The sequence below is a fragment of the Peromyscus californicus genome, unplaced genomic scaffold, assembly GCF_007827085.1.
Source record: "Peromyscus californicus insignis strain IS unplaced genomic scaffold, ASM782708v3 Scaffold_22__1_contigs__length_63687245, whole genome shotgun sequence".
Taxonomy (NCBI): domain Eukaryota; kingdom Metazoa; phylum Chordata; class Mammalia; order Rodentia; family Cricetidae; genus Peromyscus; species Peromyscus californicus.
The window spans coordinates 23,230,802-23,302,890 of record NW_026294525.1 but is presented as its reverse complement, the minus strand read 5'-3'; the positions used below and the strand labels follow the sequence as shown (position 1 = coordinate 23,302,890).

General features: G+C 37.9%; 2 protein-coding genes across 2 annotated transcripts; both read left to right on the top strand.

Moving 5' to 3' along the window:
• Positions 1–3,242: 3,242 nt before the first annotated feature.
• Positions 3,243–5,261, top strand: Gje1 (gap junction protein epsilon 1). Its single transcript, XM_052750617.1, has 3 exons — positions 3,243–3,526; positions 4,196–4,378; positions 4,863–5,261. Exons 1-3 carry the CDS (start codon positions 3,488–3,490, stop codon positions 5,256–5,258), a joined length of 618 nt encoding a protein of 205 aa, XP_052606577.1. The 5' UTR covers positions 3,243–3,487; the 3' UTR covers positions 5,259–5,261.
• A 7,188-nt stretch (positions 5,262–12,449) lies between these two features.
• On the top strand, positions 12,450–69,930 carry Vta1 (vesicle trafficking 1). Its single transcript, XM_052751096.1, has 8 exons — positions 12,450–12,608; positions 32,925–33,019; positions 34,936–35,063; positions 35,807–35,882; positions 47,643–47,751; positions 58,831–59,007; positions 65,575–65,652; positions 69,366–69,930. Exons 1-8 carry the CDS (start codon positions 12,497–12,499, stop codon positions 69,509–69,511), a joined length of 921 nt encoding a protein of 306 aa, XP_052607056.1. The 5' UTR covers positions 12,450–12,496; the 3' UTR covers positions 69,512–69,930.
• The last annotated feature ends 2,159 nt before the right edge of the window (positions 69,931–72,089 follow it).

The following is a 72,089-nucleotide window of genomic DNA, read 5'->3' as shown; positions in this document are numbered from 1 at the left end:
CACCTATTTAAAGTACTGCCCCTTAACACTGTCACTAGCAATAAAATTTCAACATGAGCTTTGGAGGGTGCACTCAACTTGTAGAACTTACCACTGGAAACAAATCAAGCAGTTTCTCATATACGTAACTACAGTCCCAAGGGTGGAAAAGAGGAATGGAACAAACATTTGAGGAAATAATAGTTGATGTTTTGTCAGTACTCACGAAGAAACCAATCCACAGATCGACACTGTTCAATAAGCCTCACACAAATGAGGAGATCCAGGCTCGGAGGTTTTAGGAACTTTTTCCACGGTTTTTTCAGTGCAAGTGATGATTCAATATCATGTTTGTTGATCCAATTATTCACAGTTTTGCCTACTTGGCATAATTCCTGCTAAGTTGATAGAATGAAGAATCATCCTCAAAACAGGTGTTAAAATGCTGCTTATTGAGAAACCAAGAACATATCTACCAGATACTGCTCAAGGCCGTGTGTCATTTACTATTCCAAACAGAGCATCTCAGTTAAGAGTTGTCTTCCCCATTTTAAAGATGGAGACACTGAAACTATAGATTCAACATAGACGCTTAAATAACAGCAATAGTGGGAAACAGACGTGGACTCGGGTCTTCTGGATGTATATGCCATGTTCTCCTTGGAGTTAAGTCCTATTTATGATATGTCCATAAAGGAAGAGTCACATGTGTTATGAAGCTAGAAACTTGGCAGTGTAGGAATATTCAAAATACAAACTCCCTGGAATGATGGGAAACAGAGTCTAATATTCCACTCTTAGAACAAGAAACAGCTGGCACCAAACGAATAACTGTCAATAAATCTCAAAAGTAGAGCAATCATTGCAAGTATGGTAATAAATACTTAGACTCATAAAAACCACAGAATTGTGAAATTACTTACAGATTGTAGTATCCAGTCCCATCTTTGTGGAGAAATGGAAGTGTACCTCAGAAGGTTAAATCATTTACCCAAAATAACATTGCTGGTTATTGACCTTTCTATTAAACCATCCCAAATTCTGTTCCAGAAAATATAAATTATTCATGTAGAAAGACAAACCCAATTTTGGCAGGTCAGAGATTTCAGTGAGATATGAATTGGTTAAGGACCGTGATTTATGAATCTAGGCAGCCATCCAGATTGCCTTATCTCGGCTGTCCTTCTGGGAAGCATACTATTGTGACTACCTAAATTGATCTCTGCTCTACCCCATTCAACAGTCAGTGGCTATCACATGAAGGGAAGGGTAAATTACTGAGACACAGTGCAAATACTGGAAGTCAAAAGATATTAAAGAGGAAATTTATATTGAGATCACCTCCCCTTGTTTGATAGAAACAAAATTATACCAGATAGTTCATAACGATACTCTGAAAGATTGAATACAAATCATGTCCCATTTTAAGCAAACCCTCAGCACCACATTTTTACACACACACAGCTGTATATACATATCCATATATTCTCATTCAAGATTTATTTATTTATTTATCTATCTATCTATCTATTTATTTATTTTGGTTTTTTGAGACAGGATTTCTCTGTGTAATTATGGTGCTTGTCCTGGATCTCACTCTGGAGACCAGGCTGGCCTCGAACTTACAGAGATCCGCCTGGGTGTGACTCCCAAGTGCTGGGATTAAAGGTGTGCGCCACCGCCACTCAGCTTTAAGATTTTTTTTATGTACTTGAGTGTTTTGTCTGTACGTGTATATGTGCACCACATGAATGCAATGCCCATAAAGACCATAAGAGGGTATCAGATACCCTGGAGCTTGAGTTGGGGTGCTAAGAATTGAAATGGGGTCCTCTGCAAGAGCAGCAAGTTGTCCTTAACCACTTAGCCATCTCTTCATGCCTGATCCACACAAGCTTTTATCCTTATACGTTCTTTGAATTCAAGGACTACCAGGTTCTCATACATTCCAGACACCTTGCACATCAGCTGATACTATAAGTGCTCCATGTTTATTGAGTGAATGAATGAAAAAATGCTGGATAAGCAACTTGTGTTACTTAATGTCACATTAGCAAACGTGCCCTCGGTAGATGCCAAAGCACTACTTAACCTGTGTTTTTAAGAACCTGCATGTAAAGAAACCCAGATGATGACCCAAGAAATTACCCTAGCAATTGTCGCATGTGTGAGGCCCCTCTCCCAAGAAGTGCTCTTATTTGGTGAGTCTACCATACCTTTGGAAGGTAAGAGTGAATATGTAACATTTATTGACCAAGACTTTCTTCTTGTAAGCAAGTAGCCCACAGAAGGATGCTATGATTCACTGTATATATTTAACTAAGCATTATTTATTATTGCACACAGATAGAATCCAAAATATGATTCCTTTCACATAAGTAATTGTAAGGTCTTTTACACTTCTCTTTCTAGGAAGGAATTAAAGTATACCTATATTCTGTTTCTGAAGAGATAAGAATACAAGCTAATTTTTTAAGAGATTATCAAGTTGTTCATTTTGGTTGTTCCTATTAAAACAGCACTCTTATTCAAGAATGTCACTGCCTTTGCCCATTGGTTACAATTATATATAATGCTATTACTTCTTCACTGTTGAAAAAAAACAATCTGGAGTTAGTCTTCAAGATATCACAAGAGAAAGAAAGATTAGTAAAGGAAATAGATATAATCCTTCATTGGCTGTGTGCTATAAATGGTCTATAGAAAATAGTACCATTTGGTTTAGGTAGAGAAGTTATTTACCTTTCTAGATCCATTAGGCCTCAGTACCCATAACAATATCTAGTGGATAATGTATCTACTAAGGAAGAAAGGAAAAGATAGACTGTTATGATTCATGCTAGACCCTAGTCTTATCTTGATTTTCGTCCCTCAGATGTATCCTTAGTACACCTAATTGCATCTTTTCCCACATCTGTTGCAAGTATTCAGCAAAGAGATACATATCACAACACACCAATAATATTCAGTGTTGGAATATTCATCATTCACCCACGTTTGTAACTTCTTAGACCTCTTAGAAATTAGCAATAGGTTATGGAAGGAAATCAGAAAATAACAGCAATGTTCCATGTACTTTAGGACATGCCAAATAACACTGCAGAGTACACAATGTTACGATTTATATCTAAGCAATTCTCAAGAGATTGCAGGGCCCCTGGGTGCTCAGAGCATCTGTCTGCTGGCCTGCTTTGCTGGCACTCCTGGCTGACTGGCTGACTTTGCTGATCTTGCAAGCCAAGGGATTATTAGATTGACCACATGCCCTCTGCTTTTGTTTCTTTGTTTTTTGTTTTGTTTTGAGATGGAGATAGGAAAGTTGACTAGGGCCCCAGAGATCTATGAGGAAAAAGAAAGGAAAAGGAGGAGGGGAGAGAAATTTGCAGCGATAGGTGGTTTCTGTTGTGCAAGTCAAGAGAGAATGTAAGAGTTTGATTCTAGTAGAAGCAAACTGAGAACATAGTTTAACAATAGCCCACAGGGATGCCAAGATAACATCTCCTGAAAGATGTCTCTAAACTACATCAAGAACTTCTACGAAGGATGTGTAAGTAGCAAACAAGAACATCGATTGCATAAATTTTTGTCTGTGTATTTTTTAACTTCGTTGGCATGTGTGTTGATAGGCACATTTATTGTACATTTACAAAGAAAAGTAACATATATAACAATCATGTGCTGTAAAATAGTCTGAATTTAAAATTATTGATAGATTAATTCTGGAGGTACTTTCATCCATTGATGCTTTAAAGTAGGTCACACTCTTAATTCAATGTTAAGTATGGGAAAAAATTTGCCAACACTAAATAAATACTGTTCTGTCCTTTTGATAGTACTTGTCCTAAGCTTAATGTTGTGTTTGTCATCTAATCTTCCAAAAGAGGCAAACAGACATTCTAAGATATTTATGGTTTTATTTCAAAGAGATTACATGAGAAAAAAATATTCATGGAATTCAAAGCTGTTCAAAGTATTTCAAAACTTACCCATTTGATTGGCAATAGATATCAGTTTGATGACTGCATTCTATAATTAAAGAGTAAAGTGACACAACACTCCTGCAGGGTTTACAGTGAATATGATATTTCTTCAAAACTTCTCAAATCTTAACATGTTTAAATCTTGTTTTAATGTGATCATAAAAATATCCTTCAAAGTGTCCTTTTTAAATGTTCCTTTCCAACCCAATTCCCCCCTCCCCTCCAAAAACCAACAGGTGAAACCTCCAACCGTGATCGGCCAGTTCCACACCCTCTTCTTCGGTTCTGTGAGGATGTTCTTTCTTGGAGTGCTGGGCTTTGCGGTTTATGGGAACGAGGCTTTGCATTTCAGCTGTGACCCAGACAAAAGAGAGATAAATCTGTTCTGTTACAATCAGTTCAGGCCAATAACTCCCCAAGTAAGTTTCCGGTGTGTATGCAAACACTGACTCCCCAACACGAGTAGTTTTTTTTTTTTTCTCTCCTATAATTTTGAGAACTGTATTTCTCTTTAATTGGCTGAATATTGCAGAAAATATAACTTGAGTTCCTCAAAAATTTCTTTCAAATCCAGTATTCTATTATCTATTGGTATATTTAGCATAGAGACATTAAGCAGCTATTAAAATCAAGTAAATTCATCATTATCATTAGCGGATAGGCAGTGATAGTAAATTATGATTATGTTTTCCAACTGCCATATGTTTAAAGTTCTAAAATCTTAGAAAATAAATGACATACGTCAGCACGTCTACATTTGTTCATCATATTTTCATATTTTTAAGGCATTTGTGAAACTTAGAATTCTTAAGTTGCCCTTGCTGAATCCATGAACTTTTCATGTGTTTTTTTGGTGACATGTTGTTTACTTGACTTGACTAAAATAGTTCTGATATACTCTAGGTGTTCTGGGCATTACAACTCGTGGTTGTCCTGCTTCCTGGAGCGATTTTCCACCTTTATGCTGCATGTAAAAGCATCAACCAAGAATGCATCCTTCAAAAGCCCATGTACACTGTGATTTACATCCTCTCTGTCTTGTTAAGAATCAGCTTGGAGGTGGCAGCATTTTGGCTTCAGATTCATCTCTTTGGCTTCCAGGTGAAACCTCTATACTTGTGTGATGCCGAATCCCTTGGTAAAAAAATGAATGTTCTAAAGTGCATGGTTCCAGAACATTTTGAAAAGACTATTTTTCTCATTGCAATGTACACCTTTACTGTAATCACCATGGTATTATGTGTTGCTGAGATTTTTGAGATAATATTTAGAAGGTCATGTTTCCTCTTTAAACAATGACAGGGTTGATTACCTATTGTCATGATATAGTTCCTATCAATCATTTATGTTTAGTTTTCTGATCAAATACTTCAATTCCATATGTTCTTTAAATTTTGGTGTGTCTGTAATTTATGTATATTAGAAAATAGGATACCAAGTTCTAAACTAAGTGTTTTTGAGCAAATATTTCCTCCTATTTTTATTTCACCACTTATTCTATGATAATGTACACATAAGACTAATGATAACTCATTTTTTAAAAGAGTAATTTTATAGGTGTCTCTCATATACAACACTTTAGGTTATCACATTATTTTGTGACCAGAGAAACTTACCACTGTTAGACACTAGGACATTGATGTTCAGAGACATTACGTTATGTGCAGTAAGTCACACAACCAAACCAGAATCTGGGTCTTTCCTATCCACTGAACCATGTAGCTTCAACTTTGAGGACATAATTATCTTTGCCTTTGTGTAAAATATAATGGTAAACACAAAATATAAATTAACCAGAAGTCATTATATAATTTTATCACTAACTCAGAGAAAATGAGCAATTGCATCTTTAATATTAAGTCCATATTGTTTTCCCGAAATTTCGATATTAAATGATCCTGGAAATAGTTAAGAAATAAATTAGAATTGCTATGAATAACACTGTGAGTGGCTTCCTTTTTTTTATTTTTTGTGCCTATATAAGCTCTGTTTTTGTATAACTTCCATATTCAAAATTATTTGAATGGAAAATTTTGTTTACATTAAGCTACAATTCCTCAATAATTTTGAAACTATCCCACAGATAACCTTATAGAAAATCAGTGCACTTATTTCTATTTGTCTGTACTTTCAACAATCATCCTCATTTATGCCATTTAAAATTATTTATGTCCTACTGTTTTATGCCGGTATTTTAGTGGAAAACCACACATAGTAAAATACTGAAATTTTGGAATTTTCTTAAGCCTATATTTGATATTATAAATTCTGTATTAGGGTTTTAACTCATGGATCTTGCTCAACATAAAAGCAAAGAAGAAAATCCAACTTAGTTTCACTCAATAAATAGTTCTGAGGGCCTATTATTTAATATATACTACACTGCTAGGTCAAATTTAAAAACAAAAAAACTCAGCACCAAAAGGAGATCACATTCTGTTGAATGATCAAGTGGTAAGTCAAGAGAGTGGTGACTTGTGGAAGTAAATTGTAAATAAAATAAAAAATAAGACATTGAGCAAATGTCCAAATACTTGAAAAAATCACTCATAAATTTATATTAATTCAGCCGGGCGGTGGTGGCGCACGCCTTTAATCCCAGCACTCGGTAGGCAGAGCCAGGCGGATCTCTGTGAGTTCGAGGCCAGCCTGGACTACCAAGTGAGTCCCAGGAAAGGCACAAAGCTACACAGAGAAACCCTGTCTCGAAAAACCAAAAAAAAAAAAAAAAAAAAAATTTATATTAATTCATGCACCTAGGAAGAAGTGGCATCAGATATTAAAATGTACTATAAATCAAATGATAATTAAAGCAATTTAATGAAATTTGTTGAAAGAATTAAAACAGTGTTTGGCTGTCTATAGAAGTTGTATATTATGTCATGAAAATTATAAATTTATCTTCACACTTCACACTTCAAGAAATTAGCAAAATAACTAGATAAAAATCATTAAATAGGATAAGAATAAAAATAATATAAAATTGAGAGTTAAATGAAAATGCATTAAACAAGTGGTGATTACTTCAGTTACACAGTTTTAGATGATAAAGAAAAAAAGGACATCCCCTTTATAATAAATGAAAAGTGATAGGACATTAAGATGATCATAGGGATACTTGAACAATGTAACAATAAGTTTGATGGAATGAAGAAATTCTTTGAAACCCATATTACTAAGACAAGAGAAACGGATAAAATACACAACAAACATAAATATTCTTAAATCTGTTAAATGAATTAAAATTCAAACCCTTTTCATGAAGAGAACTCCAGATCCAGATGGTCTCTCTGGTCAAATTCACCAAATATTTAAGGAAGAGATAACATTATAAAATCTCTTTAAGAGGAAAGACAAAAGAAGCTCCCAGTTTTCTGGGCAAGATCATGTTGGAACAAGAAGAAAATATTTCCCATTTTGTTTAAAGAGAGAACCATAGCATAATTTTGTTATTGAAGCTTCCTAGAAAAAGATATTAGCCAATGTAATCCAGCTATGACTGCACAGATAGAACATGTCCAGGGTGGATTGCTCCTGGGAGAGACAGATTTTTTTTTAAACACTTAAAAGACAATTAATGTAATTGAACTGTATTAAAAGAAGAAATCACATAGTCATCATAACAGATGCAAATAAAAGTATTTGGCTAAATTTAATAGTCATTTTTGATGAAATAAACAAAAACAAACTTTTCACTTAATGAGGGAATTATCTAAATTTGATGAAAAAAAAAGCATATAAAGTAATCTTGGGAAATACCCTGTAATATTGAAAAGAAAGAACAATTTTCTCTATGATCTGGACAAAGAGAAGCATTTCCACTTTAACTGTTTTGGCTTAATTTGAACTGCAGTTCATTTAGAGAGCAAACAAAAAAGTATTAATGCTGAATGATCTCTTCAGTAAATTCAATAAAACCAAATAAAAGATAGGCAGATTGGAAAAGAAGAAATGCCATATGCACTCATACAAAAGTATGTAGAAAATTCTAAAACCTGAAAGAAGAAAAATGAAATTCATCAAAAAACATAGCTTTAAAGCAATAAAACATTCAAATTTGTGAAAGTATTGTCATTTACAACAGACTAAAAAAAATCAGGAAATACATAGAAAAAATGCACACAATATATTTCTAGACAAGTACAATAAAAATAATGTGGTAGTCCTGAAAAATAAATAAAGCATGTCTTGGCCATAACTGTGTTGGTAGCCTTAATCACTTAGAACTTCTGGTACCTCACATAGATCTATAAATTCAATGTAATCTCAGCAAATATTTGTAAATATCTGCAGGTGGCATCTAAACATTATAAGGAAACACAAAAGAAAACATATGACCACATAAATTTCACAAAAAGAAAAATTCCATTATTTAAATACAGTAAGCCAAAAACAAACAAACAAACAAAACCCTATTTCTAATATGGGAGGAAGAAAATAAAAAATAACCTAACTAACAGGAAACATGATAAACAAAAACATAGAGGTTAGCAAATCCTCATCAACAAACTGAAACACAACTGACCTCAACTCATTTAAAAAGGTGAGACTAGCTGCCTGGACTAAAGAATAAAATCGAAGATTTGCCAAGATCACTCAGTAGTTACGAGTAGGTATTGCTCTTCCAGAAGATCTGAGTTTAGTTCCAAGCACAGCAGTTTACAGCTACCTGTATCTCTAATTCCAGGGGATCCAATGCACTCTTCTCACCTCTGTGGTCAAACACACACACACACACACACACACACACACACACACACACACACACACACACACACACAGAGTTACAAAACAAACACACATACACAGACTTCTTTTTTAAAAATTCTTTAAAAAAATAACTCTAACAACTATCCAGTCTGTCTAAGAAGCACACGTCTGGCAAAGTCGCACAGAAATTGAGACTGAGCCTCAAAGAATCAGAGTGTAACTATCAAATCGAAACAAGGCTGGTGTAGCTATTCTGATATCTAATAGACATCAGACCATAATTAATAAAGAAGACCACTATAATATACTAGTCGAGTGATATAGTCAATATGATATAGCAAATGTAAATGTATCAAGGTGTTTCGATGAATACTTGGGTACCTAATTTCATAAATTAAATAGTAATGTACATTAAAGGTCAGACATGTGCAACACCCCAGATATCAATACCCTGTTTTTATCCTCAGAAAAATCATTCGAAGTAAACATCAACAAAGAAAATTCACAGTTAAACCACAGCTTAATAGACATCTACAGAAAATTTTATCTAATGCTATAACGATCATAAAACATATTATAGGCCCTAAAGCAAGTCTAAATAAAATTAGAGAATTGAAATAATTCATTGTGTCTTGTAAGACAATAATTGAACAAAACTACAAACAACAGCAAAAGAAACCATAGAAATAGCATAAATACTTAAAGACAAAACAATAAATACACTTGAGAAGAAGCAGTGGATCATTATACAAACCAAGGAAAAAATTTTAAAATTTCTGGAATGAAATGAAAATTAAAGCACAACTTATCAGAACTCAGGGATACAACGAAGACAATTGTTACTGGGAAATGTAAAGCTATAAGTGGCTTCATTAAAAAAAATCAAAGAGATTGCTAATAATAATAATAATAACAATAATATAAAAAAGCCAGCAGTATCCTTCAAACATTTTGGGGAAAACAGAAACCTGCCAAACCCCAAAGAAGTAGGCAGCAAGAACTAATGAAGGACAAGGCAGAAGCTAGTGAACCAGAGGCTAAAAGAGTACCATCATATCAAGCCAAAAAAAAAACAGGGTTCTTTGAAAAGATACGCAAGACTGAGAAACTCCTAGTAAAACTAATCAGAGAGAGAGAGAGAGAGAGAGAGAGAGAGAGAGAGAGAGAGAGAGAGAGAGAGAGAAAACTAGAATTAATAAAAATTGAGATGCAGAAAAGGTTGTTATAGAAGATTCCAGTGAAACCCACAGAATCATTAGAGAATACTTCAAAAACTTACATTAAAAGAAAACGACTAGAAAAATCTAAGGGAAAGAATTTCCTAGACATACATAATTTACCAAAATTAAATAAAAAAGATATAAACAACTTAAAAGGACTCATAGCTAAGAATAAAAATGAAGCAATCATTTTTTAAAAGTTTCTCCACAAAGCAAAAATAAGTAAATAAACAAATAAAAATAAAGGACTAGTCAAATTCACTATTCAATCCCCCTGCCCCCAAGACAGGGTTTCTCTGTGTAGTGTTAGAACTCCCTCTGTGGACAGATTATCCCTGAACTCAGAGATCCACTTACCTCTGCTTCCTGAATTCTGAGATTAAATGTGTGTACCACTGTGCCTGGCATTATTGAATTCTAATGACACTTTACGGAAGAGCCAGCAGCAATACTTCTCAAACTATTCCATGTATAAGAAGAGAAGCAACACTACCAAACTCGTTCTGTGACAGCACTGTTACCCCAGTACAAAATGAGGTTAGGCTAAAGAACACTATGTATCAATACTGGCAATAGACATAGCTACAAAAATTCTAATAAAAATACTTTCAACCACAGTTCAAGAACACATGAAGAAGATCATAAACAATGGCCAAGATGATTTTATCCCAAAAAAGAATGTTGGTTCAACATGTGCAAATCAATAAAAGCTATATACCGTATAAATATACTGAAGGACAGAAATCACAAGATCATCTCAATAGATGCAGAAAAGACTTTTGACAAAGTCTAACATTGCTTTATTACATACATACATTATCATTACGTTATTTATATATGATTCATATATCATATATATATGAAAATACCATGACAAAACCCTAAGGCCTTTTCTTTATATATTAACTTTAAATTTATTAAATTATATAAAATAAATATAAGCACAAAGTGTAGAAAACACACATAAAGTATCTAGAGAGGCCTACTACAATGTCACTGGGAGGAGAATAATCACAAAATTTTAGGTTTAGGAAATTCCATAGCTTCAGATTTTAGTTCTCGGCAGTACTGGGATTTCAATTTAAAAAAAAAAAAATTAAGATTAAAGCCTTGCCGGGTGGTGGTGGCGCATGCCTTTAATCCCAGCACTCTTGAAAAGCAGAGGCAGGAGGATCTTTGTGAGTTCGAGGCCAGCCTGGGCTACAGAATGAGTTCTAGGAAAGGTGCCAAAGTTACACAGAGATACCTTCTCTCGGAAAAAAAAAAAAAAAAAAAAAAGTAAAACCTCAAAATTGAGAACTGGGGGGGGGGGGGCAGCGGGGGCGGGGGAAGAGATTACTGAACGGGACAAATGAAATGTAATTCCTTAAGGATCCTACCATGGCATGGAAAGGAGGCACAAAAATACATCAGCTTGTAGAAAGAAAAGGTGAGGTATGCTGTAAAACGACCTGAGTCAAAAGTGTTGAATAAATATCCAGGACTCTATCTTGACAAGTATTAAAATAGGATAACACGTCCCAAATGTTCATCATCTTCCATGAAAAAAAACCTTACATAATATTTGTTCGATTTTCATTAATTTCCACGTATTTAGCTTTCAAGTTTGAAAAGGGCTGGCTATTTAGTCCGGTATGTGAACATGCAAATTTTTAATTTAAGACTTAAACATAGCACTTCTCAGGCAAGAATTTAAAGCCTCTAAGCCAAAAAGTAGTGGGGCTCTTTCCAGTTCAGACTTCCTCCACATACACGTTTCCACTCTCTCTCTCCAGTTTCTAGAAAGGCTGCAAAGTGTACTTTTTGTGTGTGTGAGTGCTTATAAAATTTTATTTTGTGATCATTTGTTTGATTAAAATTATTTAACTCCCCCCCCCCCAAAAAAAAAAAGCTCTGTGAGCTATCAGTAAGCAGACGGCTGTCATCTCTACTAACTGGAAAGCTCTAGGTAATGGATATTAAGTTCAAAGCCTGCTTTGGCAACTTAGTCACACACACACACACACACAAGGAAGGAGACGGGGGGTGGGGGATGGTAGGAGAGAGTTGAAAGCTGAGAATGTAGCTTAGTGGTAAACAATGCTTGCCTAGAATGTTCCCAACAAAGCACACACACACACACACACACACACACACACACACACACACACACAGGACAGAGACAGGGGGGTGTTTGGGAGGGGGAGATGGAATGGTTAATATATTTAAAATTAAGATTGGGGAACTGGAAGTTATATTTTCCTTTCTCCAAGTCCATGAACTCTACTTTCTTATTTTTCCCCTTTCTTCTCCTTCCTTTTGTTCCATACACACACAAAAAAAAAGAAAAAGAAAAGGAAAAGAAAAGCAAAAAGTTAAATAAAAACGCTTCTCTTTTTCTTACCAGCAGAGAGCGCTGGTGCCGTGTGCAACACAGGAGCCTCACGTGATCTGCGTTCTCCACGGCCTCGAGCCAGGCAGCTAAGTGTGACTCTTCCGGGCATCCGTCGCCGACAAGCCGACAAAGCGGCTGAGCAACGGAAGAGTGGGCGGGCTTTGCCGCGCTCGGAGGCGGAAGCGGAAGTGTTTGTGGCCGGCTAGTAGGAAGTGGTGCTTCCGCGAGTGGAGATGGCCGCGCTGGCCCCGCTGCCGCCGCTGCCCGCGCAGTTTAAGAGCATACAGCATCATTTGAGAACGGCTCAGGAGCATGACAAGCGGGACCCCGTGGTGGCCTACTACTGTGAGTCCCTCCGAGTCGCCGCCCTCCCGTACGGTGGCTGCCCGAGCCCACGCGCCGCCCCCCGTGCAGGAGGCCCGCCCCGCCCCCTGGCTTTAAACCCTGAGCCTTGACCTCCGGCCCGCCCGGGGAAACCCCAAGCACCCTAGTGTCCCCTACCTCTCCTAAGCCTCGGAACTGACTCCCACGTGCTCCTGCGTGGTCTGCCCACTCCTCCCAGGTTTTCTGTGCATACACGAAAGCTCCCGGGGTTGTCGAGCCTTTGAGATGGGGTTGAAACGCCAGTGCATGTCCCCGCGATGGGAAGGAAAGTAGACTAGTAGAAGTCGTAACAGAAAGTGCGGGTTAATACACGGTTCCGTGACGCGTATCTGCTGCTAAACACTTGAGTTTGACTGCTCTTGACTTTGGTTTTCCATGCTCCTCTGTTCCTTTGTCGTCCTGAGATGACGAAAAGTTGAGAAGTTGAGTAACAGTTTTCCCAGTTTGAGATTGTGTAGGCTCTACCGCCAAAGGGAAAACAGGTCTAACTTTGTTCAGGCTTTTAGAGTTGGTAAAGCGGGTAGGGCAAGTAGTTTTATATAAACTATGTTTTGAATTTTATACTCATGTCTTTGTTGCAAGAAATGACTGTACTACTCTGAGCCCCTAAAGAACTTTCAGAATAGAGAAACTCAATATGATTTTTCCTCTGCTGTGAACATTGCAAGGACGTTGTTAGCAAAAATCTGCACCAGCTCATCCCTTCCCTTCTCTACATGTACCTCATTTCTCCAGTGTGCATGAATGTCATCACACACCTCCCCCCATAGTTGCCAAACTCCTCATGATTTAAGATTTGAAATGTAACCTCTCCTGCAAGCCATAAGATGACTGCACTTCATCTTTGTCAAAATTGAAGAGTGTTATTTTCGTCGTGCTTGCTCTTTTAACTTTCTCAACTAAGTCCCTAATAATCATTCATGCAGCATGTAATCATTGAGCCTTTTTACCTGGTGCCGGGCTTTCCTAGCTACTGCCAAAAGCCGTTCGTAGTACTGAGAGGAGGTTGCTGAGACAGTACTCATGCATTCTATAAAGTAAATCGGGAAAGGGAGTAGAAGTACCAGAACAGTGTAGAGGGGGTTTCATTTTCCTTTGTTCAGAGGGTACTTCGCTGAATTGACAGTCGAAGCCAGTAGTTCCTGCACATTTGGGGAAGAATATACCTTTAGATGGAATAAAAGTCTGAAGGTCCCGAAGCAAGTTTAAAAGAGGAGCTAGGATACTGGGTGTAGAGCTAGAGAGAAGCTGGTACATGAACAAAGAAGCAATGTCTCGGAACTGAAATAGGGCCCTTTGTTCCCCCTCTGAGCGAATCTTTATTCATGCACCTATTACTGTGCACCTTTGTGACTACTCAGGATCCTTTCCTTCCTGGGTCAGTATGCACATTCTTGCCCTTTGTGTCTAAGCTTGTTCCCCATTTCCTTTGTTTAGACTTACAAAATTAAATTAAAAAAAAAAAAAACTAAGAGAAGTGTTTCCCATGACAGTCCCCTAAAATTGAGCCTCATCATTCCACCTTTGAGGTGAACTTGAAGTGGGAGTCCACTCTTGTCCTCACCCTTCACTGGTGGGGACCTTTGAGCCTGCTGCCATCTGGTTTTCATGCCTATTTCAATTCAAGTGGAATCCCTCTCCCTGGAGTCATGAATAGGCATTTTATGACAAGTCCGTTTGGCTGTAATACAGTTTTTGTTATGAGACCCGTATATAAGATCGTAAATGATGTCCATACAGAGTTTAAGGAACGATGGGAACATACTAATGTACTCACGTTTGGTGTTACTAAAGTTTTTAGTTTTTACTCATTTGGTAACTGTGGATGCTGTCTCTTTGAAGTGATATTTGCAGTTCTCTGAGTTTTAATGAAGGTCAACAGCTATTCATATGTTAATTAAACATGTGGTTTCCTTTTGAACTGTTTTTTTGTTGTTTTGCCCATGCTCCTATTGAACTGTCTTTTTCTAATGATATATACTAATTTGTTGCATGTATTGCAGGTATGTTCTCCAGTTCATGGCCTGTTTTTTCTTCAGGAAATTCTTTTTCCAAAATGTTTAATGTAAATTGTCTTATCAGTTTCTAGGATACTTTCTAGTTTTCTAGGCCTTGATTTCTTCTGTGTACTCACTTGGGATTTGGTTTTAATTTGGGATTAAGACTGTAAATGAATCTTTTATCAATTATAGAAAATTACCTTGTTGCTGCTTCCTTGTTTTAGCTATTGTGAATTTTTTGTTACATATATGTTATTCTTTTCCCTTTAACTTTCTTCTCTTAATTCTTTCAGCTATCTTATCTCTGTTATGTTGTGTAACTCCGTAAGACCTGTCTTAACCTCCAGGTGTTCCATTGCTTAACACATCCATTGAGTTGACTTCATCTTTTATTTCTTATTTCTGGGTATTGTTTGTTTTCAATTCTGCCTGACCATTTCTGGTAGTTTCTTATTACTGAGTTTATCTTTAAACCTTTTAAATTAGATTTATCCCCCCCACACACCCCGTATGCTTTATAATCCAAAAGACTTTTAATGCCACCATGATGGCACAAGTAGAAAATTTCATACTGAGAAACATTGTTTTGTGCTTCAAGCTATTGAAATATATAAATTTATCTTCCAGGCTGGAGAGATTGCTCAGTAGGTGAAACGCTTGCTCTACAGACATGAAAACTGAGTTCACAGCACCCACATGAAAGAGGTCACAATAGCACGAGTCTGGGGAGGTCACACAGGTAGATATCAGCAGCTTACTACCAGCCAGCCTAGCCAGTGGGGATGAACTTCAGGTTCAATGAGAGACCTTGTCTCAGAAAATAAGGTGGAAAGCAACAGAGGAAAACACCCAACATTGATCCCTGCTTCCATGCATGCCTGCAGAGAGAAGCAGATAATGCACACACACAAAAGATTATTTGTGATTTCTGTGTACAAAATATTTATTAAACGAAACTCTCTATCTTTACTTGGATCCAATCCCTAGTACAGATATCATTGTAGTTAGGAGTTTCTAAGAATATGAAATCCAAACTATGTTATTTTTTAATGTAAAAATTGAATTTAGTATAGATGAGTGTACCAAAATCTTCACTGACATAGCTGAGATATTTGGCACAAAGTTTTAGAAAGCCCTTTGGGAAAATGTTAATATATATGTAGTGAAGTGGTTCCAGTTTGGGGAAACTTGTGTTTAGGAAATAATCACAAATATTGTAAGAGCTTTAAGCAGAATTCCATGAAGTATGTATGATGTAGTTTTTTTTTTTTTCTTTAATAAAGCCAGAAAATGTGTAAGTACCTACAAATAACAGACACTGTGTGAAGTATTCTGGACACTGCTAGCTCTGGTCCTGTAGTTAATGCGACATGCAGGAAGATCTTTCCGTTCTCAAGTTTGCTGAGCATCATGGCATACATCTGTAATCCTAGTATTCAGGTGGTAGAGGCAAGAGGATCAAGAGTCCAAGGCCAACCTGGGCTGCATGAGAACCTGTCTCAGAAATAGTGCTAGTGAAATACCTCATGTTAGAGTACTTGCCTAGCATGTATGGGGCCCAGATACTACACACGTTTTGCTATAAATAGAGATGTACAATTTCAAAGTACAAATTTTGTGTGTATGTATGTAAATGTATCACAAATGTACAAATAGATACTATGAAAACGTTAAGTGTTTTCACTGGTAGAAAATTATATAATTATTCAAAAATTACAAAGTGCATTTTATAAGCTGAATAGTTATACAAAAATGTAGGACAATCTTGAACCAGTCAGTGGTGGTGCACACCTTTAATCCCAGCACTTGGGAGGCAAAGCAGGCAGATATCTCTGTGAGTTTGAGGCTAGCTTGGTCTACAGAGCGAATTCCAGGACAGTCTGGGCTACACAGAGAAACCCTGTCTCAGAAAAAAACAATTTTGTATAGATTCATAAGCAACGGAGTGTTTGTATGTGTGTGGTATTTTTCCTTTTGATTGCTTTTCCCCATTGTGTAAGTTGGTGTTTTTCATATTGTAACAAATAAAGCCATTGAAAACAAAAACCAAAAACAATTAAAAGGCATAGGTAGTGAGGAAGTTCAAATGTTATTCAGAGAAAATAGCAGTGTCTTCAATGGCATGGTGTCTCCAGATTGGATTTTGAGTCATATTTTGTAGTTCTGATGAAACTGAGTTGCCTTCGCTTCCTGGAGCTTAACTGACTTACTCTTGTCTCTATGCCTTGCAGCCTCTGTTCTGCTCCATGACTTCTTCTCTCACTACACACTCCATTCTTTTGTTGTTGTTGTTTTGGGTCTTTTTTTGTTTTTGTTTTTGTTTGTTTTTGGTTTTTTGAGACAGGGTTTCTCTGTGTAGCTTTGCGCCTTTCCTGGAACTCACTCTGTAGCCCAGGCTGGCCTCGAACTCACAGAGATCTGCCTGGCTCTGCCTCCCAGTGCTGGGATTAAAGGCATGCGCCACCACCATCCAACCACACTCCATTCTTATCCTTAAGGTCGTAGCTTGAATGTCAGTGGTGTTCCTGGTAGCTGTTGGGCCCCTGGTTTTAGGTTCATCTTCTTGTGTTTTCTGTGGCTTTCTTCTGGCTGCCTGCTCATTTGCCTGTCTTCTCTTCTAGATTGTGGACTTGGGGAGGCTTGCTTTTCTTCATTCAGTTACTGTGCCACCAGAGATAATTTGATACCAAAAAGAGCATTTACTGGATTGACTTGAATATTAAGGTAACAGTGGTCCTTAGAGGAGAGCTATGACCACGCAGTTAATCACAGAAATTGACAGACAACTAAAGCTTATGTAACTCTTGGCATTTATAATAATCTTTCTTTAGGGGCATTTGCTCTTGCAGCCATTGTGGTCCTCTGTTGCTAGAACCAACACCTGAATGACAGGTGGAGAGGAGAAATGTTGAATGAAAAAGTTGTCAGTGATAAGTAATTAGCAAAAAGATAGGGACATAATCTGGGGAGAAACATAAGTAGAGGAAATGAAGGTTAGGCTTTCTGCTCCTAAACCTGTATTTCTAAGCTCCTCCCCTGTCCTGGGATGTTTGGGGATATTAGTACACTGTGTGAAGATGTATTATTTTGGTTGGTGTAATAAAGAGCTGAACAACCCATAGCTAGGCAGGAGAGAATAGGCGGGACTTCCTGCTAGAGAGGACTCTGGGAAGAAGAAAGGTGGATTCGCCAGTGAGACTCAGGGGAAGCAGGACATACAGTTTGGAGATGTAGAAGAATGTAGATTAAAAAATATGGGTTGATTTAAGTTATAAGAGCTAGTTGGAAAGAAGCCTAAGCTAAAGGCCAAGCTTTCATAATTAATAAGTCTCCATGTCATTATTTACAGACTGGCAGTCCCAATGAGCAAGTCTGACTACACTCCCCCTTTTCTTTAATAAAATCAGAAAATATTTGAGTCCCTATTAACAAAACTATATGATAACAATTTTTGACACTGCCAGATTTGGTGCTATAGGCTAAATTCAGAAAGATTTTTTTTTTTTAAGTTCACCGTAACTGAAGTATAAACTTTCCAATTTGTCTTTTAAGATTCCTCTAGGGGGTGGCATTGTAAAGCCATAGACCTTTAGTGACCATGAAAACATGTTCTTGAGACCTTGTTTGTTTATATGATCACAGAAAGATTAAGTAGTTCCTCAGGAAGTTGGGAATACATGTAACTGTTTCAGTCAGATATGATATAGCACATAAAAGCAGAAATATTTAACTTAAATACCAAAAACATTGGTTTTCTTTGCTAGTGATGATAAAGTACATGGAAATTAGCATTAAAGATACATTGCCTATTATTAATTTGTTCTTAATCATGCAGAAAAAGGGATTTTTAAGTTAGGTAAGTTTAAACCAATGGGAAGAATATTGTTATCTTTATGGTTTCAGAACTTAAATGATAAATTGGGAGCATAGTTTTGTCTGAATTTTTTTATTGTTATTATTATAGGCCAACTCAGGATACTGTACTGACATGACAGGTTAGCAGTAATACACAGAATGATCAATTTTCACTTTATGCGTTAGAATCCCATTAATTTTGTTTGTGAAAGTATATGGACATCCATATTTTGTTTTATTAATATAGTCATTTGATTGTTCTCCTTTGGTTATATAAAACTCTTCAGAAAACAACAACAACAACAACAACAAAAAAGAACCTGCGATCTCTTGAATGGAGCTGTGCAACCAAATAGCACCCCTTACCTTTCATTTCCTTCTTTGCCAGCCCAGATAATTTAAGCCTCTTTGATAAGGCTTGCTTTCCAAAATAGTTACATTTGACTGCTCAAAGGTGAAAGCCCGCATCCTTTTTTAATAGAACGGGATTATATATAATAGTTCTCCATAGGCATGTTTGCGAAGTTCCTGCCTTCACTCAAAAGCTTCATTTAGCAGTTAGGATTACTTTTGTTTTTCTATCCTAGACCTTAACAGGTGTTTTTGTTTTTGTTGTTGTTTGGTTTTTTGTTTATTTGTTTTTTAGAAGGGAAGCTTTGTTTATTAAGACTCAATTTATTGTTGTTTCTTTTTGGAAACAGTGCTGGAACTCATGGAAGGGTAAACCTTTGTTGTCAGAACTGCGCAGGGCATTTTAGAAAAGCATTGTTGGAAGTGTCAACAGTTCCCCCAGACACTGCATCAACAAATACAAATTTTTAGAGTAAAACTGATGTTGGGAAGATGGCCCAGTCATCAAGTGCTTACCATGCAAGCGTGACCACCTGATTTTGATTCCCAACACCTATGCAAAAGCCAGACATGACACCATTCCTCTGTAATCCCAGCTCTCAGAATGCAGCAACAGGTTGTTCTCTGAAGCTGGTTGGCTAGCCAGTCTAGCTAATCAGCAAGTTCCAGGTTCAGTTAGAGACACTGGCTCTAAAGTGAGGAAGACACCCAGTATTGCCCTCTGGCGTTCATGTGCACATACATTCACACATAACCCCACACCCATTTTTTCCTGCTCCCTCTGGAAGCAATACAGTATTGTTTTGTCACCTTTGAGAAACATTAGTCGGAATAATACATGTTTATGTTAGACAATTTGGAATACATACAAAAGAATAAAGACTCACATGGCTTCCCACTTATACTCATTACAGGTAACATCTGCCTGAAGTAACTAAAATGTAAAGCCATGTGCAGATTCACACCTGCTATCTTCTGTAGCTTGCCACCTTACCTTTTTAGGTTTCAATTCTTTTGAGGGAAAAATGCTTGATTATGCCAATGATGATGATGATGATGATCCATGATATATCAAGGATTCTTACCAGATTATGATCTTATTTTATAGTGAAATAATCACTATGTGAAGAGAACAAATAATACATTTTTAACATGGTAGTCCAGTTGAGTAAAATGTGCATAAAGGAGACAATGGTAGTATAAAAGTGTCCAACATAAAGCTATTTTTAGCAGTGATTTTTATGATATGCTCATAGGGTAAATCTAGTATTTATCATTCAAGTCCTTTATGGTGGGATGATAGAATGTTATGTCACTGTGGAAATGATAGTTACATTTATTACAGAACATACTGTAAAAAAGAAGTAAGTATGAAGAATTATATACTCTACTATATATAATTTGTGGTTGCATATACATACCACATATACAATCCTGTGTACCTGTGTGCTGTGAGAGCTAGAGAGATTCAAGGTTAGGAGACTCCAGCCAGACTATACCTAAGTAAAATCCTAGCCCGTTATTTGTTTACATGACCTTGGACAAATTGCTTCACTTGTGAAATTTATTTATTTATTTATTTATTTATTTATTTATTTTTTTTTTTTTTTTTTTTGGTTTTTCGAGACAGGGTTTCTCTGTGTAGCTTTGCGCCTTTCCTGGAACTCACTTGGTAGTCCAGGCTGGCCTCGAACTCACAGAGATCCGCCTGGCTCTGCCTCCCGAGTGCTGGGATTAAAGGCGTGCGCCACCACCGCCCGGCGTGAAATTTATTTTTAATGTTGTATGAATAGTAGGCTGTTATGACGTTTGCATACATCATGTAGTTGATGGTACCCACCCCATCACCTTTCCTTCCCTCTTCTCCCTCCTCCCCTTTCTCTTTCACAGTAGTCTCCTTTCCACTTTAACATCGTCTTTCTCATTTTACCCCGGCTTCCACAGAGAAAATGTGCTATTTGCCTTTCTGAGTTGGCTTGCTTCACTGGCATGATGATAGCCAGTTCTATCCATTTTTCTTCCAATGATATGATTTCCTTCTTTATGGATGGATAAAACTCCATTTTGTGTGTGTATGACACATTTTACCTACTTGTTGATGATACCTGTTGGTCATATAACTTGCCTATTGTGAATAGGGTCTCAGTACACATATATAGGTATCTCTCTACTAAGCTGGCCTTATTGCTTGAGTGTAGTTGAGAATGGTGTAGGTAGATCACATGGTAGTTCTGGGTTTTGAGGAAGCTCTATTCTGATTTTTATGATGGTTATACTAATTTACATTCCCACTCAACAATATATGAATGTGCCTCTCATACATACCAGCATTTGTTGGTTTTGGTTTTAGCCATTCTGATTGGTATAAGATGAAATCTCAATGAGGTTTGGATTTACATTTCCATAATGGCTAAACATGTTGAAATTTTTTTCATGTGTTCATTTACTCGTGTTGTTTTGAATAATACACATTTGTTCATTTATTTCTTAGATTATTCTTTTGTTTTGTATTAATGATCTGTATATCCTGAATATTAATTCCCTGGATATATAGATAGCAAAGATTATCTCATGTTCTGCAGATTGTCTCTTTCTTGGTAATTGTTTGCTTTGCTGTGCAGATACTCTTGCCATTATTCCCTAAGATGTTTTTAAATCCTGTTCCAAAAGTCTTTGCCTGTGCCTCTAATGTGAAGTGTTTCCCCCATGACTCCAAGCCTTTCATTAGGGACTTGGATTCGTTTTCAGTTGATTTTTGAGAAACATAAAGATCTAGATTGACACTTTTACATCAGACTGTCCAGTTCTCTCAGCACCATTCTTTAAAGTCTGTCTTTTCTGACATAGTTTTAGCACCTTTGAGAATCGGATGGCAGGAAGTATGCACTTTATTAGTAATCTTGGGACAAAAGTAATATCATTTTCACAATATTTTTGTGGTAAATTAATTTGATTTTGCCACTTTAAATGATTATGTTGGTATATGACTTTTGATAAATATTCATTTAATGTTATTTTTAAGTTATTGTTACTCCAGTCGACTGAAGCCGTGAAAACAGTATATTCTTGAGTCCTTTATTTTTACTCAGACAACAATCTTGGCCTTTTAATTGGAGTAAATTATTTGTTTAATGTGATTATTAATTTGCTTAAATTTAAGTTACTCTTTTTGTTTGAATTAATTCAATTTTTTCATTTATTTTATATCCCGACCACAGTTTCCCTTCCCTCCTTTCCTCCTGTTCACTCTCCCTGCTTCCCCTCCCTGCTACCCCCATCCACTCCTCCTGTTTCATAAAGGAGCATGGTGTCAACAAAGTATGGCATGTCAAGTTGAGTAAGACTAAGTATTAAGGCTGGGCTAGGCAACCCAGTATGGGGAATAGTTTCCCAAAAGCCAGCTCAGGCATTTAGGGACAGGTTCTGATCCCACTGCTAGGAGTCCCTTAAATAGACCAAGCTACACAACTGTCACATATATGTAGATGGCCTAGATTGATCCCATGCAGGCTCCCTAATTGTCAGTCCAGAATCTGTGAGCTCCTATGAGCCCAGGTTAGTTGGTTTTGTGGGTTCCCTTATGCATTGATCCCCCTGGCTTGTACAGTCCTTCCTCCCTCTTGTCAACAGGATTCCCCAAGCTTGACCCAGTGCTTGGCTGTGGATCTTTGCATTTGTTTCCACCAGTTACTGGATGAAAGCTCTCTAATGATACCTAGGGTAGTCACCAATCTGATTACAGGGGAAGGCCAGTTCAGACACCCTCTCCACTATTGCTATGAGTCTTAGCTGGGGTCATCCTTGTGGATTCCTGGGAGTTTCCCTGGCACCAAGTTTCTCCCTAACCCTGATAACACTCCCACCCTCGCAGACATGTCTATCATTACTCTCCTGCTCTGTCTCACCCCCAACCTGCCTAACCAGAGCCCTTATTTCCCATGCCCCCACCCCTACCTCTAGTTTACCTAGATCTCTTGTATTTCCTCTTCCCAGAGAAATCCATACTATGAGTGTTGTATTTGATTTTTCTGGTTTTTGTTTCCTTTTCTGCCTCTTTGGTAGATAATTGGTGTGTGTGTGTGTGTGTGTGTGTGTGTGTGTGTGTGTGTGTGTGTGTTTACCTGCATGGTTGTCTGTGCACCATATGCATGCAGTCCCTGCAGAGGCCAGAAGAGGGCATTGATTCACTTAAAATGGAAATTACAGAGAGTTATGATCTTCCTTGTAGTTGCTGGTCTAGAACCTAGATGCTCTGCAAGAACAGCTAGAGTGTTCTTAACCACTAGGCCATCTCCTAGTGCTCTCAAGAATTTGTTTTTGTGTGTTTGTTTGTTTAAGGATTCTGTCATTCTTCCAATGTTTCCAATGTGAGATTAATATTTCTCTAATTTATTATTGTTATTGTAAAGTTTGCATTAAGGCATCAGAATCTGCTGTCATAGATATAAAACTTTACACATGAAGTATTTATTGTTTTTTTCCTGCCTTTTGCCTATAATTGGTATGTATTGTGTTCATGTATATGTCATATACCCTCTAATATATTTTTACTTTTTAATTATTCTGTTTTAAATTTTTTTATAAAGTGAGAAACTAATCTCATATATTTGACCACATGAATATCATTTTCGTAATTTTCCTTCCTTTGTAGCCTAAGCTTTAAATCTGATGATATTGTCTTTTCTCTCCGAGAACTTTGTCATTTCTTACTCAGTTTGATGCTGAGATTATCTCGGCTTCTGCTGTGAGGAGATAGACTTTTATCTCAGGCTTTCCTTTTGAAAGATGCATTTGCACTTACTGTACACTGAACTTGACAGTTTGTTTTGTTTTTTTCTTCACCTCGTTTTTTGACACCTTTCTGGCTAACTCCTTTCATTTGGGAATCTGGTCACATGTAAACTAGACACTTGACATTTTCCTGGACCTCTAGAGGCTAGTTTTTAAGTTGTTTATTTTTCTTCTTTTCTTGAGATTGTTTTCCCCCAGATTTATTTTGAGTGGTTTCTATGGCTATTTCTGAAGCTCACTAACCGTTTCTTCTTGTTCTTGTTCTTCTTCTTCTTCTTGTTCTTCTTCTTCTTCTTCTTCTTCTTCTTCTTCTTCTTCTTCTTCTCCTCCTCCTCCTCCTCCTCCTCCTCCTCCTCCTCCTCCTCCTCCTCCTCCTCCTCCTCCTCCTTCTCCTTCTTCTTCTATGTTTATACTGTACTATTAATCATCACGTGAATTTGTCACTTTGGATAATTATTTCTAGGTGTTACATTTGAGTCCCTTTGTGTACGTTTTTCCTTTCTCTTTTGACCTAGTTTTCTGTAAATACTTTTATATTAATTAGTTTCCTGGTATTTGACTGTCATCTGATATTCACATCCTTTTATCACTGCTTGATCTGCTTGAATTGTTGGCTTATTGCTTTATGCATCACATTTTCACACCAACATGGTTAGTAACTTTTGCTTGGACATAGGACACTTTGAAAAGATTTAGTCTGGACAGCGTTCAAGGTATTAGTGGTTCATTGGATCCCTTTGTGCTTTGTTCTTTGGTTTGCTTTCCAGTGTTGTTTGTCGCCATTATTACTTCTAGCTCTTTGGGAAGCGTGGATAAAATAGCCTTTGGAGAGTATGCTTAAAAGAGCCTTTCTCTAGGAACAGGTTAGTCTCACTGCTAAAGTATGGCTTGGGAGTCTATTGAATATCCTGTGTAAATAGCCAGGACTCTCCATGTTCTATTTGGAACATGAATGTATTCTAGCACTGTGTGTATGCTTAGGAAGAGGTAGACACATAGCCCTTGTGCATTCTTTGGCCTTGTGGAGTTTTCCCATGAACATACCTGTAGTAGTGTTTGATCAAACTTCAGCTGTGTTTACCTGTGCAGATCAATGGACTTCTTTCTCTGAGCTTCCTCCCAGTCATGATCCTAGCCTTCACCTTATAACAGGCTCGTTCTCCCTGAGGAGAGATAATAAGTAAAAACAAATAATAGATATAAATAAAATAATAAACAAATAATTAAAAAACTTTTATTTTCCCAATTCAACCAGAGGACATATTGTCCTTGCTTGGAACTGTTGGCCTTACCCTGAGTTTAGAGTGTGTTTCCATGCACAATGCTGGGCTGATCTTAGTTATTCCATGCTTGGGTCTTTTCTCTAGATATCATGGAGGAAACTTGCTTCATGTACTTTCTTCAAGATTTTTTCCTAAATTGCCTAAGAAGGCCTTGAAATCACTTGGTTTCAGAGGCCAGCCTTGGACCTGACGATCCTCTTGCTTCAGCTTTAAAAGTATCTTAGAGTACTGATGTGCTCCACCTGGCCCAGCTTTTGGTTCATTTTAATAATCAGTTGTCATGTAGTACCTGCTGTGTATCAACACAATGCTAGTGTCCATAATTTAAGTGTGAGTATTGGCTGATTGTATAGATATTCAAAAACCTAGTGATACTAATTCATAGGTCAATTTTCATTTCATCATTTAGTAGGAATTAAGAGTAACTTTTTCTTAAAGTAGTTGTATCATGACAGGAGCTCCAGAATGCTTGTTTGATAAAGGATGAATGCATACCTTTTAGTAGACATTCATTTATTCTGCCTTCCTTGTTCCTTGTTTTGTTTTGATTTGATTTGTGGTCAACCTGTGTATACTGGCAGGGGAGGAGATTGTTACTGTTGTTTCACTTTGAAAAGTAGTAAAATATACCTGCTGTAAAAACTGTGCAGTGTAATTCAGTGTTTGACTCAGAAGTTGCTTCACAAAGGATAATACTGACCATATAGCAGGTATTTATAACATACTTAAAACAGTGTAGTATTTTCAGTTCTATCTTTTGAAATAAGTTTTACTTTTAAACATCAATGTATACATAGTATTTCAATGCTGTGCTCTTTTAATATAATAAAACCTCTGATGTGTGTGTTATAAAATTTCGTATTTGCATGTTAGACATTTTTACATTTCTTTTGGATAAGCAAGATCTGTTAAAACATTTATTTTCATAGTCTGTGGAACTTTGAATAATGCATACCTTCATGATTAGTGAATGTTTGTCTCCTGAATGCCTCACATTAAATTCAAGTTGGTTTGGAAAGTACTTAATCCTTTTACAAATATACCTCATTACTCATCATCAAATAATATTTATTCATAAAAACAAACAAAAAGAGACCATGAATTTGAAAAAGAGTTGGGGTGGAGGTGTACATGGAAGTGGGAAAATAGTGTAATTATATTATCTCAAAAAAAATTAAAAACTATCCATTCCATTCCTAAAAGAAATTCCAGTATGAAATAAATATTTTCTTGTAGGCAACTTCAGCTACACATGCATTTGTTTTACCTTAATAGACATTTGCTGTGTTACATATTAATTTTCATCATATTTCTGTTTCTATAATGAATTGCTTGTCTCAAAAAGCTCTGTATGAAAGTGATCCTTTTTTTTCCCATCCATATGACAAAAGGTATTTTTTTTGGTCTTATTTTTATTAGTATTAGAGAATGTATCTTCTATTACACTTTCCAAACTTCAAATTGTAAGCCACATAACTGTTGTTTTATCACCAACACTGTGGCTGCTCCTAAATCTACTGCTGTTTCAGCCAGTAGCTGCAGCTCCACAGCTATTGGCTGGCTTCTCAGGCAGTAGCTGGGCAGGACTTCTACCCCTGGTGCCGCCACCAAATGTAGTTTTTAACTAAATCTCTATCATTCTATTTACCAGTAAATACTCGGGAGTCAGAGGCTGGGGTGAAAACCTGTTAGCTCAGAGAAGTTGAGGAGCAACTATCTGACCTTCCCTCTTTGCTGGTGTCTCAGAAAGAGAGCAAGAGGTCTCTTCTGTCTCCAAACCGAAAAGGACAGCCACACTCAAAGTCCCTTCCTACTACTTCCTGTGCATCTCTCTGTTTTCTGGACTCCCAATGACTCTCTATAATTACTTTCTGTCAACTAGTTGCTGGTTCCACTTCCTGACCCAAGGTTGATTTTATTTAATTAATGCAAATGCAAACTCTGGGATCACAGTGTGATCATAATCTCACAACACATAACCAATACAGAAATGTCAAATCAGAATCTGAGAAGATCTAATTCTTGTTAAGGATCTTACTATATAATAATGCCTTTATAATATAGAGTAATTTATATACAAATGAAGGAGACAGAATTTAGGTCATGTCCATGAACATTATTACACTGTATTTCAAGTGTTTCTGAAGAATAAGAATGAGGATGATTGTGGTGGTATTGTGTTCCCCAAAATATTGTGTACCCTAATAAACTTATCTGGGGTCAGAGAACAGAAAAGCCACTAGATACTTAGGATAGGCAGTGGTAGCACATGCCTTTAATCCTAGCATTCCAGAGGCAGAAATCCATCTGTTCAAGGATACAGCCAAGCATGGTGACTCACGCCTTTAATCCCAGAAAGCGAGCCTGGGAGTGATGGTAGAAAGCAGAAAGGTATATAAGGCGTGAGGACCAGAAACTAGAAGCATTTGGCTGGTTAAGCTTTCAGGCTTCTAGCAGCAATTCAGCTGAGATTCATTTGGATATGAGGACACGGAGGCTTCCAGTCTGAAGAAACAAGATCAGCTGAGAAGTTGGCCAGGTGAGGTTAGCTATGGCTTATTCTGTTTCTCTGATCTTCCAGTGTTCACCCCAATAACTGGCCTCAGGTTTGATTTTATTAATAAGAACTTTTAAGATTCCTGCTACAGATGATAGTGGTTGTGGCTACACTGAAGTGTAAACAATTTTACCTTTGCTTCAGAGAAAATAGATACACATTTACCTATAGATTGTAAACAACAGAAGCTGAAGAAACTCATAAGGGGCTAAAATCTTTCACATGACAAGAAATCACATATTGTATCTAGAAAGTGCTGGTTTAGTTTTCCAGTAGTTGCCCTGAGGCTGTTAGCGAAGACAAAGTAAGTCTAGGCAGCAACCTCACTCCTTCTCTACCTGGGCTTTTAACTATGTCACAGAGCTACTTGTCCCCCAAGTTGGTCTACTAAATAGCTAACTGTTCTTGAATGGTAGACCTAAGATAATGTCCACTGTCCATTACTGTGAGAGAAGATAAGAAAAGGCAAACAGGAATGTGTCTTGCCTCACATTATCATGTTATATTGCCCAGTGTTTCCATAGCGATCAGTTAATTAATGTGTGCTAATTTTTGTGTATACTTGTAGATAGGCTTGTTTTAAAGAGATTGACGTATGTTTAAAATAAAACTTGGCATTTGGGGAAAGTACATATTAAGTTTATTTGAGACTAATAATTGTATTTATAATCATGACAGTTTGCCAGCAGTCTGTGATGCTTAGATGCAGACATAGAGAAAAAGGGTAGTTAAATTTATATCTGAGGGCTATAATAAAAAGACTTACAGGTAGAAGTACAGTCACATAGAAAAATATATTATAGACAGTTATTTGAGTTACTGTTCTGTTGCTGTGAAGAGATACTACGACCAAGCAACTTATAAAAGAAAGCATTTAATTGAGAGCTTACTTAACAGTTTCAGAACGTGAATCTGCGACCACCAGCGTGGTGGTGGTGGTGGTGGTGGTGGTGGTGGTGGTGGTGGTGGTGGTGGTGGTGGGTGCAGCAGATAGGTAAGCATGGTGATGAAGTAGTAGCTGAGAGCATACATCTTATTAGCAAGTTGGAGGCAGAGAGAAAAATTGGGAATAGTGTTAGCTTTTGAAACCTTAAAGACTACCCCCAGTGACATACTTCCTCCAACAAGGCCACAACTTCTCCAACAACATTACACCTCTTCATCCTTCCCAAACAGTCCACCAACTGAGGACCACATATTAAAATACTTTAGCCTATGGAAACATTCTCATTCAAACCACCACAACAGACATGGTGATATATCTGTCTAGCCCCAGCAGTTTGGGAGGCTGAAACATAGCAAATACCTGCAAGCATAAAGCTAGCATTAGGCTACATAGTGAGTCCCAGGCCAGCCTGAGATTCATAGCAATACTCTTATCTCAAAAAGCAAAAAGAAAATACATTGTAAAATAAATCTGGTTATAGGGATAGCTGAAAGATTACATATTATAATTTATGACCTGGAAGCTTGGAGTTGTGCATGTGGTTAAATGTTAGAAGAACAGACTGTTGCATTCACTTCTAGAATTAGTGCTTAGTAGACTTACTTCAGCTGTATATTAGCTTGCAGTGGTGATTCATTTGTGGAATGGCAGTGTGTGAGCAGAACACATAACATTTTAGAGGTCAGTAAGCTTGTCACTGTATTTATATCAGATTTAGATTCGCTTACTTATTGCAGAAAATCCAAATAATAATCCAGGTAAAATAAGGATTTGCTCCCCTGTTTAAAAGAAAGGCTTGTTAGCAGTACACATGTCAGTGGACATCTCTGAAATTACAGGACCCCAAGCACATGGAGTTTCAGAGCTAGCAACCAGCACACCCCAAAGATTGCATATAGTCCAAGTGAATACTAGAGTTGAGTTACCGAGTAGCAGTATTCTAGATGGCAAGGACGAGATGAAGAAGACGAGATTGTTCCCTGCCATTGATGGTTGTAAGGAGACTTTACTAAAGTCTCTCCCAGCAGTTTCTGGTTCTGCAAAGTTAGTGTTATTATGCAAGGCCATTCTTTGGTTTTGAATGTTGCGAAATCCGGATAGCAGAAAGATAGAAAACAGGCATATGAGAAGGCCCCTAGCATTCTCTGCTACAATACTGTTCATGTAACCAAGAAAGTTTCAGAAGTGTGTGAGATAGACAAGGAAAGACCCTGAGATCCACAGGCCTTGGCAGATACTATGACATTGGGTGGCAGAGGACATGAGCAGCCTGAGAGCATTGGGAAGATGCTGGGAAACCGTTAAGGTTAGATAACAGCAGAACTCTTCAAGGTAACTTGTAAATCCCAAGATACGTGGGCTGTGAGGAAATCAAACAAAAGATTCCCTGAGGACTACAGTCCTGACCTCCTGAAGTGATGGCAGTTTGGGTTAGGACACAGCAGGGGAACCAAGGAAACACTGGGGAGGTGCTGATTATGAAGCAGCATGGGGAGAAGAGCTCAGGCTAGATGGGAGGCAGGAAATATTTGATAGCTGAAAGAATTGGGATATAGTTTGATACTTTTTTCCTCTATCCTTATGAACTAAAACTATGTGTTGAACACCAATCTCCAATATATTAAGTCTATAATTTATTAACTACATATTGTTGTGCTAATTTTATGTAAACTATGTAAAAGTAGATATTTTAGAAGATTGAGATTAAAATGTCGTTAGATATGCTTATATTATCTTCACAGTCCATCCAGCTGTTTTGCTGACCCAGGCTCATGTGCATATGAAATGCTTCCGTTTTAGTATAGCTGAGGGTGGTAATTGTTGGGAGAGGTGTGAGCAGCCTGGTGTGGACCCTTGCATGGAACCGCTTTCTTCCCTTTCGGAAGCCTTCCTCTTAAAAATAAGAGCAAGAATACTTAATGTACTTCGGGAAAGTTTGAAAATAATGTAAAACACAGACTAAATTTAGGAGACAAAAAGACAGATGTTATTTGGAGATATTATCGTGTAATATTTACCGTGGCATTTCATCCAAGATTTCAGCAAAGTCAAATAGGCAGAAAGTATACAAAGTAAAGTATATTAAAAAAAAAATCACAGAACATTAGAAAAAGAAAAGATGATGTGTTAAGTGATTTTTAAGTATGTTACTTGAAGATGGGATACAAGACATACAAGACAGAGTTAAATCTGAAAAATTAAGCCATAAAAAAACAGAATAATCATCTAGGTGAATTTTGAGTGTTTACAGATAAAAAGAAGTTCCCATGCTTAGGTTCATTTGGTGGAGAAATGTCACAAATATAAGTATCTTTAACCTCTACTTGGAAACATTCCAAAAATTTAAAAGTGCCCATAGTATTTGTAGCTAACATATTTCCATCTGAAGAGCTTGTGTCATAGACTTTTAAGAAGAAATGTAAGCAAACCCTGGAAGGAGATATGGACTAGCTCATCAATGAAGTGGTCAGAATTCTTTCATGTTCATTGTGGATAAAGTCCTGGACAAGTTTCTAAAGAATACGGCTGATTCAGGGGGAGGGAATATTGGATCTCTGGATGAGAAACAATTCTGTCTGTCTGATCTCAAGTAAAGAACTACAGACTGGGATTATAGTTCATTGATACCGTGTTCATCTAACATGATACCTTGGTTTTAGTCTCAAACACTTCCTCTCCACCCTGAAGAAAAACCAAAAACAATGGTTCTTTAAACCAGTTTGTTACAAAGAAAACCAGTTTAGTAGAAGATTTTAATTTAATAGCAGTCCTAATTCATAAAGTAGAGTACCAAGATACCTAGGAAATAGTAATGTCATTAGGAAATGCAGTGAGATGCTACTTTCAGTCCCCAGATTGACACAGGTTAATGATTAATAGCAGCTTTTGTGAAATCCAGGTTGTTGCATAGATTATAATTGTAGAAGTAACAGTATAGTGATACTTGGTTTTAAAGCATACCTTAAAGTAGCTCTCAAAGTGAAAATGGCACTAGGGAGTGATACCTCTTGGTTTCCCCAACCCAACTTGTAAATATGTCCACTAGGAGGTGCCATAACACAAGAACAATTATAGCAGTGAAATTTGAGAATTGCCCTGGTGTGCATGTGCTAGAAGAACCCATGTGTACTGTGAAACTCCAGTGCTGTCATCTCCAGGACCTGCCGAGTTTCAGAAGGGGGAATTACAGACGTGTGTGTGTATGTTCATCCTGTAAAGTCACCACCATAAACATTTCTAGTTCTCAGCATTGGGAAACTGGGGAGCTGGGGTGTGTGTTAAAGAGGTCTTCAGCTTTGGCCTTATCTCAGATGTTTTATTAGTTTTTAAAGAGGTTTATTTATTTAAAGGAAGAGTGTCTATTGAAATACCTGGAGCAGTTCTCCCTATAAACTTCAGCTCAAGCCCATGTTGGCACCATCCTAGCCCGAGTTGTCTCAGCACCACTAAGCTGGCACTTGTTGGGCACTCTTTACATGGGTTGTATTTTGTCTTGTCTTGTCTTGTCTTTTAATGCTTGTCTCATCGGTTAAATTGTACATCCTTTGACAACAACGGGCCTACCTAGTTTTTGATGTGTTTTTAACATGATAGCAAAGGAAGGTCTTACTTATAAAAATGTGCTAGAATGGTAGCTCTCTTGCATTGTTTAGGTGAGATTTTTGTGGTTTTTTATAAATAAATTCCATAATAAATCTAATTTTTATTTTAATTTGTATAAATTTATATAAATTCTGAATTACTTACTAGATAAAATATTTTAAATATTCAGTCACTTAAAAGAAAAATTTAAAGTATAGAAGGTCATCTGCTTCCCATCTCATAAGATGATGCTTAAAAAGCCAGGAAGTTAGACCAAAGGTGAAGCCTGGAGCCAAGACAGCAGTGGTGGAATGTTTCATTAGGGTCAGCATAAGACAAAAACACTCAGGAATGGAAAACCTTGTCTTGTTTAGAGAATTGACAGATGTTCCTCAACTTTCTGCGTGTTCTAGAAAAGGAATGGAAGGAGAAGACATGCTCAGCTGTTACGTCCAAGGTTGTGAAGAATAAGACTGTTCACAAACCACTCGGTGGGAACAAGAATAGTGCTTCCTTAGTTTGTATCTTAGCAGAATGATGAGGAGGTGTTCTACTCAAGATATGTTGTAAAAGCTCTTGAGCCTCAGGGGAAAGACCTACAATGAGCACACACTCCTGGTGTCCCATCAGCAGTGCTTACCTCAAGAGCAGCAACCGTGGAAGCCTATACTATACACAAGGCCGATGTGATCGACGTCATGGAAAAAGGAAAATACCAGATTATAGAACAGCCAAGGTTGATTAGACCCCCGCTCCAGGTCTGCATGCCTTCCAGTTTCATCCTAACAAGTGGAATTTATCCTCACGAATGGGTGCTATAAAGTTCTTAACCATGGATGTAGTTAAATAACTGATGGGCATTTTTTAAATGTATAGAAATTTAAAACCAACATATTTTTCTTTTCTGTGTAGGTCGTTTATATGCTATGCAAACTGGAATGAAGATTGATAGTAAAACTCCCGAGTGTCGTAAATTTTTATCAAAGCTAATGGACCAGTTAGAAGCTGTAAGTTAACCACCAATAACTTACTATTTGACTGTTTTCTATGGCATTTCATTTTGTGTGTTTGTGCATGTGTTTTCTGTCATTTCAATTCTTTCCCAGCAACACTTAGCAGTGTCATTACACCTGAAGAAAAAGGAGGAGTCTTAAACACCCACACTCTGTCCAGGGGAGCTTCAAGTGTAAAGTAGGCTCTGTTATTGTTGCATCCTTTACAGCTGTGGGCTTACTTTCTGTCAGTTTAGGTATTTGTTAATTGCATCACTTGCATTATTTGTCTTAAAAAAACAAAAGTAATACATACCAAAAGCAAACAATTTATGTTAGCCCAGAACCTTTTAAGGTTTTTATTGTTTTGCTTTATTATTCCAGAGTTACTATTCAGATCAAAGGACCAGTCCACCGTAGAACTTAGAGCCTAGTTGTAATTGGCAACCATATAGAAGTGTCCTCTGTGACTTCTTGTCACTGTCTATGACCCAAAGTCCCAGTTTCTGATGTTGCTTACGTGGAGATAAGGTGAATTATAGTGCCAATGCATGAGGTGCCGCTGGGGAAGATGGACAATGCCTTTCACACATCACAGTGAACTTGGAAAGTCTTACCTTTCACTGACATTTATACAGATTATGGTCTTTCACACTGGTAATAATAGCTAAGGTAAAGCTTCAGAATGAACAGAACTCAGTTCTTTGCAATGTGTACAATCACAACGAGTGAGGTAAGTTCATTCACATGAGTGCTTATCTCTATGATACAGTGTTTGCATTAGACTTTAAAGCATTCAAAATGTCTTGATTTTATCAGATATTTTTGCATGTACATAAGATGAAGTGACATATTTTCACTAATTTTTTAGGACCAAGTCTACTTTTACAAATCAGTTTGCAGGTTAAACACAGTAAATTGTGTTATATGGGGATTTGGGTGGTTAGAATAAGGTTAGGCAAAATTACCTTAAATTTCAACATTACATATATCTCTTCTGGAGATTAAATTATTCTGTTTTAATTTTTAGAGTTTTTACTTCGGCTGACTTTTTAGGCAATCCTGAGATATTTTTTGCGTTTGTGCGTGTTTGCCTGAATGTATGCAAGTGTTCCCCACGTGTTCAGTGCCTGCAGAAGCCAGAACAAGGCATCAGATTCCCCCTGGTACTTGAGTGACAAGCCACTATGTGGGTGCTGAACACTGAACCCATGTCCTCTGCAAGTGCTCCTGAGCTATCTTTCCAGCCAGCCTCTAGTAAAAGCAATTATGGTTGCCTAAATATGATGCTCCTGAAAATTATTTTGTTTCAATTAATGGTCCTCGACAAGCAAAACAGGAACTGCTTTGGTTTTAAAATATTTCAAATTACTGTATGTGTAGTGGAAGGATATGCAAACTGAAAATCCGCATAGTTGTAAGTTGTGTTGACTTGTGTCTAAGTTAAAATAATCTGGTAAGGAATTTGTCACTTTACACCTCATAGTTTAGTGTGAGCTCTCCTTTAAACTGTGTTCTAGAGGCACTATTTTAGGACACAGTAATGCTTCTAGTCTTATTCTTTTATATTTGATGCAAACTGAAATAGGTCAAAGTTTAATTTTAAATTATGTGCTTGAGAAGTTTCTAGTTCCATTTTAGGGTAGTTGTTAGTGGCTGGGTAATATTTAGCAGGATTTGGTACTTGGCAATGTTGTCTTTTATTTTGGGTTGTTTTCATCCATAAAGCTCCATTATACCTCTACATTTCCATCCCTGTGAGGGAGTCGGGCTTTTGTTTGAATACAGGAGGCTGGCGTAGAGCTATTTCATAAGATTTGCTGTTACAGTTTTTATTGAAATGAATGTAAAGTAATTTACTTAGAGTTATTATTAGATTACTTGTGCTTAAGTATACAGAATCATGAGCTATGTGTCTCATTTTATTTTAGCTTAAGAAACAGTTGGGGGATAATGAAGCTGTTACTCAAGAAATAGTTGGTTGTGCCCATTTGGAAAATTATGCTTTGAAAATGTTCTTGTATGCAGACAATGAAGATCGAGCTGGACGATTTCACAAGTAAGTGAGGAAGGAAAATAAAAGCTTCTAAAGTTTGGCTGCTTTCTGACCAGAATTACCTAGTGTCCAGTTGAATACTTTCTGACCACCTGAGTAATGGTTTATATATTTTGGAATTGTAACCCACAGTGATTTTTAGGTTACAAATGTGGGCTTTTCTGTTTGAAGAGAGTAGCTTTAGAAATGATTTATGTCCAATTCATTTCTCAGTAAATTTATCCCAATTAGCCAGTCTTTACATTTAGTAAAAATCTGAGTTGATTTTAATCAAAACAAATTTGTTCTGATGGTGTCAATTTTAAAAGGATACCAGCCAAGCTGGGTGTGGTGGCACATAGCTATTTCGAGATAAGAGGGTCATCCAAGATTCAAGGCCAACAGAGGCTACATGCAAGACACTGTCTCAAAAAACAAATGATACAAAAACAAGAAAGAATACCAGCCAATTTAGAGGACTGCTCGGTCATTATTATAGTATTTAAAACCATAGAAATGTATTGTTCTTTGATATAGATTCAGGCAGTAGTTGACATTGCTAAATCAAACTTCGTGATAAAACCTTGTAGCATTTACTTACAGTGTGTTTGTTTCTTCTGATGACATTAGCAATGGACTCCCATTTGTGTTCTTGGAATAGATTTTATTTCAAGCATTAATTTTAGTGTTTTTAAACATATTTTTTTCTTATAAGTACATGACTACATTTCAGTGTTTGTTTAATTCAATCCCCTTTTCTCTTCCAGAAACATGATCAAGTCCTTCTACACTGCAAGCCTCTTAATAGATGTCATAACAGTGTTTGGTGAGCTGACAGATGAAGTGAGTGTGCACCTTACTGTCTCACAGCTGAAGATGAGTAATGGTGCTTTTTATTAGTTTTCTATTGCATTATTTACTCAGACCAGCATGTCTGTCCGAAGTATAATGGAAGCAAAAATGGTAAATTTTTTTTCTAGCTACATTTTGAAAGTCAAATGAAACAATACTTTACACACAGGATAGCAATGCTTTGGAAGATATTTGATTTCTTATTTAAAAAAAAGAAAAGATAAAGAAGCTAGAAAGTTATGTGATTATAAATACAAGTGCTTGCCAGGCGGTGGTGGCGCATGCCTTTAATCCCAGCACTCGGGAGGCAGAGCCAGGCGGATCTCTGAGTTCGAGGCCAGCCTGGGCTACCAAGCAAGTCCCAGGAAAGGTGCAAAGCTACACAGAGAAACCCTGTCTCGAAAAACCCAAAAATAAATAAATAAATAAATAAATAAATAAATAAATAAATAAATAAATACAAGTGCTTAACAAAGAATAGGGGGAAAAAAGCAGAAATAAAATGTTGTTTATCAGAATCCTGTTGATAACAATATTCACTTGAAAAAGATGAAGATGGGGCAGGGGAGACAGCTCAGCAGTTAGGAGCGCTGGTGCTCTTTCTAAAGTAGAAATATAGAAAAGGACATTCATGTCAGAGACTAAGTCACCAAAAGCCAAGGAGCAATGGCAGACAAAGTAAGCTTTTAGAACATATTACTGTCTCATATTACATGAGACATTTCATAGTGGTCAGGAGTCAGGTCATGAAGAAAATGATACACTTTGAAATGTCAGTATACCCCATAACAAGATTTTCAAATATGGAATACTTAGCACAAAATCTTTAAAAATTTATAATTATAGTCAGAGATTTTAAAAATCTACTCAGTCACTGATAAAAAAAAGTAAAATCACAAAACAAAACCAGTAGCTTTAACATTCAGTAAAATTAACCAAGCAAATAAAAACTGGCCCCTGAAACGTTTAGAATGAAGAAAAACCAGACCTTTTTTGGAGAAAATGTTAGATGTTATAACTACTGAGTGGAAAGAATTGGCAGGTTTTATAAAATTAAACATACTCACACCTTTTTTACCCAGCACTTCCTTTTCTGATACTTACCCAAGAGAAACAGAAACATATGTCTAGAAAAAGAGCTTGCTTGTTGGAAATTTATTCATAACAGCCAAAATCTGGAAACAACCCAGCTATGTACATCTGAGCAATTAATAAACAAAATTATAGTGTTATTCAGTATCATATGGAATTGACAAATGATGTAGCCTAGAATATGGGTGAATTTTGTAGAAATGCTGATCAAAAGAAGAATCTAATGGTACACTGTTCATGTTTGCCTGTAAATAATATAGACAAGTTCATTCTAATACAAAAAAATGAAAAATACTTTGAAGAGTTTTTTATGGGGGCAATGGGGAAATGGATCTGAAAGTGCTATAAAGAAACATTTCGATTAGTTAGAAATTACATATATTATATATTTACACCAACATCTATTTATCAAAATAACAATTTATATATTTAATGTTTATACATCTCAAATGATATATCAGTTTTACTAAAAAATGTCAGTATTGCACTATTTCTAGGCTTCTTTGGGTTGAGCTGACAGTTATAAAGTGGCTTACTCTACTCTGGGATTAAGCAGATGGGCAAATACAGAGGACAGCAGGTTTGCACTGTGGTAGGAACTAAGTACAAGGAGAGAGAGAGATGTACATTGTGTTGCAAAATCAGAGGATCTTAATTCATGCTTCTGAAGACATTGGTTTATATATACACATTTATGCATATGGATATATGCTATTTTAATGTGTATAATTTGCATGTTTTCATGAATATGTATTTACAGTGTGTATGTAATATGTGTAAAAAGCATATACAGCCTAGTTCCTATTTCTCTATACCAAAACAATCTAAAAACAATGGAGCCCAGCAACAGAGAACAGCCTGAGTACCTGATTTGGTTCTCAGCACCAGTCTTTTGTAACAGGAACTCTTGTTAAAAAAAAAAAAAAAAAAAAAAAAAAAAGACTGCATTGTAGTTCAGGTCAGGAAAGCAGTGCATTAGGTTGGACCTTCTTGTGCCAGAAAATCATAGTATGGTATTCTACACTTGGAAAATTGAGATAGGAAGATTTTAAGTTGAAGGCCAGCCTAAGCTATGTTGAGACCCTACCTCTAGGTAGATGGATGGATAGATGGATGGATGGATGGATGGATGGATGGATGGATGGATGGATGGATGGATGGATAAGTAAGTAAGTAAATAAGGGGGTGGAAGGAAAAGAGAGGAAAAATTTGAGCATCAGTGTAGCCAGAGTTTTCCTGCCTGGCCCACAGTCAGGACAAATCTCTGTCACCCGCCAGTCCCGCAGCTGCTCAGACCCGACCAAGTAAACACAGAGACTTATATTGGTTGCAAACTGTATGGCCGTGGCAGGCTTCTTGCTAACTGTTCTTACAGCTTAAATTAATCCATTTCCATTAATCTATACCTTGCCACATGGCTCGTGGTTTACCGGCATCTTCACATGCTGTTTGTCATCATGGCATCTGGCAGTGTCTCTCTGACTCAGCCTTCCACTTCCCAGCTTTATTCTCTTCCTTGTCCTGCCTATACTTCCTGCCTGACCACTGGCCAATCAGTGATTTATTTATTGACCAATCAGCAACACACTTGACATACAGACCATCCCACAGCACATCAGTGCAAGTCTGATAACAGTGGACAATAACCTAAGTTTATAAATCAGTGGGGCCATAGTGTTAAATGTAATAAAATGAGTAAGTGATGGAAGAACAGAGAAACTCTTTATAGCATTAAAGCCTATTAACTATCTCCCCTCAGATTACTTAATAGCTTCAGTGAGAGAAACTGTGAATTTATAAGGGAAAAACATGGACCTCTTTAAGCAGGTTGGGAAACCTGGCATCACTAGTATTGGAGCAAGCCAACATCACCATTACCTATTCAATATTAAGTAGTCTGTGGCAGTGCTGTTCAAAATATATTATGTAAACCAAACATGAAGAAACATCCAACAGATCTAATCAATAGACATTTTATAACTATGCTAGCATTTTTTTATGTCAGGGTCAGGAGAAACAGTCTTTATCAGATTGAAATTAAATAGCCATGATTACTCAGTATGACTAAATAATGCATGCGTCTCTTAGATTAGCTGTCTGCCTTAGGAGAAGGAACTGCAGAGGACATTACTGGTGCAGTTGACAGAATGTTATGGCTGTGAAGCAGATAGTACTCCTGTGTGTGAATATTCCTGATCTTGATTCTGTTGTGTATGAGATTGTCTTCCCTCTGAGGAAAATGATGGATGGATAAGTAAGTAAGTAAATAAGGGGGTGGAAGGAAAAGAGAGGAAAAATTTGAGCATCAGTGTAGCCAGAGTTTTCCTGCCTGGCCCACAGTCAGGACAAATCTCTGTCACCCGCCAGTCCCGCAGCTGCTCAGACCCGACCAAGTAAACACAGAGACTTATATTGGTTGCAAACTGTATGGCCGTATCTACCTATATATAATATAATATATACTGTTGTTAAAACTTCCCCATAAGTTTAATGAAACTATATTATTAAATATTTGAATATACATACCAATGTTATGATAATAGAATAGATAAATTCTAATATGTGGATTTAATTTTAATTAATTTTTGAAGTAAAATTTTGCTCTCCTCTTTAAAATCTTGTTCTGTGAGATTATGGTTGCTTTGAAAATTATGCACCTGTAAAACTCTTGTCTAAACTTGTCAGAAAGTGTATGTAATAAGTAATTACAAGTACTTCAATATATAGTCACTATTATAACAATTTTTATTGCTTGTTTCTCAAGTATTTCTTACTATATTTCATTGCTCCAGGCACTATATAGACCATCATTTGTTTGTATGATATATTTTAGGGACCAGAGGTAAATGTGCTGTAAGCACTAAGAGATTACTAGCCTTTTTTTGTTTTGTTTTTTGGGTTTTTTTGTTTGTTTTGTGGTTTTTTTCGGTTGCTTTGAAAATTTTCTGAAAGCTGTAAATTCCCTCTCAGGAATTTTTTTTTCCACTTCTTTTTATAACTTGGAGATTTTACCAATATCCTCATCATTATCCACTGAACCCCAAGTCATTGTATATTCAAGTTTAACAACAAAAAAAAAGTTTATTGCTACATTTCAATAGCTGTAATTGACAAATCGAAGGTAGGAATAAGAATTTGTAAGTAAGTTGATTTGGAAAGGCCTTGCTGAGAATCAGGCAACATTTTAGCAAAACCTTAAAGATGATGAGGGGGAAAAAAACCACACAGATAGTCCAGGAGGAGGCAGTTTTATATGGAATTCATGCTCTTTACCAAGTACCGTAATGATTCTGAAGCTAATATGAACTACTCATCCAAGATTGGGTAGCAAGGGGAATTCTGTGACTGAATGGAAAATAACAGGAAGAATAATAGAGATTAAGATGAGGAGGGAGAATTCAAGCATAATGGCTAAGAATTGTCTTTATCTAAACAGTTACTATTTTCAGGGTAGTAGACAAGGATTGACTAGGAAAAGCAGACATTAAATGATCAATATGAAAGATATTGCTTGTTCAGACCTGACTTTGCAGTGGAGGTCATGACGACAAGTAGTTGGATTCTGGGTGTGTTTCTGTCATAGCACTGATAGAAGTAGATGATAAGCGCATGACTGAGAGCATGGCCTTGAGCAGCTGTTGAGAATGGTGTTGCAAGCCATATATGGTAGCGTACTGTAATCCCAGCACTCAGGAGACAAGGCCACAGAGGATCATGAGTTCCAGGCCAACCTAGTTTAAGCCTAGCCTAGTTAGTACCTCAGAGCAATAGCAAATAACAAAAAAGAGAACTGCCATTCAGACATGTCAGAATTGACATGAGAAGGAACAGATTTAGTGAAGGGATCAATGGAGCTGAACGTTGAGAAGATTCTATTGTAGTAGTGGCTTATTGTCAGTTGAAATATAACATTGAGGTCTACAAGATCATTATACATTTATTAATTTAGGAATTTATTTCTTCTAATAGGAAAATATTTCCTAATAAAAAGAAGATTTCCCCCAAATCTGATCCTTTTTACTAGGTTTTAAAACTTGGCTGCCCCTCATATATTGCCTCTAAGTAAGAAAATTATATGGAATATGGGGTGGGGGGGCGGGGGGGGAAGGCTACCAAGCCTACAAGTGAAATGTTTAATTAGATGTGTTAGTTTTAAGGTTTGAAAGAGTCTAAAAGAAGACGTAAATTTGGGACTTTTTTATATGTTGTTGTTTAAAGCCAACATGACCAAGGCAATTTTTATAAAAGAAAGTACTTAAATGGGGGCTTGCTCATTTTCAGAGGGTTAGTCCATTATTATGATGGCTGGAAGCAGACAAGCATGGTGCTGGAGCTCAGAGTTTTGCATCATGATCCACAAACAGAGTGCAAAATTTGGCCTGGCCTGGGCTTTTGAAACCTCAAAGACCACCTCCAGCTACCCACCTCTTCCAACAAGGGCACACCTCCTAATCCAAGCAGTTCATCAACTAGGAACTAAGCAAACATATGAGTCCATGGGTGCCATTCTAATTCAAACCATCACCCTGTAACAGAGAATCAGGTTAAGTGGGGAAGAAGAGGTATCTAAGAACTAGTTGGTGGAAGTCTAGGCCCTGTGTAACAAGAACAAGCCAGTATAAAGGATTGATTGCAATGTCACCAAGGAAAAAAGAAAATCACGAGACCTGGAGAGCCCATAAACCAAATATTAATGGAGATTAAAGCAGTGGGAGTGATACAACAAGATCTTAGGGTCCAGAAAGTGCAGAATGTGTAGAAAGTGCCATCGAGTATAGGGTGAATACAGAAGTGTTCAGAAATACTAATATTGATGAAAGCAGTTACCATGAGTAATAAGGATATTTGTGATGTTGAATCTAGGTAGTTTAAGACAAAAAGTCAGGGGAGAAGAACTAAAGGTCACTAGGGCTCTCCTGAAAGTGAAGTCTGTGTGCCAGAAACTGGTTATATTGGCTTTTCCAAGTCTACAAGCTTGGGACAAATTTGGTTTTTATTTGGAATTAAATCTCCTGTCATTCCTGTGTGCACTTAGTTAGAGAACACCTGATCCAGCTTTGTGTTTTCCTACCAGTCGAGCAGCTCTGAGGGCTAGTCCAGGCAGTGCATTGAGAATTCAGTGGAGAGCTTCATATCCGCTGCTGACTCTACCAGGTGAAATTTGCCATCGTCAGTGATTTTCATCAGTTTAGTTACAAAACAGGAACTTGGGGCCCGGGGCAGAAGTAAAAGCTCCTTTAAGAATTCCTGTTTCCCAGAAAGGATGTCTTAATCAGCCAAAAGAGTGAATGGATTTTACAAATATTGGCATCTTGAAATTTTCCTCTTAAAATACTGTGCATCATCAAACATTCTCTATTTTTACAACAGCATTCAAATGTCTTTTAACTCAAGTTAAAACTGTCAGAAATTTCTGCTATATATTATTCATGCCAGGGTTTTGGAAAATAGAGACTAAAAACAAATTTTTCTTTGTTATTGGAAATATTTTTTCATATGTTTACTAATATAGACCCTCTTTAACTTAAACTAATATTCTCTTAAAACTTTACATACTTGGTAACAGTGCTGAGGGTGGTTTAAACTTCTCCCAATATGAGACTAGGAGTGAATCTTAGGCAGTCATAATACAGCTCTGCCACAAGATCTGCGGACGAGGTTAACTTATATAAAGATGCAGTTCATTTGTGTACAGAAGTATCCTCTTTTTACTAGATACATCCTAAATACACAGTAAGTAATTGACCTTCTAAAGTTATTTCCTCTTGGTTCATATATTTCCATCTGAATTACAAGTTGTATCATGATCGTTGTAGCTTGCCAAAGTGTGCCTGGTTTTATTACTAAAATATGACCATTGATAGCTAAGTATAATGAGGTTAATCAGCCCTAAGTGAAAAGGATGAAGAAGAAATATCTTACCGCTGTGGTTTGAATATGGTCTCTCCAAATAGGTGGGTGTTAGATGCTTACTTCCTTGGATCCCCTGCATGGAAATGGTAGGACCTTGTAGAAATCTTTGACCATTGACAACGTGCCCATCAGGGAAGTAAAGTGTGTGTTTTCTTCTTCAGCAGAAGTTGAGAGCAGAACTTTGGATGAAAGGGCTCACATTTAGAGATGGCAGTTACTGTTGGGCCTTCATGTTGAACTGTATGGAATATTTGTGCTGTCTCTTTCCTCCTGTCTCCCTCAGCAGTTAGCATAGTGTCTGCCTTGAGGAAATGACAGATGATTACTAACTTCCTGCAAGCCCGGGGGGCTATTTGGGAATAAATATTTGAGCTGAGCCTTGAAGAAGAGGAGACATTTGACCACAAGCTGACCATGGTAGGAAAGGGAGAATAGCGTGAGGAAGTAGCATGCAGGAAATGGCATGACTGGGACTAAAGAAGAATCGTTAATGTGGAAGGCTTTGAATGCCAGACCAAAGTGGGGTTTTGTTCACATATAAAGGAAGTAAAATATAACTTACTTGCACCTCAAGATGATTGTGGAGGGCCAAATAGGAAAGTGTATAAAAGTGCTTTGTAACCTGGAGGGTGATAAAAAGTTGTTGGCTAAAACTTTAATCTTGTTTTGGATTTCTCTTATCCAACTCACCCATAATCTTCTTACCCATCCAGATTGAGTTTCCACTCATCTTAACTTCTCTTTATTTCCGCCTTTCTGGCTGCATAGACCTTTCTTTCTCTCTAGCCTGGTCTTGCTTTTCTCTCCACCTTTTCACATCATGTTTGTCTTAATGACCAAACCAAAAATAACATTTCTCCTCCCAGGGATCTTTGAGCATACTTTTTTCTTTCTGAATTTGTGGTGGTTTGAAAGAATGGTCCCCAAAAGAAGTGGCACTATTAGAATGTGGCTTGTTGAAGTAGGTGTGGCTTTGATGGAGGAAGTATCTCACTGTGGGGACAGGCTTTGAGGTCTATTTTGCTCAAGTTCCCTCAGTGTGACTATCAGTCGATTTCCTGTCACCTGCAAGATGTAGCACTTCAGCTTCAATACCATGTCTGCCTGCACGCTGCCATGCTCCCCAACATGATGATAATGGACTGAACCTCTGAAACTATAAGCGAGCCACCCCAATTAAGTGTTTTCTTTGTAAGAGTTGCCGAAGTCATGGTGTCTCTTACAGCAATAGACACTAACTAAGACAGAAGTATTTAAACACTTACCAAAGTGTAGATGTAACCAACCATCTTATTAAATAAGAAATACAGAGCCAATTCAGAGAAGAAAGCCAAGAGGTCAGAGCTAAGAGCCTCACCCTTCCTGATTCAGCGATCCTCTTCAGCCAAGAGAGCTCTCTGAAAAAAGGGACCTACTTCCTGTGTGTATGTCTTTATATAGTCTAGCTTTTCTGCCTTCTCATTGGTTGTAAACCCAAACATGTGACTGCCTCGTCACTGCCTGTATGTACTGCCCTCCAGGTCCTTAAAGGTGTGTGCCACCGCCGCCACGCACTTGCTATGGCTCTAATAGCTCTGACCCCCAGGCAACTTTATTTATTAACATACAATTAAAATCACATTTCAGTACAAATAAAATACCACCACACCAAAGAGACAAGTTTAGTGTTCCCTACTTGTTGTAGCTGATGTAATATGTTTCCTGTGTTCGTAGCTGGATGATTAGCTCCAAGGGGCAAATAGAACACAGGCTTATTTTATATCTCTTACTTGCTAATTTAAAGTCTTAATAGCAAATGTTTATTAAACTACAAAAATATCCATAGTAACTACATATATTTAAAATAAGTAATAACTTCAATTTTACAACTGGAGGATAGGATAATGAGCATTTTAAAATAATGTCATTTGTAGATATGGGATTCAAGTGTACATGTAAACCCAGAAACTCTTGAGTTAGATAATTTAGTGTTTGTACACCGTCAGTCCCAGTTTGTATGGGATTTTGAAAACATAAAACTAATGGAAACTCAGTGCTTTGACATTTTTGTTTGGTTTTGTTTGGCTTTTATTAAAGGCATTGAAAGAGAAGGGAAAAAACAGAGCAGCCCATATGCTAATGCTGTTTCTGTAGGTCAGAAACTACTAGTCTGGTGTGGTGCCTTGTGCTATAATCCCAGCACTTGGGAGGCTGAAGCAAGAGAATTGCCCCAAGTTTAAGACCAGCCTGGATTATACAGCACTCAAGAGCCTAGACAGCTAGCCTAGGCCTTGGAATGATACCCTGTTTCAAAAGTCCTCCAACCCCAAACAAGTTCAGCAGTCAAACTTTGGAAATTTCAAATTGTCCTATATAACTGTATAATCAATTCAGTTGAAGTTCCTAACCTGAATAATGCATACATAGCCAAGCAATTTCGCTACGTTATTGGAGAAAGTGATAATTTCTGTTAGCACACATTCATCTGATAGGAGATGTTTTTAAGCAGCTGCTGAGTACTAGAACAAAACCAGAGACATGTACAGAAGGCAAACAGTAGACTGCCTTTGGTGATGTAAGTATTTTTATAGATGAGAAAATGTTTTATAAATATAAGTAGGTAATTATAAATTATGGCAAATGTTAAAAAATAAATTACTTAGTTTTAGATTGGGTAGGTCAGGAAAACCTTGGTGAGGAATTAATATTTGATGCACCCCAAAAGGAATGAGTAGGGAGTAAATAAATATACCTTGTGAGAAAAAGTAGAAACAGCCAGAGATAGCAACATATGTGGGCCTGGACATGTGTAGAGATCGAAACTGTCCAGAAAGCTGCATGATAGAGTGAAGAGGATAGGAAGATTGAGGAGCTTAGACATAGCTTTATGAAGCTTATGAACCAAGTAGGAAATACTTTTATAGCCCAAGTGCTTGGGGAAGCCACTGAAAAGATTTGATATGAATGGGTTTATGTTTTAGAAGATTGATGTGAGCACTTGATGAGGAAAATACAGCGGAAGATGGGTTAAAAATATAGAGACATATTAGGAGGTTAGGGGAATCTTAGAAATATGGAAATAAAGGACATTATGATTTTCAAAAGCAAAATCAGGTGAATTAGATGGAAGTGGCCAGAGATAAGATAGGGGTGCTAAAAATGACTCCCACAGATATCTGTCTTCAATGAATGAAGTTAACTGAGAGAGGAAGAGACTGGGGAGAATCAAGAAAGCAATTTGGGGCAGATTCATTTTAGTTGTATATGTGACTTCATAGTAGAAATAACCACATTACCAGATACTTGTCAGAAGCAAATTTGGGCTAGTTACGTACATTTAAGATGAATAAAGACAACAGAAGCTATATAAATCAATATGTAGATATACAGACAAGTTGAATGACTGCTGTCCTGATGCTTGTAGGAATTGTGTAAGTAGTATAGGGAAGAAAGATGGGCTGCTATAAGTTAACACATTGTACCTGATAATAAATGCTAAGATGTGTGAAGCTGGGAATGCAGGGACAGGGCAATGGAAGAGCAGGGGAGAGATGTGGTGTTAATGGATCTGCATGAGTGCATCATTTGAAGGAACTGCCACCCAGCTCAGATACACTGCCAAATAAAGGTAATCCCAGTGGTCCAAAGCCTCCATGTTTAAAAAAGTTAGAAATAATGGGCTTCTGTAACTTTGCTAATACTGTGGGAAACATAAGCAATGTTTAAAGTCCTATGTGAGTCACACTGACTGCTCCACTAGTTTTAGTCTCTGCTAGAATAGGAGCCTTCAGACTATTTGGAGGCTGGATAGGGGCTTAGGTAGCAAAAAATGGAGGAAGGAGAAAAATAGTCACAAAATGGGACCGACTGTTTCACAAACAGAAATGGCCCAGGGTTTAATATGCTGCTGTCAGGTTTGACAAGGGAAGGCTAGAAATGTCCACTGGGCTTGCTCAAGAGAAATAGGTTATTGGTGACATTAGCAAGAGAAGCTCCTCTTCGGTGAGGTACAGACCCATGCCACTAAAGAGGTAGGTACATTCAAGTTGTCTGACTTAGTGTGTGACCCGAGAGAACTGAAAGGAAATAAAACAAGCACACGTGCCAATGAGCTGAACAGTAAAACCAGGAAGACCCAAGTGTGGACAGTTGTTTTGAAAACTTGTTGAGGAAATGGAACAAAGTGCAGTCAAACCTGAATGAGGGGACAGGAAGGAGGCCTTGGGGCTGACCCAGGAAAGTTCAGGCTCCTTAGTGAGAGATGTTTGCAGTTCCTCCCTCCCTCCCCGCTTGAGAACTCAGGTAGTCAGATCAAGCACTTAGGTAGCAGCATATGACAACTTAGAAGTGAAAATTAACCACATATCACTTTTATCATCTTAGTTTTATTTTCATGGATTTGTATGTATCTTTATAGAAACAAGTTATCTATTGTCTCTGTCTTGTATATTTTAGCTTAAAATTCCATTTAACCTATTTCTGTAGGAACCCAAGAGATAGAAATTTTGCTGGCAAGACACACAAACACTTCCCTTGCGGCCTTTTTTTGTGATGTGATGCCATAGTGTTCTAATGAAAAGACCTCGTGGAGTCTGCCAGGCCCTGACCACTGGAAGAATCAGCAGTAGAATGTAGAGATGGTCAGACTCTCAGCACTGCACCCCACAAATAGAGACTGCATCTCAGGAATGTGACTTAGCCCAAGTTAGTACTTTTCATTTGTATTTTATCATGCTCTGATGGTGCTACAAATATATTCCCTTTCAGAATGTGAAACACAGAAAGTATGCAAGGTGGAAGGCAACATATATCCATAACTGCTTAAAGAATGGCGAGACTCCTCAAGCAGGCCCTGTTGGAATAGACGAAGATAACGGTATGTATTTATGAGTCCTAAGTAGAAATGTTTCAGTAGAATCTTGAGTTTTCAGATTTCAAAGTTTTCAGATGATACTGGTGCCTATTTCATCTACAGTAATTATAAAACCAGGAACTTAGGGACATTTAAGATTAAAGCTTTGCATGTGCTCTCTGTCCATTTCAGCCAAGTGTCTTCACTGTCTCCTATATGTGCCCAGACTTCATCTCTGCATAGGAAAGACAGTCCGCTTTTGGTGTGACCTAGAAGTGTTCAAACCCCAGTGAATATTGTATTAGTGCTATGATGTTTTTGTGTATTATTTTTGGTTGTTTTGTATTGGCCGGGGACAGGGTAATACTTTATATGACTCCAAAAATTACAGATCATACAAAAGTGGGAAGTGAATTTTTAATTTCCATATACTCATCTTCCTAGATCCTACCGAAATTCAGATAGTAAATACTTTAGAGAGATTATTTTTTATAGAAGGAAGGAAGGGTACTCATATATAGTCTCTTTTTCACACAATTTATAATACAATGTTTTGCCCTTGACTTACAAAAGAAAATCTTTGTACAGGAGAATTTTAATATTATTACATAGTAAGTGGGTTTATACAATTTAATGATGAAAAATATGAAAATCTTGTTATTTCTATCTGACCTATAGTTAATATGGAAGGAGAAAGAAAGGGAAAAATGTTTCTCCCTTTTTTTAAAACAGTTACTAGAAATGTAGTCAATATACCATTTTCGCTGAACTGAGACTAATCTAGATGATCCTTTCATTTTATGAGATGATTTGGGGGCATCTGTGGAGGTGATTATTTACAGCAGGAGTCATTAAGCTTTCTTAAAGGATCAGGAAGTATATATAAGGATATAAGTGTATATAAGTGTATAAGGATATGAACCACATATCCTTAGTGCAGATGTTCAGTTCTGCTATTATGATGCAGAAGTGACTGTGGGCAGTGGGCAGACAGGTGTACATAGTTATGTTCAGTATTCTGTTTGGATCAGGAAGTATATATCAGGATATAAGTGTATAAGGATATGAACCACATATCCTTAGTGCAGAAGTGACTGTGGGCAGTGGGCAGACAGGTGTCCATAGTTACGTTCAGTATTCTGTTTGGCAGAGGTGACCAACTACAGTCTGACTCGTTTTCCTATTGTGTGGAATAAAGTGACAAGAGTGTCCAACTTTGAAATAACTTTACAGTGTGAATAAACCTCACTTGGCCATGATGTGTTATTTTTTCTTACACAGATGAATTCCATTCATTGCTATATGGTAATGAGAATTTTTGTGTTGATGATATTTATAACTCAAATTGTTCTAGAATTTTTGGGGGGGAGGATTAAATTGTTATACTCACGGGGCAGCTCACAAACACCTGTATCTCCTTCAGGGGACTCAGCTCCTCCAGCTTCTATGGGTATCTGCACTCACTTGGACATATCTGACAAGACACATAAACAAATGTGGTACTTCATAAATAAAATTTGAAGATTTCTGGTCCATTTCTGTTCCTTGTTTTAAATAGGTTGAAAATTATCTGCTCTTTTAATACTTCGTAGAAATGTTCTATGTATAGGCCCATGCCTATAATTCTAGCCCACAAGAAGACTGAGGCAGAAGGATTTCTCTGGGCAGACAGACAGCCAGGTTTCTGTAACCAGACATTACCTGAAGAAAATTAGAACGAACAGGGGGAGGAGGAGGAGTCAACTGTTGTGAAACACTCTTTGGCACAATTCTTAATCTGTGTCCACCCACTAAATGAATTTACACTAATGAGGCAAGCACTTCTCTCAGCCCATTTTAGTAACCTCTAGATGTGAATATGGTCCTTCCCATTAGCTCTGAGTTACAGTTTGATATAGAGATAAGCATACTATACAAGGTTGCATGCATCCACTGTCAAATGTGACAATGATGCTGAATATCTGGCTCAGGGACCATTGTGGAAAAGGGGGCGGAAATATCATATGAGCCAGAATACTAGGAAGTGTTCTATGGAAGTCTCTCCTAGAAATGGCTCTGTAAAGAAGACCAGAACATGGCAATATCAGGGAACATGTTAATAAGGAAAAAGGAAAACTTTGCAGGGTCTCACCCCTAGACAAAGAACTACAGAAACAGATTCAGCAGGTTGCATTTATATATTTGTGTGTGTGTGTGTGTATGTATATGTGTATATGTATGTATATATAGATATATATCTGTGTACACATGTGCGTACATCTGTGCATGCATGCACACATGTGAGTGTGAGACTAATCAAACAGGTTATCAGCTTGATTCTGAGGTGTATGGAAAGGACTCAAGTGAGGCTAGCTGAGAGGGGCTGGAGGTAAGAAGGAGGAAGTGATATAATTCTATTTCAGTTAAAAACATTTAAAAAAATAAAAAAAGAGTTAACAGGTGTCACATAAGCACTAGGAAGAATGCTGAAATCATTAATTAGTGGGACAAACCAAACCAAAAGATAACCGTGTACTTACTAAAAGCTAGAGCTCTGATTTACTGAATGACCTGTTAGTGCTGTCAAGGATGCTGATCAGCTATAACTCACAGATGCCTTATGGGAAAAGGAAAGCAAAGGTATTAAATTGTGCATACGCTTAACATGAAGCCTAGCAGTCTAGTTGTTTCCCCTAGAGCAGGTGTTCTCAACCTGTGAGTCACGACCCCTTTGGGGTCAAATGACTCTTTCATAGGGTTGCCTAAGAAATATCAGAAAAATAACAGATATTTACATTACAATTCATATCAGTAGCAAAATTACAGTTGTGAAGTGTAACAACAAAATCATTTTATGGTTGAGGGGTTACCACAACATGAGGAACTGTATTAAACCCACTGCCCAAAAGAAAGACAAACGTATGTTTACACAAAGGACTGTATGTGAATGTTTGTAAGAACTTTATAATTACCTAAAATCTAGAAATAACTCAAATAATACTAGTTTTTGAACACTTTAGCTGTGGAACGTCCTTGTAGTTGAATACCACTGCTTTTTTAACTTTCATTAGTTGTTTTCTTTGACAGTTTCATACATGTACATAGTGATCTGATGCTCATAACGTCTCCCGATGCTTTATCACTGCCCATACTCTCTAAACACCTCCAGATCCCTTTTGCCTTCATTCTCTCTACAAATCCCTTCCCACATTGGTCTGGTTTTTGTTTGTTTTGTGACTAATTTGAACAAGGGCCATCTGTGTAACCATGGATTTGGAACTAATCATCAGGACGCAGTCAGCTCATCAGTGAGAATGTGTCTTCTCCCCAGAATCTATCTGTCAGTAGTCCATCATTCTGAAGGATGATGGAGCCCCTTCTCACCCATGATTAACTCTGGACAGGCCCAGTCATCTACAGGTCCATTATTGGTGACTCTGGTGCTGTGAGATTGTGATTGCATTAGCTATGTCATTCTCTGAATTTAGCATTTCCCAGACCTCCTCCCTATTTTCCTGATGTTACAGTCTTCTTCTGCTCTTCTTGATGGTCCCTGAATTTTCAGGTGGTGATATAAATGTCCTATTTGGGGCCATCCACTCAGCTAGCACCTTGAGTAGCAATGAGTCTCATATTCACCACCATTCGTTGTAAGGAGAACCATCTTTGAGCTAGGCTGAGAGTAGTATTTTTCTTTGAGTGTCTCTACTTTCATTTCTGTAGGGTAGGAAAAGTTGTATTTCTGCAATAGTCTATCATTGAGGAAAATCAGGAGCTCAACAGGGGCTTGAAAGCAAAAACCATGGAAGAACACTGCTTGCTGGGTTGCTTGGAAATTTATACTTTGTTTGCTTTTTTATCTAGCCCAGGGCCCCTTGCCCAGGGAATAATGCTGCCCACAGTGGACTGGACTCTCCTACATAAAATAATAATCAAGGCAATCCTTGGTAGACATGCTCGTAGGCCAATCTGATCTGAGCAGACTTTCAATTGAGACCCTCAAGTGACTCTAGGCTGTATCAAGTTGACAATAAAGGCTAACTAAGACACATATAAATATAAATATTTAGAAGGAGGCCTTGTACCATGACAGTTAAGTTAATCAATCAGCAGTAGTAAGTTCTCCCCAGGGCCTGAAATTGAGCCACGGGTTTCTGGTTGGTTTTCCATTACCAGGCCTGGGTTCCCTGCTAGGGAGCTGACCTCATATCCAGATAGAGATCAGGTGGTTACTCCCATAACTCTCATGCCATTATTGTACCACTCGGTACATCTTGCCTTTATGTTTTTGTTTATGATATTGTAGTTTGTAGGGCTTAGAGCCAAGTAAGACCATTGGTGCTAACAGCCTATTTTTCAGCTTTCAGGGGGTACTATAAAGGTTATTTATAGTTAGTTATAGTTTATGTTAGAAAGAAACATCCAATTCAGTTCTAGCTTGATTTATCTGTATCTTGGAATCAACATGTATAATGTCTTTAGGAATGGAGTCTTCTCCTTAGGGTCTGGTAGCAAGATTGTGTATTGATTTGGTAGTCTCTAGGGCTTCTGTGACAAACAGTTCATTGGGGGTATCCCACACCTGACACTGGTATTTATTTTGAATAGCGCATTATCTTTAGGAGCAGCGTTATCCCACCTGGCAAGGTATCTCTTTTGGAGTTTCTCCCTCTTCCCCCAACCTTGACTTTTCCTGCCCCATCCCCTTCTGTTTACAAAGTAGTACATGTCCATATGGCTTTTTTACATGCCCTTCCATTAGCTTAACCCTTTCTCCACCACTCAACTTCCCCATCCTTGCCTAATTTTCTACCTCTAGTGTTCCTCGTCTGTTTTCATATTACCTGTTCTTTGTTACCCATCCCCTCCCTTAAAGCACCCCTCACCCCAGGTGCACTTTTCTACTTTCCTGACTTCCAGGTACTGCAAGTGAAACACACAAACCTAAGGATTTGAAGCTAGGATCTACATAGGAAAATGAACATTCAACATTTGTCTTTCTGGGGCTAAGTTACTCCACTCCATGTAATCTTTTCAGTTTCATCTATTTACCTATAAATGTAATAATTATTCTTTTCTTTCCAGCTAAATGAGATTTCATTGTGCATATGTACCACGTTGTCACTAGCTATCCATCCATTGATGGACATCTAGGCTAATTCTGTTTCCTAATTACTGTGAACAGAATGGCAGTGAATGGATGAACAAGTATCTCAGGAGTAGAATATAAAGTCCTTTGGGTATATGCCCAGAACTAGAGTTGTTGGCTCATGTGATAATTCTGTTTTTAACTTGTTGAAGAACCTTCACATTGATTTTCATGGTGACTTCACCAGTGTGCACTCTAACCAATAGTGAATAAAGGTTCCTTCCCCTCCCCATTTCCTCACTAGTGTTTGTTATTATTTGTTTTTTTTATATATTGGCTTCTTTCATGTTATATATTTTGATCTTTTCTGTCCTCTTCCCCAACTCCTCTCAGATTTCACGACTCCCTACCCATCCAATTTCTTGTTTTTTCTCTCTCTTTAAAAAAGAAACAAAAGCCGGGCGGTGGTGGCGCACGCCTTTAATCCCAGCACTCGGGAGGCAGAGGCAGGCAGATCTTTGTGAGTTCAAGGCCAGCCTGGTCTACAGAGCGAGATCCAGGAAAGGCGCAAAGCTACACAGAGAAACCCTGTCTCGAAAAAAAAAAAAAAAAAAAAAAGAAACAAAAGGACAAAACATACCAAAACAAAATGAAAAACAGCACACACACACACACACACACACACACACACACACACTGTTTTGTATTGGCTAACAACTCTTGTGTCGCTCATTGGAGAAAATTATTTTCCTTTCAAGCAGGAATCAGTAGCAAATAGCTTCTTGGATAGGAGTGGAACTTTTTACCCACTTCCCCTTCTAGCCTGGGGTTTGTCTGGCCTGAACTTGTATAGGTCCTGTGTGCTGTCACAGTTTCTGTGAGTTTATATGATCATCAGTTCTGTTGTTTCTGGAAAATACTATTTCCTTAGAGTCCAGCTCTGGCTCTTAGAGTCAGTCTTTCCACCTCCTCTTCTGGATAGATTCTTGAGCCTTGAGGGGAAGACTTTGATGAAGACATCCCATTTAAGGCTGAGTGCTCTAAAGTCTCTCAGTCTCTGTACATTGTCCAGTTCTTAGTCTCTTACTTAGCATCTGCTGCAAGACAATGGTTTCGGATAAAGCTTGGATGATGAACTTATCTCTGGGGATAGCAGTATGTCATTAAGGGTCATGTTATTGCCGTATTCCTTGTGCAAACCAGAAATAGATTTCCTCTAGGGCAGGCTGGTCTCAGGTACTTGGCCATCTTAGCAGTGTCAGGAGTTGGTTCTGTATCATGGAGTAGGCCTTAGATTAAAAAACCTGGTTAGTTATTTCCATAACATTGTGCCACTGCTGCACCAGTGTGTTTTGGAGGCAGGTCACTATTGTAGGTCACAGGATTTGTAGCTTAAGATAATGATGATGATCTTTCTTCTCTGCTAGCATGTACAGTACTTTGCAACACCATGTATGCTAATCAGTACAGGTGAAGCTTTTAGTTGGACACCAGGTCAATTTCTCCATGTTTGATAACATAAGTGATATCTTCAGCAATAGAAATAGCATTGGTAATACCTTAATATTTGGGCAAGGGATCTATAGGAACGCCATTGGCCATTGACTCTACAGGATATAACCCATCCCTGTACTAGGGGTTTTACTTGGTGGTGTAAGATACCTAGTTAGGGCATTGTTTCCCCCATTATGTGATAATGCTTTTAAATTATTTTAATATGTGTATATACTTAAGGAAGCTTCTACTGTAGTAGACTGTAGTAGACTTCCATATGGCTTTTCAGAAAGCTTTTAGTGTTAGTTGTCCCTCCCCATCTTCCCTCCTTTGTCCTGCCCTCTCACCCCCTCCCCCATTGATCCTCTTAGTCTAGTTTCCCTTTTGTCTCTTTAGAACAGTATACTATTGCCCTTCCTTGGAAGTTACCCTGTCCCCATCTCCTGATACTTACCTGATCTCTGTGGTTATTCTAAATCAAGCATATGTATCTAGCACTTAAAAGCTAGAATCCACATGAGAGAAAACACTTGCAGTGATTGTCTTTCTGGATATTGGTTACCTCACTCAAGATGATTATCTTCGCTTCATCTATTTACCTGCAAATATCATATTCTCATTTTTCTTAGTAGTTGAATGTAACACGAATTCTAAATGGTCTTTTAATAAAAAAAAAAATCCTACATATTGCAGTAAATGATGAAAGATCAGAGAGACAAAGGAACAAGCCACAGCCACCACCTCTTACCTCACCAACTCCTTGGCCTGAAAAGGCTTTCTAGCCAAAAGGCCTCTAGCCAGAAGGGGTTCCTCAGCTGAAAAGCCATTAGTTCCTGTCTCCTCACACCTTATATACCTTTCTTCACCCAGCCATCACTTCCAGGGATTAAAGGTGTGTGTACTTCCCAGTACTGGGATTAAAGGTGTGCGCCACCACTGCCGGTCTCTGTTTCTTTCCTAGACTGAGTAAATCTCATGTAGTCCTGGGTGGCTTTGAACTCACAAAGATCCAGATGGATCTCTGCCTCCCGAGTGCTAAGATTAAAGGTGTGTGCTATTATGTCCAGATCACAGGGACCTCCAAAAGACCGCCACAGAGACCGAATCATGAATGCAAAAGCAAAGAGCCTTTATTTCAAGCTCTGAAGCTTGGTCCCTCTGTCTGACACAGTGGTGAGAGCAGAGAGGCCTGAGCTCAGTTGGGGTAGAGTTTTTATCATAGCAGAGATTGGGATGAGGGGATTTCCAGGGTCCAGGACCCTGATTGGCTGACAATTGTCTAGGGGTGTCTGTAAAACAAAAAAAAAAAATAGGTGTGTGCTAGACTCAAGGGTATCTGGCCACCTTATCTAATGGTTAGAATGTTTGGGATGTCAGGTACTTCCTAGACCCTGGGTGGATCCCTGGGTGTTATCAGCTTAAGGCTTTTCTTAGATCTGTGTGTTGCCTGTCACAGAAGCTGTGTCTAGGCCCCTAAGCCTGTCATGGCTGCTGTGTAGTCAAGCTATTTTGGGGCCCCTTCACATGTGCCACTACTGCCTGGCCTCTATACTTAATCTAGTGGCTTGTTCTGTTCTCTGATCTTCAGGCAGATTTTATTAGGGTACACAGTATATCACCACAGTCAAATAATCTTGCATATGTTAATGTACTACACTTTCATTATCTATTCATCAGTTGATGGACATCTAGTCTGTTTCCAATTTGTGATTATTAAGAATAGAGCAGAAATGTACATAGCTGAGCAAGAATCTCTATAGTAAGATGTAGAGTCCTTTGGGTATGTGCCCAAGCTGGGTCTTGAGGTTAGATTGATTTTCAACTTTTTGAGGAGCCTCCATGCTAGTTTCCTTAGTAGCTGTACCAATTCCTCCTATTCCTCGCTTTTTCTTCTATCATGTTCTGGGTATCTGGTCTGATGTTGAGGTCCTTGGTCTGTTTGGAGTTGGTTGAGTTTGATACAGGGTGATAGGTACAGATCTATCTTCATTCTACGTGCAGCAATCCAGTTTATCAGCACCATTTGCTGAAGAAGCTGTCTTTTCTCTAGTGCATATTTTCAGCATCTTTGTTAAAAAAAAAAAATCACGTGTTTTTAGATATTTGGGCATGTGTCTGTGTCTTCAGTTCAGTTCCATTGATCAAACGTATCCCTCCACCCCCAATATGATGTTTTATTACTATAGCTCTATAATACAACTTGAAATGTGGGATGGTGATACACAGTTTATTATTCAGAGTAATTTTAGCTATCCTGAGATTTTTGTGTTTCCATATGAAGTTGAATATTGTTTTCAGCAGTTTCTATGAAACATTATGTTAGAATGTTGATGAGGATTTTCTTGAATGTGTAGATTGCATTTGGTAGGATGGTCATATTCATAATATTAATCTTACTGATTCTTGAGCATATTGGAGATCTTTCCACCTTCTGGTGTCTTCTTCAATTTCTTTCTTCAGTGCCTTAAAGTTTTTCTTATATGAGTCTTTTGCTTGCTTAGTTGGAGTGTTTCCAGTACATTTTGGGGGTGTTGTTGTGAAAGATATATTACCTTTATTTCTTTCTTATCCTATTTGTCATTTGTATATAAGAAGGCTACTGATTTGTGTGTGTGTGTGTGTTTGTGTGTGTGTGTGTGTGTGTGTGTGTGTTTAATACTGTTACTGAAAATGTTCATCAGCTGTAGAAGTTTCCCATTGGAGTCTTTAGCATCTTTTATGTATAAAATCACATCATCTGCAAATAAGGATCCTTTGCCTTCTTCCCTATTTGCGTCCTCTTGATCTCCTTCATTTGTCTTACTGCTCCAGCAAGACTTCAGGTGCTGTATTGAATGGGAATGGAGGGAATATCCTCCTCATCTTATTCTTGATTTTAGTGAAATTGCTTTAAGTTTCTCTTCATTTAAGTTGTTGTTGGCTGTGGACTTGCAGTAAATTGCCTTTATTATGTTGAAGAATGTCCCTTGTATCCCTAGCCTCACTGGAGCTTTTATAATAAAGGGATGTTGCATTTTGTGAAAGATCTTTTTTGTATATAATGAAATGATCATGTATATTTTTGTCTGTCTTAGTTAGGGTTTCTATTGCTGTGAAGAGACACCATGACCCTCTTATAAAGGAAAACATTTAATTAGGGCTGGCTTACAGTTTCAGAGGTTTAGTCCATTACCATCATGGCAGTAAGCATTGCTGTGTGCAGGCAGACATGATGCTGGAGAAGGAGCTGAGAGTTCTACATCTGGATCTGTAGGCAACAGGAAAAGACTGTGACACACTGGCCAGGTTTGAGCATCTGAGACCTCAAAGCCCACCTCTACAGTGTTACACTTCCTCCAACAAGGCCAGTAGTCTCCTAATAATGCCAATCCCTAACTGGATGGGGACTTGCCCTGAGGTCGCCACTCCTTCTATTCCATTTAACATCAGGCTTTTCTTTAATCTGTTTATCTCCTTGAACACGGGATTTAGCTCTATTCCACTTCCTAGTGCCCCTTTGCTCCTTGAACTGTACATTTTGTATTTTCCCTTGCTTGGCTTGCTCCTTTTTGTTATAGTTTTTCATAAGAGTGAACACTAATAGCCACAGGACAGAATCAATACTAGGCTGTTTTGAAATTTCCTCCGCCAATGCTATTAAACTAAAACTCTTCGGTTTAGCTTCAGAGAGACTTTTTGGACAAGGGCAAAAAACAGCCACATTCTTAGCCAAAATATCACAAGAATGGTCTCTGGGCCATATCTGGAACCTTTTGAGTCAGGCCCCAACAGTTCAAATCACCCTCAGCACCACTGTCTTCCGTGTTGCTACTAGGATGGCCCATTAAGCCACACTTAAGTCATTCAACTACTTTTCTAACCCAAAGTTCGAAAGTTCACATTTCTCCAAACACCTATTATGATATAGATATCTGAATATGAAATTTCATTTTTAATTTTTATTAATCTTTGAGCAATAGTAATAGATAATCATTTAATAGTCTGCACATAGCAAACATTAAATAAAAGACAACTATCAAAAAACGGTCCATTTTGGACAACACAGATGTGATCTATTTTCCCAAAAATGTCCTTATTTTTCATTTGAAGTTTGTTTTAAAGAAAGAAATGTCATGTATAAAGAATGTGTAGACCATGCCGGGCATTGGTGGCTCACACCTTTAATCCCAGCACTCAGGAGGCAGAGCCAGGCAGATCTCTGTGAATTTGAGGGCAGCCTGGTCTACAGAGCAAGATTCAGGACAGGCACCAAAACTACCCAGAGAAACCCTGTCTCGGAAAAAAAAGAAGAAGAAGAAGAAGAAAGTGTAGACCTGATGGGTACTGTCCTAAAGAAATGATATTCACTGTCATCAAAAACTTTTTAAGGAAATTAAAAAAAAATGTATAGCAATGATTTCAAGAAATAGCCTGCTTATTAGATGCATTAGGTGGAATTTTGTTTGTAGATTTTGCTTGTCTTGTGAGTGGAGGAAAATAAAAATACTTAGCAATTGTATTTCAAAATACCTGCTTCAAGATTGTATATGTATTATATACAGATGTTGAAGAAAATGAAGATGTTGGTGCCACCTCTCTGCCCACTCAGCCACCTCAGCCATCATCATCTTCCACATATGACCCAAGCAACTTGGCACCAGGCAGCTACAGTGGGATACAGATTCCTCCAGGTGCACATGCTCCAGCTAATACACCCGCAGAAGTGCCGCACAGCACAGGTATGCACTCAGTACTGTGTCCCCATTTTCCTAAAACCTAGAGTTCTGAAACTGGAGATAGCTCAGTGGGTAAGAGCAAGCTGCCAAACCTGAGGACCTTCGTTCAGATCTCAGCACCCACAGAAAAAGTCGGCCATTGCCACATACACAGCTGTAACCCAATATTAAAGAGTGTGGAGACAAGAGGGTATCTAGGACTTGCTACTAGCTTAGCTCCAGGTGTTTTTGAGAGACCCTACCTTAAAGGAAAGCAGAGAGGAATAGAGCAGAGGATACCCAGTGTCCTCTGGCCTCAGCACACTCATTCGCATACACATACACATACACCACACTCAGGGACCACACATACATAGGCATCATGCACTTGCACCACACACTCACACGTGCATATGCTCCACACACAACACACGTGCACCACACACTCAGAAATGCATATGCCCACACACGACACACATTCATGCATGCACATGCACCACACTCGGGCATACACACACAAAATGTTTTTAGAAATAACACCACTCATATTTGGTCCACATAATGATGTTAATAGAGTTTGATCCTTAAATTCTGTTTACTTTTGTTTTAGTATTTATTACAGTCTAAATTTTGGAGCAGTGACAGGTGCTTATATGTATTGATTACTGTTTGCTTCTTATTTATTTATTTATTTATTTTTTTCCCCGAGACAGGGTTTCTCTGTGTAGCTTTGCACCTTTCCTGGGACTCACTTGGTAGCCCAGGCAGGCCTCGAACTCACAGAGATCCGCCTGCCTCTGCCTCCCGAGTGCTGGGATTAAAGGCGTGCTCCACCACCGCCCGGCTGCTTCTTATTTACTAATAATGTTTTCTGTACATTATAGAAATGGCTCTTTTCTTTTTGTCTTCTTCCCTGTCTGTCCCCCCACACTGTAGCTTGAGACTGGTACTGCAGTACTAGTTTCTCACTGAGTTTGTTAGTCAGGACCCCTCTGTGGTAGCACAGTTAGGATGCAGCCTCTGCCTCTACATGGTCCCGTTGACATTGATGATGGGGAGTAGGCTTGGAGGTCGAGAATATGGATGACAGTAGAATCACAGGTGAACATAACAAAAATATGACTTAGAAATGACAAGAAGAGATATCTACTGTCTTTGAATTCATCAGTGCATTATATGTGTTTTATAAATAAAGATGTAACAAAACTACTGTCCAGTGATGTCAGTGTCAGTAGATAAGACTATTGCATGTAGACACAGGCACTCTTCCATCCACTTGTATCGTTAACAGAACATCTCCAAATAGAGAGCCATTTACAACTAATATTTAAACTTTGATATAATTTGGGTTTGTTTGTTGATTTTTTTTCCTAAAAATTGTTCATGAAATTTTGCTTTTATCTCAGCACCAGAATAACCTATGGTGTTGATCTGTACAGTATCTCTCCAGTTTTAATTACTGGAATGAGAGTCAACCTAAGAGCCATGATTGTACTATTTCTGGGACACTGTACTGCTTACTTCATGGGCTTTTCTTTGTCAGCCTCGTTTTATCTGTACCACTTAGGTCATCTTGCATGGGTTTCATAATAGTTAAAATTTATTTTCACCATTAAAATAGCAATTACATTTTTCTTCCTGTTTTGAAACGTCATGTTTTCTGTTTACATTGCTAATACATTGACTTTATTATTGAAGAAATTGATCATTGTATCACTGGTCTCTCTTATGTCCTCACTTAGCATAGTTCACTTGGCTTTCAAGGCTCGATGGTGTGTATCATGACATAGCTAATGCAGCCCGTGTGAATTTGTTTTGTACGTACCCTTCATGAGCAAACACTGTTTTAAATACATCATTCTAATCTAGAGTGCTTAATCAAAATCAGCTACCCCAGTGTATCTGCCATAGGTGAATACTGGTCAGACTGTACCTGAAAGAGTAGACACCGGCGTTCTTACAGAAGAAGCATGCCATGCATTTGAAGTCATATTACTATGTCTGTTTTTTCCTACTAAACCATAAACTTGAAATAGTTCTACTGGCATCTACTTCTCTTACCCTGTGTTTTTCTTCTTTCTGATTTGAAATTAGTATCATACTTATTTCTCATGTTTATTTTAATTATTATTAACAGAGGGGAGAGCATAAAATTGACTAATACCCATTAACAGAGGGGAGAGCATAAAATTGACTAATACTTACCCATAACACATAAATAAGCATTCTACAAATCAGCTTCTTTTCCTTTTCTTTTTTCATCTTCCTTCTTTCTCTATGCCAAGGAGACAGGACTCTCAATAGTTAATGGGTATCCAAAATCATTTTGTAAATCAAGACAAATGTCATATGTCAGTGTAGGATGTACAGAAAGATTACCTGAAAAGTACAACTGTAGAAACAGGTCTGAGGACAGCACTGTAGTAAAGTCACTCATCCTGGGTAAAATATAGACTTGCTTTGTGTGTGAAACAACAAACCATACATTTTGTAGGAGGACTGCTTGATTGACCTATATATAATTGCCATTTTTGTATAGTGAAAACATTACATTCTTGATAGCTTCATGTGGTCCTACTAATAGTCATTTATTGTTGGGAACATTCATGACAATAATATTAGGAGGTGAAATTGAGGAAGTATTCTAGTGTTGTTGGTTATTTTTTACTCTTTGACTCTTTGGGGACTCAAATAATCAACACACAGAGACTTCATGCCCGGCCTTAACCTCGTTTGTTTCTTGCCAGCTTTTCCTAAATTATCCTATCTGGGCTTTTATCTTTCTGTATACCTTCCTTTACTTCTTACTCCATGGCTTTCTGTGTAGCTGGGTGGCTGACCCCTGGAGTCCTCTCTCTCCTCAGTTCCTCGATCTCTTCCCAGATTTCTCCTCCTATTTATTCTCTCTGCCTGCCAGTCCCGCCTATCCTTTCTCCTGACTCACTATTGGCCATTCAGCTCTTTATTAGACCATCAGGTGTTTTAGACAGGCACAGTAAGACAGCTTCACAGAGTTAAACAAATGTAGCATAAAAGATTGCAACACATCCTTGTATTCTTTAACAAATGTTCCACAGAATAAGCAAATGTAACACAAGTTAAAATAGTATTCTACAATATTTTAATGTTCACAGTACATTTTAGTCTGGTTAACGAAGGCATGTGGTGGTGGTGTGTTCTCGCTCCCTCTCTCTGTGTACATACGTACAAATGTACATAAAAAATACAGCATTTTATATATCCTAATTACCCTTTTCCCATCCTCCTCTTTCATTCATCAGAGAAAGAACTGAAAGTAAAACTTTGGAGAAACATACTCAGTGAAGAACGAGAATTTGAACTCAAGACTCTGGCTTCATTTAGTTAGTTGCTACCTCCTTTCTGTCCTTTGTCTGTGACCCTTGGTAGACAAGGATCTAAAAGGTTTTCAAATCCAAAGCTGCTTTCTCAGTGACATGCCTCTATTTAGTTATTAAGTTTAGATGCTGGATCTCCTCTTAACTCCAGAGTTTTTTCTGTGGCGTTTATTCAGTTCATAGCTGTCAAATAAAAGAAAGCAATAACATTTTTAGTTTATAAACATAACAGATGTTTCCCCTCTTGCTCACTTTAAGAGTGATTTACCTTCTCTCATGAAATGGGTCCAGGATGCACTTTTATCGAAGGGAAATCCTTCAGATAGCTGAGAAGAATAGTATGTACTCATTTACAAGCCTTAGTTCTTCCACAAGAAAGCAGTGGGTGCAAGGAGGGCAGGAAGAGAGGTTGGTTAGCAGTGTTGCCTGTGTGCCCAAGCCACTGAGCAGACATCACCTGGGGACACTAATAATGTTCACTGTATCTCTCAAAACCTGTGTTTCTGCAGTCTGTGTTACAGAAGGCCTTAGCAGAAAGTCCAACTACATAAGTATGATAGAATTGTGTTAATGCTGCTAACTTTTTTTTCTTTCTGAAACAGGGTCTCACTATGTAGCCCTGACTGGCCTGGAGCTCTCTATGTAGATAAGCTGGCCTCTAACTCACAGAGATCCTCCTGCCTCTGTCTCAGGAGTAGTAGGATTAAAGGTGTACCCCACCACATGCAGCCAGTGCTAGTCTTTTTGCCTCCCACCCAATTACCCTGCAAGGAGTTGGGGAGGGAGAAGTTACGCTCCTGGGTTCTGTGATGTGTCATTTGCTCGTTGACATCCTGGCCTGTGTTTTTCTCTCAGGGCCATTTCCCCTGGTTACATGGAGGGTCTCTTCCATCTGGTCTCCTACTTCCTTACCTTTGCTTCTCTTATTCATAGGTTAGAGCAGCAATGTCTTCCTCCCTTTGCACTACATTGCAAGGCTCCGTTTAAATTTGGGAATCTATCTTCTTTAGCTTCCTACCCACCTCTCATGTCTCCCTTCTCAAGAGTTTCTTCCTGTGCCATTTAGTCTATAAAACAAGTTAGTTAACTAAAAATGCTACAGTATTCTTGAACATGTATGGATGCTTTCTAATATGCTGCTTAAGCGTAACTTAGAAGTTACTTTCTGACATAATCCTTGCATTTTATTGAGTAACAGAAAAGAATAAATACCTAAGCTCACTGCTTTCCTATGGGAGTAGATTTTAAAAGGATCACCTCACTCCAGCATATTGCAATCTAAAAGTTGCGACCATTGTGCAGATTTCAAGAGGGACCTATCCAAATCCAAAACAGAAAACAATAGCAGACTACAGCATGCAGTGAATAAATAGTAACCTGAAAACATTACCAACCTACCAGGTATTTTTGAGCTTACGTCAATCCAGTACTTGGTGGCGGCAAAAGGGCAGACCTGCCTCTGCTTCAAGGCAGACAGGAAGAGACTGTTCAGACTGTTGTGCCTCAGGCATGTGCAGCTGACTGACTGACCAAAAGCTTAGTAAGATTTACACTGCCTTTTCAAACATCATTCACATGAAATAATCCTGCATAACTAAGCAGTCTCTACAAACCCTACTGTGTTCTTACTACTACAGCTTGTTCCATACACATCATTATTTGAAAGTTATCCTAGGATGCCGGCGAGAGTGTGGGCTTCCATGACGAAGTTGATTGGAAGATTTAATCTGTGGAAGAGTGTGAGTCGCTTGGGAAGGGATGTCTTACCTGCTTGGAGGATGTGGACAGCCGTTGCACTTAATCTTTGGCAGCTGCTAAGCTCTAGACTTGGCAAACAGCCTCTCAGATCTCCTAGCTTTCTAACATTCACTGTGTAGCCCGCGCTGGTCTGGAACTCAAAGATCTGCCTGCCTCTACCTCCTAAGTCCTGGAATTAAAGTCATGCACCACCATGTTCAGCTTTCTAACATTCTTATTATTGTTAACTTTATTTGTGCCTTTAAATATTTGTGGGAAAAAATACGTCACATGTTATTAGCTTAATATCCTTTGTTAGCACTCATCAAAATTAAGCAAAATGTCATTGAATTGTTCACTAAAAATTTCATGTGTCTCCTGGCTTTGCAGTGATAGGTCCATCCACTGTAGTACTGTGTGTAGTAGGAAAAGTGTAAAAGCATGATTTTGTTAGTAATGAGTTGTTTTGTAAATCATGATCTATGCATTGAAAAGGAGCATTGTAGGGCCATTAAAAAGAAAGCAAGGATTGTATGTATTAATCTGGAATTACACCTGCTAAACCGTATGAACTACAAAGCACACAGAGCAGTATGCTATGCAGAACTAATTACTATTTGCAAGACACATGCTATACAGAATTGCGTTTTCAGAGATCACTTGGCTTCTGGGATTAATCAGCTTGTCTTTATTTACTTTCCCTGCTGACTGAATCATTGTAGTCTTCTTTTGTAAAAATTTCAGTGCATTCTGCTAATTTTTTAGATGAGTAATAGGCTACATCTAGAGTACAGTGCTAGTTATTCATTCACTATGACAGCATTGACAAGTCTTAATAGGAAGTCAAGGCAATCACTCACTTACCTATAAGAAATACCATCTTTAAAACATTAACTGGAGAATTGCAGTGTTCCATTTCATGCAATTATGAACTGTACTCTTCTGACAACTTAAAATAAATCATAATTATGTCTCACTTTGTCCTCAAGGGTACTTATCAGGCTAAGAGATTAAAAGGTGGGAAGGGAGTCTCTTCCTTTTAAAGATATGTGGCAAGCTTTAATTAAGAAGCAGTGTGACCACTTGGTCATATACATATAAGTAATAAGATATGGGATGAGCAGGTCACTGTTATATGTTTATGAATACATACTTATGTAATGTATAACAACAATTAAAGAAAATGAGTCTTTGAATTTGAGAGAGAAGAGGGGTACATAAAACTGGTTGGAGGGAGGAAAGAGAAGGGGAAAAATGGTGTAATTATATCTTAATTTCAAAGAATAAAAAAAAAAAACAATTTGAAGCACTAGTCATGAAGGTCAACACTCACATTTTCCTGCATATTTTCTGTTCCAGTTTGTAAAATAAGTTGGTATTAATGCATCAGAATGAAGAAAATATTGAAATAGTGAAATAATTGCCAACCCTTGGCTTCTTTCCTAATACTTTATTAGGGGATGAAGCACTTCTGCCTGTCTCTGGTTTTGATTCACAGGTGTAACGAGTAATACCGTGCAGCCTAATCCACAGACTGTTCCAGCCATCGATCCTGACCTGTACACAGCTTCCCAAGGTGAGTCATCTGGCTTTCTGTAGGCTGCATTGTGTCTCTCCTTATTCGGAGTGGTGTTTGTAACTGTTCCTTGGGTGTAGCATGTAAAATTGAGTATAGAGGATATTCAAAAGAATCTCTTTTTCACTGTCTCTGCTAGATTGTCAAGTGAACCAGGATCTTATAAGGTGGTCAGAGAAACCACATCCAAAGATACTCTGTTTTCTTTTCTTTGCTGTTCTTTTCTCTTTGGTCTGTACTAGATATAGTGACACAGATGTCTAGCCACAACTACAGTGAAAGATTATGCTCGGTTACTTTCCTTCATTTCAAAATCACTATGTATTGTCATTGTGATTTGCCTTATCTGCACTACATTATTACATTATCCAAAAAGGAAAGAGCTAACCATGATGAAAATCAGCCGTCTGCGGTTCAGTGGTTCAGTATTTGGTTGACTCATGATAGGTTGATGTGATCTTCTTTACTTTTCTGACTTCTCTCTACTTTTTTGCCTCTAGTTGGATTTGAGGCATATTGTGGTTTCTCACTCAGAGTTTAAGTCTTCTTATTGCTCATGGAAAACCAAAGCATGGTACTGGCATAAACCCTATACCAGAGTAACAGAATGGATGTCAGGGAATGAACTTAGACCTGTGCATCTCCAGTTAACCTGTTCTCGACAGAGGTGCCAAAGACAGCCTCTTGAGTAAATGGTGATGGGAAACTGGATATCTCCATGCAGAAGGTTAATGTTATCCTCTTCTAGCTCTTGTACAGAAATCAAATAAAAACTTACCTCTGTTGTTTGAGTCTTAAAATGTTACAATATCTGAAAAATATTGAATGTTGTTATTACCTAAAACAACGAAACTGCCTGTATCCATTATTGCTCTTGCCATAATTGGCATCTTTGGACAGTGACTTTTTATAAAGATTCAGAACTGTGCTTCTGTTTGCCTGTGTCTTGAGTGGTTCAAATCCATAATGGAGTATGTTCCAGTGATATTAGCCAAAGCCCTCTAATTTCTAGAACTATTTACATCAGTTGGAAAGACCCATCTTGGAAATATTTCCAGTTACACATCCTATCCTCTGTAGTAACATTAGATAAATGAATCCTGGGAACGGAAGGATGCTTTTGTCAATGGAGTATTCAGTGATTGCGCTTTCCCTCTGAAAATGTCTTTGATGCCATGCTTGACCCGCTGTCCTTACCACAGCAGCAGAGACAGGCAGCCAAGCAGCTGTCCTCTGCCTGTTCTGGCGCTGCTCTGAAGGGTGGAAGCCTCGTATAAGATGGTCTTGGTCCAGTGCCGTCTTCACAGGGTCCCAGACTGCCTGAGAGAGATGCCAGGTTAGACATCACTACCTGGATCATGTGGTGCTTTCTCACCTGTGCTTTGTAAAGAAAACAGCTTTTTCTTGGTTCAGTAAGACTGTCTTTATGACACTGAGTATAAGATCAGGTACACTGAATTAAACTGCCTCCTTTCTTGTTTCTTCTACCTTCGCTATTGAAATTTTATGTTTTCATAGAATCCTAAGTAGGGGACAGAGTTTATTTTTAATTCATAATAAAAGGTAAGTTCTTATATTTCATTATGGGTGACTTAATTCTATTTCTTAAATGAAAGAAAGCCTGGTGTGTTACAAAAGTAATTTTGCATGGTTCAGTTAAGTTCCTTAAATTGTTGAAAATAAGCCTAACAGCTCTATGTGTCTAGAAATTACATTTTGAATATGACTCTACATATTGATTGTTATCATCCAATTACTATCTTTTATACATGAATTATGTGTGTCCATAAGCCTTACATGTCATTTTTAGTAGTGATATTTCATTTATACTTTATTAATATTGAGATGACTTCATAAAAACCTAAGGTGTTTGTACTTTAAAATAGTTTCATTGTTAGTGATTAAGTTTAGTTTATGAAAATAAAATAATATCAGCTTTGCTATTACGCACCTTTTCTCCTACTAATGAGTAAGTGATGCATCAGAAAGCAGAACTAACGTTAACGTAGAAAAGATGAGGTTGTTCTGGGCATCAAAGCTTCTTTCCCAACATATATGGTGCATATCAGGTACTTGCCTTTGCATTACCGTTGACTACAATGGAAGGAGAGAGAGACTGTCAGAGCCCAAGTGGGCAGTGGTAAGTGCACTCGGTCTACACAGTGTTCTGCGCTAAAGGTGTCTATCCAAATGGGCAGAGCCTCGGTTATTTTGAAAAGTAACCGTAACAAAGCGTAACAGTGAAGTGCATGTGACAAAATTGCGAACGGAAGTGAAGTTGGTGTCTTTCAGTTTGGTTGATGTGGTAAATAACAACTTACTAAACTACTAGAAGATGGTAGTGAATTATGCTTGAATATTTCATATATAATTGTAGTTTTACTCATTTGTTGATTTGTGTTACTTGTAAAGCAAGAGAGAAATTCAAGGAAATTAAAAACCTTTGTTAAATGAGAATGTCTAATTACTTTAATCTTGTACTAATTCAATGATTATTTGAAGGCTTACTCCATGTAGCACTGTATGTAAATTTGTAAACACACTATCTTAAAATCTGGGACTTACTTAGTGTTTAACTGTTCATGAACTGTATTGAGAATTCAGAAATAAAGGCACTGGCACTAAAGGCAGCCTTTCCCAACTTACTCAGTGAGCCACTGAGCTGGGCGCCACCAGGAATCTTGTACAAAATTCACACTAAAAATACATGTAGTGTATCAGTGCTTGCTTTGGAAGATGATAAGATTTTTAGGATTTAGTATCAGCCTACCTACAGTTGCTACCTTTTTATAAGATAATATCATATTTTGCTATTTCCATCAATGGCAAAAAACAAAAACTAAAGACCACTTAAAAGGAATCTGTGTATCAGTGTAGCCTTAAAAACAATATGAGTGTGCTGCCTGCTCATTTTCCTGTGCTTCTGCCTTCTAGTCAGGCTGCCATTCTCAACACTTCCACAGTAAACTAATAAGTGAGTAAATGCCCATTTGTTTGTCTCTTTTCCAAAGACAAAACACTGTGTTTTTTCTTACCATAGAAATACATATGTACAAAGACGTTTGTATCTTAGATTAAGTGAATAACGTATTTTTACTGAAATTATTTAGTTGGATTCTTACATATTACTCATCTGTAAGTAGGAAACTTCTAGAAATAAATTTTGGAAAATTATTTTGTAATGACTATTTTCATGTTTAGTTGTGTGTTTTAATGATAAGGATTTTGGGGGATGGCCTAAAGTTTTTTTATATATGAATGAAGCAAAATGTAGAATATTTTAATGCTTAAAAAATGATAATGTTCTTCATAGAGTATGCTATCCCACCCCCTCCTTTTATTGGAGGATGTATTTATATTCCAGCTCAAATGAGGGCTGAAGGGTTTAGTCTGTTTGTGGTGTTCCATGAAGAGAGCCTCAGCAGTCTAGTATAAACACTAAGCTGCTTTTCTTGTTTCACACAACCAGTCTCTCTCCCCCTCACAGTTAATTTGCTAAAATACAGACTTCTGGTTTGTTATTTATTGATGGAAAATTGTATGCATATGAGTTATTTTTATTACCATCTATCTGGTTTATATAAGTAGCAAAATGAAGCTTGGTCTTTTTACATAAGCATGAATATGTTGTTCACCGTGAGTGTGAATAGGTACCTACTTAGGTCAGCACAGCATGGTGTAATCTGTGGTGTGTCTGAATGTGCTTCTTGTAGGGGATGTCCGCCTGACCCCGGAGGATTTTGCTAGAGCTCAGAAGTACTGCAAATACGCTGGCAGTGCCCTGCAGTATGAAGATGTGGGCACTGCAGTGCAGAACCTCCAGAAGGCTCTCAGGCTGCTGACGACGGGCAGGGAGTAAAGCCTCTGCGTGTGCAAGCCATGTGTTGTCAGCATCTAGAACTAACAGTCCATTACACTTTGCTCAGCCTTCCAGGAGCGTGGATTGACAGAAGACTGCAGTTCCACTGAATAAGACAATGACTCCTCTGTGTTTCCGATTCCTAGGGAAGCATTCTTCAGCTGCCTCAGCCAGTTGTCATTGTCCTCTTAGTGGATCCAGTAATCTCCGAGTATATAAGAGCTGATGTTAGCACTGAACCCTGCTTCAAAACAATGAAAATGTCCCTGTAGAAAATCATGTCGGGTATAATCTTTCTTAATTTATATACACTAAAGGAAGTTTTGAAAAATCTGTAATATTTGGACAAACCATATTATGTTGCTATAATATTCTAAATTAAACTTTTAATAAAGATTGCCAGAATATTCTGGATTGGAGATCCTGGCTTTTTTTACTCCCTTAGGATTTGTAAGCAAATGTGAACATCCACAAATGGTAAGTAATAACAGAAACGAAATGCAGCTTATATTCATGTTTAGCTATAATTGGGCAAAAACTCAGGTCATTGAAGTAAATACAAGGTGGAGAGGTAGAAAAATAACTTTATTACTGAAGAGTGACACTGGCTTCCACTGACTTCCTTAGAGAGTATAAGATCCAATTAAATAGATCCAAGGGATTTCTGTAACCAGACATGAGGAAGAAGGTAAAAGTCACAAATGACCCAAGTCTCTAACTTGAAATGTAATCTCAGCTAGAAGTATTGCAGAATTTATTTTCATTGAAGCATAGTGTTCCTAAGTTCTTGTGACCATCCCAAATAAAACTGATAACACTGTTTTACCAGTGTGACAGAAAGGGATGAAAAAATAAGATAAATTTCTGACTGCAGTGATTGTTGCAAATATCTCACAAGCCACTGCTCAGCTGAATCCAGAGCCAAGAAAGGTTCCCATGGTCAGCCTGACCAATTAGGCTTACTGGCCTCAAGACTGCATCAAGAAAACATCCCTCCACTTCAACCTGTAGAAATTTAATATCTTGAAGTGCTAACTACTGTGTGGATGACTTGAACTTCTGGAAACATGAGGCTTCTCTGTCTTCCTTAAAGGAAGAAGCAAACTGTTAAAAAGATCTTCCATTCTGAAAGAAGAGGGCTGAAGAGTTGTGTTTATCTGCATGGCTTCCTCTTCACCCATCCCCCTCTTTATTTATTTATTTATTTTTTTTTTAGCAACTCATTTTGTACAGCAAAGCAATCATGTCGAAAGTTTCTAGTTTGGGCCCTAAGCAAAGTTTCATCCATAGAAAAGACATGTTTTGAAAGAGGTCACAGAATTCAAGAATTTTTTTTAGAAAAGTATTGGGAGTATTTACTAAACGCCAAACACCACTTCTGAGTGGTTTTACATGCATTAATTCACTTCCTCTTGCCACCTGTCCTGATAGATGGACCCTGTCATCTGCAAAGTGACACAATGAAATCACTTCTAAACTGTGTATTTTAGACAAGAGGAATCTGTGGAGGCAAACCCCCAGAGCAATGTTATGAGTGAACTCCGCAGTATGGGAGTCTGCGGACAGTTTCTGTTGGGGATGGGGAGTAAGAGCAACTAGATTTTTCTGCTGTCTTGAGCTGTATTACCTGGTGGACAAGGCAAGTGAAGAGAAAGGATCAAGCACGAACTTAGAAGTCCTTTTACACCTTTATATTTGGGGTACACACTGGAATGTGGCCTGAAGTCAGTGACTCCAGGAGACAGAAGTGGGGTTTAAGTAACTGGTCCAGTAGGCTAGTGTGTTGTCTTGAAGGCACACCACCTCATAAGGGAATCCTGAGTCTCGATCTGACAGTTTTATCTGATGTTAATTAGCATCACTGCTTCTCCTCCTTAGCCTTCAACTGTGGATCAGACTGTTGTTATTAGCTATTCCTTCTATTAAGTTCCCAACCAATAGACCAAGGCTAAGTTCAGATCCAAAGTTTGGAAGGGAAGAAAAATGAATGTGTAGTAGTATCCCATGTCTAACATTATATGGAAAATTAGTTTCATAGTTGAGTGATATTGGTAGAAGGTATAGAAAGTTTTAGTCACTTGTTGAAAAATACTTTGAGATCTGCCATCAGTCTAACATGATAACGCTGCTGTAGATGTCAGGTACAGGACATAGAGATGCTACATTGGACATTAGGTGCAAGACATAGTAATGGTGTGTTAGAGATTGGGAATGGGCATGATAATGCTGTATTGGAAGTTGTATATGGGGCATGGTAATTCTGCATTGGGGGTTGTTATGGGGCATGGTAATGCTGCATTGGGGGTTGGGTATGGGGCATGGTAATGCTGCATTGGAAATGAGGTATGGGAAACAATAGTGCTGCATGGGAGGTGAGGCATGCAGCACCATCTTCTTGCCTGAGAAAGTCAGGAAAGATTTCACACAACAGGTTGACCCGAAAGCTTGCAGAGAAACAAGGACTAGACAAAGAGGTTATAAATAGAGGAGAAAAAATGGAAAATTGATTATTTGGTGGTATTATGCAGAGACCAGGAGCTGGAAATGTTGCAGGAGTAGCAAAATGTTAGGGGTTCAC

Bases quoted from the DNA above. Each gene is read 5' to 3' on its own strand.
- Gje1 (XM_052750617.1), top strand. From the start codon at position 3,488: ATGTCTCTAAACTACATCAAGAACTTCTACGAAGGATGT. The intron at 3,527-4,195 runs GTAAGTAGCAAA...AAAAACCAACAG, and splicing joins AGAACTTCTACGAAGGATGT to GTGAAACCTCCAACCGTGAT. The intron at 4,379-4,862 runs GTAAGTTTCCGG...GATATACTCTAG, and splicing joins TCAGGCCAATAACTCCCCAA to GTGTTCTGGGCATTACAACT.
- Vta1 (XM_052751096.1), top strand. From the start codon at position 12,497: ATGGCCGCGCTGGCCCCGCTGCCGCCGCTGCCCGCGCAGTTTAAGAGC. The intron at 59,008-65,574 runs GTATGCACTCAG...TTTGATTCACAG, and splicing joins AGAAGTGCCGCACAGCACAG to GTGTAACGAGTAATACCGTG. The intron at 65,653-69,365 runs GTGAGTCATCTG...TGCTTCTTGTAG, and splicing joins CCTGTACACAGCTTCCCAAG to GGGATGTCCGCCTGACCCCG.